The sequence below is a fragment of the Phasianus colchicus genome, chromosome 8, assembly GCF_987193195.1.
Source record: "Phasianus colchicus chromosome 8, bPhaCol1.hap1.1, whole genome shotgun sequence".
Lineage (NCBI taxonomy): Eukaryota > Metazoa > Chordata > Aves > Galliformes > Phasianidae > Phasianus > Phasianus colchicus.
Genome location: NC_143443.1, coordinates 26,069,870 through 26,141,958, shown reverse-complemented (window position 1 = coordinate 26,141,958; position 72,089 = coordinate 26,069,870). Strand labels below are relative to the sequence as shown.

At 41.2% G+C, this 72,089-nt stretch overlaps 2 long non-coding RNA genes across 2 annotated transcripts; both read left to right on the top strand.

Annotated features, from left to right (window-relative positions):
* Positions 1–28,468: 28,468 nt before the first annotated feature.
* Positions 28,469–55,329, top strand: LOC149917086 (uncharacterized). The gene is made up of 3 exons (XR_016468575.1): positions 28,469–28,493; positions 54,037–54,199; positions 54,377–55,329. It is a non-coding gene; the product is annotated as an uncharacterized LOC149917086 (long non-coding RNA).
* LOC149917087 (uncharacterized) lies at positions 38,127–45,964 on the top strand. The gene is made up of 4 exons (XR_016468576.1): positions 38,127–38,174; positions 42,046–42,149; positions 44,763–45,017; positions 45,377–45,964. It is a non-coding gene; the product is annotated as an uncharacterized LOC149917087 (long non-coding RNA).
* Positions 55,330–72,089: the final 16,760 nt, after the last annotated feature.

The following is a 72,089-nucleotide window of genomic DNA, read 5'->3' as shown; positions in this document are numbered from 1 at the left end:
CCATTTATTTAGCAAGGGCTTTAAAAAAAAAAATAATTATTGTACTCTGTTCTTGTTCCAGATGGCTTCTATAATTAGTTTATTACTTTTGCAGATGTAGTATGAAAACTGCAGGATGTGAGCCAACAATAGGGAGATGAAGCTAATGAAAGTGAGTTTTTAGTTGATTATTCACTATGTGGAGATAGATAAATATATTGTGTATGTCAACTAAGCACAATCCAGAATGCAAAGTGTGTATCTGGAGCATTTGTTACCAAACAGTGTGTGTTGAGCATGACAACACTCTTGCGTTTACTAGAAGCTGAGACATTTAGGTGGACTCTCCTCATCTCTCCCATGTGGCTGTGTTGCACGACTACTGAAGCAGTGTAGAACAGTTTGCTAGGGCATAAGGGAAGGAGGGGGATGAAGTTTGGTATATTTAAAGTCTGAATGTCCTGGCTAAGTTCTGCAGAGGGGCTAGCTAAGGTTTGGAGATAATGGCTGAATTGTGCAAAGGGGTTTCAAGCCCAAGGCTGAATTCTGCACAGGGACCTGCCCTGTTCTTGCGTCAAAGCCTCAGGCTTCAGGTCATGTAGCATGTCCCCCTGATTCTGCTGGCGATGGGCAGGGATGTGTCTTTTTCCAAGGTTGTCGTGATCAAGAACAGGACTGCAGAGTCCTATTTCCAATCCCTAACTGCTTAATGAGGTTTTTCAATCTCACCCGGATCCTTTCTCTCCAGCCCCAGAATGGAGGATGTCCCTGTTTGGTTTTCATGTCTGCTACGCTTCATTGTTTTTACAGCAGCTGCATCACAACAACAGACCTCCTGCCCTTCGTTCATTTGATGATGAGGTGATCACATATTTACTAATTTTCTGGAATGGCAGTTATTTTGTCAAGTACAATTATTAATTTCCCTTTTGAATTTAGATTGCAATTTCAAACAAAATAAAGGCAAAAAAAACTCAAGAGAACCCCTTTTGCATTAGAAAGCAGCGTTTCTTTCTGAAGAACACCAGTACCCATTTATAAGCCCTCTTGGATAGGTTTCAATGTTAATATCCTTGGCTGAAAATGCTCGGTGATTAATAGCATTGACTGGCTAGTTAAATACACGATCAACCTGGGAGTAGTCATGCCTCTCAAGTAACAACAGTAATTGACAGAACGTTCAGCAAATAAAACTAGCTTAATGCTGTACTAATGTATAATTAAAACACCTGTAGCTCTTTCCCCCCACTGGGGATACAACAGTGTCACAGTGATGCCAATTGTTTTGGTGTAAAAAAAAAACAGGTGACCGGATTAAAAGGGACTGTCTGTCTTCTTGAAGCCTCCCTCCCCCTCTACCCCATAAATAGCTGCGGTGGTAATTTTGTGGTTTATTTAGAGGTGCCAGCGAACACAAGGCAATTTGAGCGTGCGGCTGCACCCACACATTGTGCCTGCAAACAGGAGGCGATGCATATTTAAAGAGCTGCTCCCTGGAGTCCTTCCTTTCTGCCTGAAACCTATCCCGCCTACGGCTCGGGGACATGAATTATTTACTGCCAAACAAAAAGCGAGGGTGTTTAGCAGTGACACCCAGGCTGTGCAAGTGGAAGCGAGAAAATCCAGCCTTTCATGGGCAGCTTCTTCCCTCCTGCTGGGCTGTTCTCTGCTGGGCATCGTGGAGGGTCCTGTGCCACCTCAACACACTGCAGTGCTGCCTTCCTGCTGTTCATATGCAAGATACCGCCTTCGTATTCTTCAAACTTATCACCCCACCTTTAATCCCCCTGCTCTGTCCCCTATTCAGGCACAGCCTAGGAGGGATTTACTGGCAATGCACATTGAAATGGAGAGCACGTCTTGAGTTTCAAATGCTCTGTAGTGCCGGGTCCAGATCTTTCACCACCTCTGAGTCAAGGGGAGGGGGGAGAGATTGACCCGTCTCTCTGTGCATTACTCTGAGCTGCTAGACACAGCTAGAAAACAAAGCAGTGTGATAATCTCCTTTCCCCTTCCACTGGCAGCACACTCTCAGTTATAACAGAATTACGATGCGCCGTTCCCTTGGTTTTGCTGGCACTGCAGCAGGTATTAATCAATGTGTGCTACCCATCGAACTATTTGTTTTATCCAGATATGTTATTAACCTCCTTTCCATCAAACTAGCAAGGGCCAGGACTGTTTGGAAGAACGTGTGTGTTCACTCCTTTTACAGAGGGTATAATGAAAAAAAATTAAAACTACAAAAACCATTGGGTCAAGTTCACATCACTGTAAAACTTCTGCAGGTGGTGGGAAGACCAGATGAGGGCTGGAGGGATCCTCTCGGGGAAAATACATGGGCTCAGTTTTGGAGGTCTGTTAGAACAGAAGAAAATAGATATCAAAATAATCTCTTTTATTAATTAAGGTAGTTTATAAGTCAACAACACAACTGGAATGAAAGCAGTGATGACACACAACTATCAATAGTAATAATTTGTGTTATAGAAATAGGCAGAGGGGCGGGAAGGGGACATGTTATATATATAAATGCTGTGCAGAAATATAGAATCGTAGAGATTGGAAAAGACTTCTAAGATCATCTTGTCCAATCAGCGTATTTAGTAAGGCATGTGTCTTGTCCTAAAGACTTTCCAGTGTTTGGATAGAAACAGAGAGACTTTTTTTCTCATTTTTTCAAGAGAGTGTTATGATTAGGGCCAAGTGATTCACTGGAGGTTAGATAGTCAGTAGGATGTTCATGGTTGAGATCAAAGTGTTGGGAATTGTCTGCTTTTTTAGAATATGATTGGCCACCTCTTTCTTTGGAAGGAAAATAGGCTCCAACAGAAATAAGTTAGCATCTCCTTTAATGGAGACTACTGGGAGGACACGGGGGAATATAATGAATATAAATTACTGGAATTATGGAAGTTGAGAAATTTGATTGATGTTATGCAGTGATCAATTTATTAAGTTTCTAGGTTACTGTTAACTTATTAAATTGTACAATAAGTGAAAAAGATTTTATTTTTACATATATTCAAAATTTTATTCAATTAAATCACAGTTCCTCATTTAATGCAATTCTTATCTAAAAACAACTCCCTTCCTCTCTTTTTATTATCATCATTCTCTGGCTGCTGCTTGGATGCTTTGTGCAGCACTGTTACAGAGCTGACATCTGTTGTGATGCATCTATTCTTACACATAGGCCTATCTCTAGTACCAGGCTGTGCCTTTTTTTTTTCGTGCGATTGTTCATGTTGATGTTTTCCAATGCTTTTTACTTTTTAAGTTAGCAAAAGGGAAGAAAAGGCATCAGAAAACTTTGCTGTCAGCTTGTAAAGAACTACAACAATATGAGTGGGAAAGTGGGAAGAGGCGCAAAGGGCCTATTGCTACAGATGCATGGCAGGGAAGACCTTCCACTTGCCACCATCATCCAGGTGAAGAATCATTCTAGAGCGGTCTGCTTTAGGCATATGTGGAAATGTTGCAAGCTTTGGAACAAATTAAAACCATGTTCAGAGGTGAAAATAGCAGGGGTCATCACTATCATCGACCTTCAGGTCCAACAAGCTTTGGAAGTTGAATCTGAAAATTCTCTTGTTAGCTCAAAGTAACTTCACTGATGAAGTCTGGTGTATGATGTTAAAAAATAAGGAATATTACTCTACATTCAGTGTACAGCCTTGCAAAACATCTGGTTTGCTAGGATTTTCTGTATGGTACGCTGCCTCTTTTGAACAGATGCTTTCTGCACTGAAATCTTTAGGACTCTTTTTTTGCATCGAGGGTTCTTCAAGCATCAGATAAGAGTTGATTATAAGGGAGATCCACAGCATGTCATTAGCAATTTTAGTCTTGAATTATTGTAAGGGTTGAATTATTTTAATGGTAGAGAGGGAGTTTGCCTAGCAGATTAGATCAAAGCAGATCCTAAGCCTTGAAGAAAACTGCGCTCACACCTAAATTTCATGGCTTCAGTATTGACTTTATGGGCTGTAGGATAGCCCCTATGATGCAGCGCTCTTTTGCATCCAACTTGCCATACAGTTAATGATTTAACACTTCTGAGTTGGCACTCGGTACAGGGTTTTATTTCTCTCCATGTGGCTCATGAGCAGATAAGCAGAACTCTGAAAAATACCCCTCATCTTTTATAAGACACTATCTTTCTGAGGGAAAAAACTGTGACACATCAAGCAGCTTTCAAGGGTGTTCTTTAATTTGATATTGTGTCTTTTTAAGAGTGATCTAGATATCCAGTGGATTTTTTTTTGTTGTTGAATAATTAATATGAATCAAAATCCTGCAAGGTCCAAGAAGTCTGTGATTGCATCTGGATCTAAATGTGAAAAATGCCTCTAAAACGAAGCAGGAAGCACAGGGTCAAGTTATACCTAATCAAAACTGTGTGCACTGTGGCCATGTTGGCACAAACTACATCACTTCCCTGCTTCATCTGCGCTAAAATCGCAGAATCAGGCCATGATCCAACATCTGTAACTATTATAAAAGTGATTTAGTGTCATGAGGAATCCTCCAAAGGTCTTCTGCTCAGATAGCAGAGTTAAACCTTTATATGAGGGAAAAGTCAGCAAACCAAAGTGACACAACCCAAAAGAAAAACTAGGAATAGAAATATCAACATGTTTTCCTATTGATATGAATTTAATACGTAAGATGTGCTAGTAAATGAAGGGGCCTTAAGAAAAAAGCCAGGGCTGGTATTTGGGAATTTTACATTTTGGGGAAGTGGTTTTAGAACATAGAAGAGGGATTTGGCTGTGGACCGATTAAAAGCCGAGGCTTGAAAATTGGTAGTGTTATGTATAATTACTTTTCCTACAATATCAGGAAATGATTTAAATGCAAATTAAACTGTGCTGCCAGAAGGTAGATGGATAGCATTGAAAAGAGCTATTTTAGAAAACAACGTAATTTTCAGAAAATTACCTCCCTTGTCCTGAGGAAAAAAAAAAAAAAAAAGATGGCTGTGGAATTAGTGATACCTACAATGTTGTATCACCAACATCAGTTAAACATACTTATTCTCCAGGACTTCGACTGCTATAAAATTCTTCTAAAATGAATATTAATATTTGCCTAAGTAAGTCTGAAGGGAGACTTTTGATGTGAAAAAGTGTCCCTAGCTTTCTTGTAGAACAAAATATATACCACTTAACACCAACTGGCTGGGGGGGCAAGTGGAAAATTGGGAAAATTCTAAAGCTTAAATTCCTGTCCTGTTGGGTGAGCCAGGTTTACCTAACTTTGTAACAATGCTGTAGAGCCATTTAACAATTTAACTGAGTAGATCAGAGAAACCACCAAGGTCCCATACTGTGCTTCTCTGAGTCACTTTGTAGAAGCCACAGGAGGTCCTTCTAGAATCTTCAAAAGGAGCAAAAGTATAAAGCAACACCTGAAAAAGAAATTAAATTTAGTTGGATCAAACCTTTCTTTGCTTACCCCTGGGAGATTAACAATTAAAAAAAAGAATGTTTTGTTGTAAAACAACATACTTAAGGGATCAAGAACAAGCAATTCTGGTTAGTTTGCTCAGCTTGCTTTTCTACCAGCTTACAATGACCACAGTTGGGTGACGTTTGTTGTTACAAAGTAAGATTCGTTCATACAAATAGGCTTGTGAAAGAACAAGCCAAATGATAAAGCAAACATTGTATGAGCACGTGTGGAGAGGTGATGGTGTTAGCTATTGCCATGCTGGGCTTTCTGTCAACCCTGCTGTGCTGCGTCTGGGTTGTAGCTCTGAGCCAGGATTCCATATGTCCAGCATCCATCATCAAGGGCAAATTTTAAAAAGGATTTTAATTCTAGCAGTACACTTCAATGAAAAAAAGAAAAAGTCTAATGGGAAATAACAACAATTTTTTAACTACAAACTTTTTTCCCAAGTAGTTCGGAAACTGCTATCCCCACAGCCCTTTGGATGATGTCCTGAAAAGGGGCACGTGAGGACAAAACAAATAAAGTCTGACCTTAAGACTGTCCCACAGACTCAAAGACTCAAGAACTCAATTCCAGGGCAGCCACTGCAGCTAACTTATTTGTGCTCAGTGCATTAGAGTTAGTCACAGGTATAGAAAACAGGCAGGAAGCCAGTTCCTAGCTGTGGATGTCTGTCTAAGATACAGTGCCTGGTAAGGAGAGATTTGGATAGCTGTAGAGTTAATACAGAACAGGAAGATTCAAGAGGGAAAGAGAGGGAAATCAGGAAGAGTTAAAGACTTCTGGAGAAGGTGATCAAGAACTTACTAACATCTTAAACGGAGTCCATTTTGAGGTTTGAGTGACAGCCATATCCCTGAGATCTGATGAGGAGGAAAAGTGCAATGAAAGAGGGAGAAATAGTACTGCATCTGCTCATCTTGCTTAAAACTAGCATTTGCACTCCCTTAATATATTTAAGAAAGCAGCCAGGTGCATGAAATGAGGCAGAGAGGGGAAAGGGAGTCGATAGCACATGGTATGAATGCTTTCAGAATCATAGAATTGTTTGAGTTGAAGACGCATTTAAAGGCCATCTGGTCCAACTCCCCTGCTCTGAACAATGACACATACAGCTCCATCAGGTGCTCAGAGCCCCACCCAATCTGACCTCAAGTGTCTCCAAGGATGGCTATCCACCAAATCTCTGGGCAATACGTTCCAGTGCTTCACCACTGTAGCAGAAATGCTGAGTCAGGGCCTGAAACAGTGATCAAGCTCCTGGTGGGAGGGCAGGGCCAACCCAGGGGAGCACAGGTGCAAGCAACAGGTGCAAGCAATGTGCCTGAGTGACTGGACGGAGTGGAGCCAGGATCTGACCCTTCCCAGACCTCATCTAAGGGTTGGCAAGATGTTTCTTGCTGGAGATTCCTGCTTTCTTGAGGTCTTCTGAAGGTGAGTAGATTCTTTCCTTTGTTTCTGTACCTATCGTTGTTGTGTTTGAGTAAGTCCTCATTTGCTGTAGCCTAGGGCTTTGCTACTCTGTTGTTGTTGCTGTGTTTTCCATTGCCTTACAGCTACCATTATCATAATTTTTTTTCCCTTGTACCCAAACTAAATCTCTCTTCTTTTAGTTTGAAACTATTTTCCCTTGTCCTACCACAACATAACCTGCTAAAGAGTCTGAGTCTGTCCCCTTCTTACTTATAGCCCCCTTTTTAGATACTGAAAGGCTGCTATCAGGCTGAACAGCTCTAGCTCTCTTAAGCTTTCCTTGTAGGAGTGATGTTCTATCCCTTGGATCGCTTTATGGCTTTCCTCTGGAGAAACTCCAGCAGGTCCATGTCTCTGCTGTACTGAGTTGCACATCTGGGTGTAGTACTCCAGGTAAGGTTTCACCAGCACAGAGTGGAGGGGCAGGATCACCTCCCTCATCCTGCTGGCTATGCTGTTTTTGATGCAGTCCAGGATAGAGTGGGCTGTGGGCTTACATTGCTAGCTCATGCTCAGCTTGCTATCCATTAGTACGTAGGTCTTTTTCAGTAGAGCTGTGCTCTATCTTTACATCTTCCAGCTTGTACTGATAATGGGGGTTGCTGTGACCCAAGAATAAAGCCTTGCACTTGGCTTTATTGAACCTCATGAGGTTCACCTGGGCCTACTGCTGTGTAGGTCTCTCTAAATGGCATCCTATCCCTTGAGTGTGTTGGCCATACCACATAGCTTGGTGTCATCTACAAAGTAACTGTGTACTCAGGAAAGTGGTTTCTTTATTCCCTGTAGTGTCACTGGCTTGCAAATGCAAGAGAATATCTTGGACAAATTCTGTATTTTGACTCGTGAGGTATAAATGTGCCCTGCATCTGTGTAAAGGGGATGTGGGACCAATCTGCCTTCCCTCCCATTCTCATTCCCCAATTTCCACTGGCCTGCACCTGTGTCTCCCTGGCATGTGTGTACCTAGAGGGTTGTGGGAAAGCGACTGGCTTTAGATGTGTTTGGAAAACCTCCCAGTCCTCACTTTTGTGGCTTCTGATGGCCTCTTGCAGGTTCACTGCTTTGGGAATGTCTTTACTGAAGGGACAAAAACCTGCTGTACAGAAACAAAGCAATAAATGCTGATCAGGTTTGAAAGGCCAGGTGCACACCCTATGTTAACACACTTACTGGAGACCAAAGTTTAAATTGACACCTTGCATATAGAACAGCCTGATGTAGCACTGAGGTCTTTTTGTGTCATCCTGGGAGCAGAAAGTCATTTAAAAACATTATTTTTGCCTTAAACCCATTATTATGCATAAAGAGCCTTCTTGCATTGGCCACAAGTGCACGAATGCTTATTCACTGTGGAAATTAAACTACCTAAAAGTTAAGACTTAGCTTTCCAGAGCCTGTGGATGGTAGAAGGTGAGGCAGAGCTTCTTTAAGGGAACATGGATTCACTACAGAGGGCTGAGGAGGTCCTTTTGTACCTGGGGGGAAGGCTGTGGAGCAGTGGTTTAACAATAGTGTTGTTCTTTCCTGCTGTTCTCAAAGGATTATACTGAAAATGAGACCTTTCTATCTTCCAAGAGGGTACTTGGGAAATAATAGGCTATAATTTGAGGGCATGGGATTGCTCAGTGAGAAGCTGTCAGCAATTTGTCCAGGGCAGTACTGAAGCAGGAATTGAGCTCCCTGCGATATGATGACTTCTGTTGACAAATCAGGTCCTTGTTGGAGGTTTTTGACAACTTGGCCCTGGATGGCTGTTCTCACAAGACTTTTGTTGTTTTGGCTTCTGGCTCTGGCCTAAAAGAATTGGCAGAGGAAGGTCATGTTTACCTAGGAATACATAAATTATATAATTTCAATATGAGGGGGACTCTTTTGATATGAAATATGGAATGTACTGCAGAGTCTGACAAGCTGTCATGGTAGAGCTTGTCCTTTGTTTAGCCCTGCAAGAAAAACACAGCAGCACTTCGGCATGATGGTGATAAACACAAGATGAATGCTGCCTCTGGTTGAGGGCTAGATGAAGCATTTCAGAGTGTGCCCAAGGGTATTAGAGCTGAGAGAAAGCTTTCTGCCTATGCAACCAGGTCAGAAAGCAACGCTTCTACTACTATTTGCCTCCAAGTTAGGCCCACCTGCCTTCATTTAAGTATTTTGGCATTTCTGGTTCAATATAATAAGAAATCAATCCCAATAGAAAAGAACATTGTGGTTTTTTACATGGTAAGGTAGAAAAGAAAAAGCTTAATGTTTCTTCCAAAGATAGAAAGGTTTAGAAGCTTATATTTAATTAGACATCAAGGATTGGTATGGAAGAACTTCTTTTTATTTCTGTTAGTCACAGGACATCTGATACATGATGTTGGTGTATCAGTGCCTTATTGGACACTAAGGAAAATTCAGTGTTTATCAGTGCTGAAAAACCCCCCCCACAAATGTTCACTGTTTACCACATTGGTACCTCCATGACCCCTACTCATTACACTGACCTACTATCTGATTTCAGGCTGTTCATTTAAGGAAAAAAGGAGGAAAGTTGCTCATCCAGTCTGACCGTGGGACAATTTGTATTTAGGGAGAAGCTGTGATGCAGCTTGCTTGTATCTTCAGTTTGTGCAAGCAATGAGAAATAGAGGATGCAAAAGTTCAGGCGTTCCTTTACTCTGAGTCAGGCATAGTGAATGAGTGCTGTTCATCTCTGAATAATGTGTGATGCTCAGGTGTGAGGTGGTATCCATACTGTATAAGACCTTTGGCATGACACTAGGAGAAATTATGTTTAATATCGCTTAATCAGTAAAGATATCCTTTAATGACCTTCATATCTGAGAGGAGGAAAAAAAAAAAAAAGAAAAATCAGAACGATAAAATAGCTCCTCTTAAAAGCTTAATTAAAATATGAAACCTTTGATTTCAGGCAATTAAACAAGACATTTTCTGCCTTTAAATTAAGTGTTCTGATACTCTCTAAACAAAATATGCTTATTGCTGGATCTGTCTTCAAAATTATAATAGTCCAGATTAGTACAGCTTCAAATATGCAACTCAAAGCAAAGCTGACTGCAGATGAAAGACAGAGTTTGCTTTTCAACACTAATGAGAGCTGAAGATGCCCTGCTGGTGGCTGTCAGTGTTAGCTTATGCAGCTGAAGGACGTCTGTCAAAAAGCCACGGAAATGCTGGAGAAAAAAATGATGGGGTGGTGCTTCACTGGAGTTAGATGGCCAAATGTGGATACTATAAATTGAAGCAGTTGTGTACTGCTCCAGATTAAAATGTCTCTGTTGCCTTCAGGGTGATCCCCGTCCACTAAGCAACCTCCATGGGGGAAGCTTTAGGAAGCCCTGAGTGAATCCTGAAGGCTTTGTTTGGGCTATTAGCTGAGAAACTCTTTTATGCCTGCTGCTTTCTAGCTCATCTAAAAGCTTTGTGGTGTTTACTGAAGAAAGAAACTGAAAAAATAGCATAGAAGCACAAAAGAGGATCTGCACATCAGAGACAGTGCTTACAGAGATCAGTCCCTTTAAATGACCTGTGAGCTTTTAGGTATCAATTATATAGTATAAATAATTTAACGGGGAGAAAGATCAGGTGGTATTGACAAAAATAGCAAAATGGGAAAGAATGTCTGGAAAATGGGCAAGGTCACAGGATAAAGATCTGTATTTGAAATATTGAGTATAAATGAGAAGTGAATAAATATAGTGCTTGTCCAGTTGCCTCAAGGCTTTATTAAAACTGAGTGTATGCATGTAGGAAATTCTTTTGTTGAAGCAAATAGTTCTCAAGTTTCTTACAATAGAAAGGGGCTGAAACTGAGACTCTGTGCTAGCCCATATGTGAGCTGATCATCTAGACTCTTTTGGCTTACTGTCATCAGGAAACAAATGATTAGAGTGTTCCCAGCTTTTGGTAGCAGTACGGTGTACTGCAGTCCCCAGGAAGTGTTGGATGATGTAGTGATAGGATGAGAGGTAACAGCTTTAACTTGTGCCAGGGGAGGTTCAGGTTGGATATTAGGAAAAGTATCTTCTCAGAGTGGTAATGCGTTGGTAAAGGCTTCCCAGGGAGGTGGTGAAGTCCTGGGGGTGTTCAAGAAAAAGGGTAGGTGTTGCACTGAGGGATGTGGTTTAGTGGCCACAGAGGTGAATGGGTTGGGGTTGGTCTTGATATTGGTGGTCTTTTCCAGCCTTAAAGATCCTAAGATTCTACAATTTTACCTCACCAGCCAGGTGTGGGCTGCAGTGTGCCCACAGATCACCTGTGAGGTGGATCTCTTTGTCACAATCATGGCTTTTGCTTTCACTTACTACAAAATGGTGATCTCTTTCTAATTGCCATTATATATTTAGGAACAACCATTAAAATATGACTCTTTTCCCCATGTGAGCTGTTCACTGTTCAGCCTCAATGTTTGGGTGAGGGTGGAGGGAAGAGATGATGGGTTTAGTTGTCACCAGAACTCGGCTGTGGAAAATAGTTTTACCTGCCTAAAATCACTGTAATTGCTGAAGTCCTTGTGTTTATTCCCTGCTCTAAAACATGGGACAGCAGCATGCTAGGCAATTAAATAGCTGTCATGCCTTCTCCCAGACCTAGAAGCACTTTGGGGATGGAGATATATGACACGATTTGTACAATCAGTTAGTAAAAACTTTGTAAAGCACTTTGGGATTCATCTGAATGAAAGGCACCATCATAAATGTAAGATCATTCTCATTATCGTTAATATTCTTTTATGAGGGACCTTATCAAAAGCGTTTTGAAAACTCAAGTAAGTTATATTCACCAGGTCACCTTTATGTACTATTTTATTAACTTTTCAGATGAGGGATTGCTGTGACAGAATAATATTTCCATATGGAAACTGAAGAGGGGTTTCTCTATTGTCATTTATTTACCTGTATTACGACATTACGGTCTACAGCTGAGGTTGAGCTCCCACTGTGTTTAAGGTACATAAGAGGAGAAACTGTTACTATTTTGAAAAAGATAACATTTAAATGAAGTCTCTGTTTTTGTCTGTGCTTAGTGGTAGATTCCTCCCTTGTCTTTCAAGGGGCGTCTCGCACTGTAAGGGAGATGTAAGAGGGGCACCTTGTTTGACAGGTTCACTGTTGTGTAGTTCGTTTTCCCTATGGGTTGGGCTGGCACTAGCTAGCCAGGCTGATTTACTGCCCTGGAGAACTGGTGACCACATAACTCCTTCTTCAGGTTCTGTTCACCTTCCACAGAAGTTAAAGTAAATCACCACTGAAGTCGCTCTCTAATTTCCCACAGAAACCAGCACAGACAAGGGAAGAGATCTTTTGTTACGTCTGTATGAATAACTCAGGACAAGGACTTCTTTTCTGCTTCAGCATCCTCTGTTTTTCAGCCTCTTTCTTTCCCCATGAAGTTACAGGTTTTTGCTGAAGAAATGTCTGATTTGTACACCTGATTGCGAGTTATCACAGAGTAGTGTCTTCCAGCAGATGCATATATTTGAGTTAATTAGGTACAATAAAGCTGTCACATAACAACAGTGCTTTAAAGTTCCCCTCATTACATGCCTGGTTGGGGGTTTAGTTTTTATTTTCTCTTCTGTATCAGAAATACCTTGATTTTTTTTTTTTTTCTTCTATAATCTTATGCTCTACACCCATTTCCTTTCCAGTCTGCCCTCTATTCTAGTTTATGTTCTGCTCTTCAGTCAGATACCACTTTTTATTTTTAAAAGGGTGTTCATTTCCAATAAACTCCATTCAGCCATGCAGATTCTATCCTTTCTGTTATATTTTCAGTGCAAAGGTCCAACTACCATCTGCTTCTCCACCACACGTTCTTAAATAGCCTCTGGATTCGTAACATTAGCCAAACTCACCCTTGGAACAACTGCTGGGGCTGCTGGAGGAGTTACTCCAGGAACAAATTTGCAGTATGATGTTAAAGCGTTTCACTTTGCCCTTGAGCGGGCTGTTAATCATTTTTCTCATAGATTTAAAATCTGGCCTTTTAAAGTTCACCCTCACTGCATTACCCCTAGGAGAGTAACCTTCTATTATGATATCAAACCTAATTGCATGGTGATTATGATTACCCAGTGGATTTTTTTACTCTCACCTCCCTTAACTCCTATGCATAATTTAGCACTGCGCTGAGACTCAGTTCCTCCAACAAAGGACTCCCCTGAAAAGCTGTCTTTAAATAATGTCAATTAATTGGCTTTTCAGACTACTCTGCCCATGAGATCTTCAACTGGTGTGCTGTAGAGGCACTGAAGTCATGGCTCTATTGACCTGGTGTCCCTCAAAGGGTCAAACTATAATGACCTGGAGGTGCCTGCAGCTGATGGTCAGTGCCTTGTGCTGTCCTCAGTCATCCCTGCAACTGAACCCCAGTGGCTTTGGCGTGTCCAGAATGGTTACCTGGGATCTGTGCAGTGCTCCCAAAGGACAGAAAACCAGGAAGGCAGAATGTTTGGAAATGAAAAGTCTCTTTGTGATAACAGGTGGAAGGAAAGAGAAGATAAAGGTGTTGGGCTTCAGCACATGTGTAGAAAGTTTGTTTGGTGACTGCTGCTCTTGTAGCACACAGGTGGTGTGCATGAAGATGGCTGAAGCCTCTTGCACTTCCTGTGACCCTTTGTAACAGCAGTGATAGCAGTCTGGATCAGTTGCTTTGTTGTTTCCATGAACTAAGAACAAATGGAGCAATCTGGAGAGAGCATGTTGCTAATTTCAGAACACAATAGCTCTTGGTGACTGCACTGGGCCATTATCAAAATGTTTACCCTTCAAGGGCTTGTGGAATTTCATTGGAAATATTTAGGGCTGAGTACACATCAGTAGTAATATTCTGGTCTTTTTAGGTTTCTCATTTAGAGTACTTTAGGGTAAGGTATCCCTTTTATAAATAGCTGTTAACAGAAAAACCAGTTCCTATAACGAAAATAAAACAAAAACACCAATGCTCATTTTTCTCTTTTCAAAAACCATGATGATTGTAAAGAAATGGAGGAAATAAGAACTCAATCATTAAGATTAATTCCTCACAGGAGAAATTCCTCTATGAGAGGTGAAGTGTGGTAGGACTCTAACTATCTGCAATAAATGCAAATGAATGTTTTCTGTTTGCCCTAGTGGCTGTTAATACATGTATTTATCTTAATGCATTTGGAAAAATTAAGTAAAATAAAAATAAAGCTCAACAGCTTGTTCTGAATGGATTCCTAATGTTGGCAGAAAAAGACGTACAAGGCACTGAACATGCCCTTGCTAAATGCTGTATTACTGAGTACCAATGGTGCTGAAAACAACATAATGGGCTATTGCCTTTTGGTTTTCTAATTGTGGGTATGCAGTGTTGCTGGGAAATCTCCTGCTTTACGAGTGGGATGTGCTGAGCAGGGCTGGTGCTGATATCCAACCAAGCAATAGCTGTGTGGGGACTGAGATCAACCCTGCTTTTTCCTCCCTTTCACCTGTGCCCTATATGAAGTCCTGTTATGAGCTGTCACTGCTGGTGGCTCATAACTTCCTTAGGGATGTAAGAAGGTATGATAAGCTGAAGCACCTGGAAACTGCAGGCTTTTATTTTTATGTGGAGTAGATGTGCTGCTTGAGTGTCCTCTCTGTTGTCTGGCTGTCAGCTCCATATCCCCCTGGTTATATTCTTCTGCTGTTGTTTGCAGAGCTTTGCATTTAGGAGATCAGCCACTGCGTGGTCACTCAGGCTTTCTCTGTGTTTCCTTTCATTTAGCGTCATCTATTCAGCGAGATACATCTGTCATTTGCACAAGAATCTTAGGCAGCTGGTAGTTATGGAGAAAACACATTCCTATCTTTTAAGGACTTGTGTTGTTGAGAGCTGTGCAATAAACACAGGGATAAAAATCACAGAGCCATTTCAGTCCAGAATAAAAACAGTTCCCACTGATTTAATGGGCTTAAAGGCCTCTCCTCTCTGTAGTAGATTTTCCTTTTAATACAGAATGCAAAGAGAAATCCAGCCTGGCACCATCCAATTAAGTTTCCTTTCACTGTACTAAAGGCAGCTCTGCCACCAGCATATGCAAGTGCAGGATTATATAAAAAGAAACAAATAGTGGCATCTGCAATATGTCCATCATACCCTGCCCATGGCTGCTGTGGGCCCTGTATGAGATGGGGTCATTCTGGAGCAGGGAGCTATGTGGGCATACAACTAGGTGGTAATTGGTGAACTGTGACCCCGTTAGGTAGCTAATGCTCTCCTTGCAAATCTTCCTCTCCTGAAGTCACTCTATCCAAACCTGAACAGACTTATAAAATCAATTGAAGAGCTTTCTCAAGGACCTAAGAGCACTCCCAGCCTGTGTAGTGGGGGTAATTTGTAAAATCAGGGAACAGAGGGCAGAACTGTGTCTGAACCAGGAAGCCAAAGGCAATAATAACTAACGTGTATCCATAAAAAATTCATGGGAAACTTCATCTTGGGTAAAAGAGAATGAATAACTATGTTGATTAAGTATTAAAAGTTCATTTTATTTTTAGAAGTACTCAGAAAATTGAAAACATCTGGGAACATTATGCAATTCTTTTTACATAATATTCTCCATTTACATTTCATCACTGCTGTCGGTTTAACCCTGATCTGCAATGAAGGCAACCCACAAGACCCAATCTTCTTGTAGGGATGCAAGAAGTGGCCAAGTTCAGACATTTGCTTTCTGCAGAACACAATGTTCACTGGCCACACACATCTAATGAGTGAAGAGTGACTTTCAGCATTCTGCTAGTAAAATGGGACAAGTTTCAGGCATGGATAGTAGGAAAGTGTCTTCACTTCAGTGTTTTGCTCAGTCTGTTAGAATGTGGGAATTTGCCCTAGGACATCCCGTTGGACAAAGTGTGGATACTGTTATGTCACAAGCAAGAAGCTTCCAGAGAAAGCTTTGGTCTATAGCCTTAGATTGTCAAAGATGTTTTGAAGGGTAGCACCAGAAGCTGGCATCTGGAGTGTAGAAACTTAAATGCCTTTGATGCTGTTCTGTCACTTCTGTGGTGACAAGCCCAGAGCTGTAGATGTTTTATTGCAAAATGCTTCCTTAGAGGAATGTGTTAAAGGACTGCATAATCTGGGGGGCAATAGAAAGGAAATAAAACGTAGGTTGGATGCAAATCCCAAGGCACCATGTTGAGCTCTGGCAACTAGATTCAGCCCTTCTGTGTGCAGGTACTTCCCAGCCAAGGTATTAAGTCTTTGCAGAGTTGAGTTTGGACATGCTGAACAGAATGATATTCAGCACCTACCCATGGGTGTTAGGTTTCTCTGATGTGGGAAAGTTTTGCTGACTGCAAGCTGTGCAAAGAGCTTGCACTGATGTTTCTGGAGGCACGGGTTTGCAGGCAGGGCTTACTGCAGCAAGATGTGGGGCCCCAGATGTTTGCCCTGCTGGATCTCACACAGGTCTGGATCTTCTTCACAGAAGCCTGTGGACAGCAGATGAATTTCTTATCAAATCGGAGTCTCAGATCTTGCTAAAAGACACTACATGACCATTGCTCCCTTCATAGCTTAACACTTGGAGCTGGACTCCATGATCTTTGTGAGTCCCTTCCAACTCAGGATTTTCTGTGGTTATTCAGGGTTCTGTGTTTCTGTGATTTTAGTTCTCAGTCGAAAATGTTTTTATCTTAATTATCTTTACAATGTTTGTGGGTAGCTCAGGAAGTGCCGTGATCTTATTCCTTTATGATCTTATTCTGCTCACTTATTTTATGATCTGATTCTTTACATCTCTCCTTACCGAGCTGAGACCCAGAGCAGTTAACAGTGCTCAACCTGGGCACGTAGAGTCTTGCAGCTGTGGGTGGAGTGACTCCCTCAGAGAGTAGCTGGGGACTGCTGGGCTGGGTAGCCTCACCAGAGCAGAAGTCCCTCTGTGGGTCTTTGGCAGAGGCTGGAGCAAAATGACAGCAACTTTTTGCACTATTTGCACTCCAGCAAATATCCCTGCTTTGTTCCAGATCTCTGATTCCTATCAGATACAGCTCTGTTTGAGCAAATTTTGTTCACTTGGCCTTAAAGGCTCATTCATAGCCATTGCAGTGTCTGCCTGTGTATCTGGAATAGCCTGTCTGTACTAAGGGGAGTTCTATTCCATGTCCCTCAGAGAAATCACCTTTCAAGGACGAGGCTCATCACTCCCTTGCATGCAGAGAAGCTGCCAGCAGGAGGAACCTGTTTTCATTTGTGTGTTTTCATGAGATTGTGGCATGAGGTTAACTCATGTAGGATTTACCAGATGTCTCTTTGTGGAGTGGGCTGCTTTGAGAGCAGAAGCGTTCTTCAGTCTATACGTAAATGCATGCATGAGTCATACACCTGCATATGCTCCTTTTTTCCAAGGACGCTGTGCCCTGTGGAGGTGGGGGTGCTCCTTTCTTACCTGGAGAATTTCACATCATAGCAGACTATCAGAAGAACGGAGAAGAGGGAATGCTTCAACTTTGCTTTAAAGCTGCCTACCTCTTAGTCTGTCTGGTGGGTCAGATAAGACCTGTCTAATCTTGCATTAAAAAAAAAAGTTTTACCAGTGCATGACTTTTTTTTTTTCTCTCTTTTTAGCTTCCTGTGACATTTACTAAAAGAAGGTATTGCACTCTTCAAGTGCTTGCAAAAAAGGAGAAAAAAAACCCAAAAAATGCTTCTCTGGCTTATTTCCTGTCAAAGGAGAATAGATGGGATGAAGGGAGAACTGTCTGAATCAAGACAGAGGCTTCCTTTCTCATTGGGGGCAGTTCAGCTGGCCATGCTCATGACAAACAGTCAGCTCTTCTCAGCATCAGAGAAGACCAGAGAATTGGAGGAGATGTCCCCCATGAACTGTGCAGAGTACCCAGTGCTGAAAATAGCACGTGTAGGGACAGTGGCCTTTGCAGGTTGTCTTGGGAACTGAGGGCAGCAGTGAGGAGTGGGGTCCATCCCTCCCAGCTGAGTGCTGAGCAAAGACTGAAGTTCATGGTGACAGATGCTTTGGATCTGATATTTCTCACTGCCGTCGAGCTCTCTGATTGATTTGCCTAGCTTGCCATGATGAAATCATTAATCTTGACACTTGCTGCAGCCCAAACTTTGGCACACCGGAGTCCTTTTTTTCTGCACCTGCCAACAGGCAGGTCGGACAGCAGGATTTTCACGCTCCAAGAAAGCTATGGACAGGATTTCTAAGAAAGGATTGACAGAAGGCCACTAAAGAGAACAGATCAGGAGATGTCCTGCCTTAGGAGGGACTGGAGAGAATAAACTTGTTTCTTGGAGTGAAAGGAAAACAGGATGAGCTGTGTTTTTAAAAATTCATACTATATCTATGATGAGTTCAGAACACGAATCATAGAATGGCTAGATTGGAAGGGACACTGAAGTCCCTTCCAACCCCCTACCGCTGGCTGGTTGCCATCTGTCTGATCAGGGCCCCATCCACTTTGGCCTTGAGCACCTCCAGGGATGGTTCACCCACAACCTCTTTGGGCAGCAGTGCCAGAGCCTCACCACCCTCTGAGTAAAGAATTTCTTCCTAACATCTGACCCATGGCTTTCCAACTTTTTGGCTTGCCTGGGCTGCAGGGGGTAAAGAGGGAATGTTTTGGGCCAGTGGTTTGATTGTTGCTGATTAATGGGTGTGGGCCCAGGGCCGGGCCAGGCTGCAGGTGTGGGGAAGCTGCTGCCGCAGTAAGGGTCTTAACAGGACAACAATATGGTTGCTGTAAAGCTCCAGCACATGTCCTGTTTCCCGCTGTGCAATTCAGTTAGTGAACCTCCTCCCTGCATGGAGGTGTTATTCTAGGACAGAATTGCCTTATAGCAATGCAACTTCTATTTTGGAATAATAGCATGATATTAAATTGTAATGGCATAAGACTCTTCTCTCTGACCTGACATTGCCCTTCTTGAATGTAGTATTGACTGTTCAGACAATACCTAAGAATGGCAAGAATAGATCTTTTGGAAGAGTGGTTTTTAGAACAGAAAGTAGCAGTTGTTTTCTTCCAGTGTTCCCTTGTTTCTTCATCATTTGCTTCCATCTCTTCCCAAGTCAATAGTGAACAAAATGAAACACGGGTCAGTCATTTTTAGAACTTGAGCAAGTAATGCTATCAGGTTGTGACATGGAAAAGAAAGGATAAACATTGTTGGGTGAAGTTTAGTATTAGGCTTCTGTATAAAGGTTAAACATTTAATTTCTGTCCAGTGATAAACTACCTTTGTTTTTATTATGGCTATAACTCTGGAGGTATGAAAGTTCAAATGATTGATCATAAATTGTAGTAAAGTCCATTGCTAGCAAGGTTAGAGTTAATATTTTATTGATCAGTGTAATGGTTAGTGGCAAAATAATTTTTTTCCCATCAACTCTCCTACTGGGTAGTTTTCTGGAGGCCAAAGACATAACAGAGCTTTGTGCTGAATTAGCTTAGAGAGTTACACACTGTGTACATCTGTAAGATTCAGCCCTGGGTAAGGCCTGAGCCCTCTGGAACATCTGTAATGATGCTATTGTTCCGAGATGTTTCAAAGCTATTTTTCATTCAACACTGAGACTTGTAAATCTTTTGTTGAGAATCAGGAAAGGTTTGCAAACACTGAGGAAAGAGAACTGCATCTCTCTGTGCCATTGCCCACTGACACCTGTTTGCACTTTCCAATTTTACAGAATTTTTTTCAGTCCATGAGGGGGTGTCCCTGGAGAAGAAGTTGCTGGTAGTTATGTTGCACCTGAGAAGAAATCTGAATATGTGATGAAAAGCAGCTTTGGAGGTATGATCTGCTGTGCTTATAAAGAAGATATTAATAGTACTGGGAATTTATTTGTTTTGTGCACTTCTAAGAATTGAATGACTGAAAAAAATCCTTACTCCATCACTACAAGAATCCCTTGGACATTAAAAATGTCTTTGACTTATCCTGCTTTGTTTGCATGGCAGAATGTAATTTACAGCTTCCAGTCTTTTGGGTGAGGGAACTTTAGCTCATTGGAGCACACAGAAAGGGAGGCTCAGGAGGGAAAGAAGCAGCTACTTGTTGCCCTACAATGGAGCTGCCCTCTGACAAGGCACTTAGCTTGTTTGTTTGATCTCAGGACTAGATGGACACTATGCTCTGGTCCTATTCCATTGATTTGGGCTGTGTACCAAAGGTGGATTTTGTGCCCAGCTTTGATCAAGCCTTGAAAGTGAGATCAAAGCTTTTAAGTGTAGTGTAGGCTAAAATAATGTATTCCTTGTACTGCAATGTCAATATCAGATCTTGATTTGCAAAAGCTTACCTTCCTTGCTGACTGGATGCATTAACACTATACATGAACACATAACACTTAAATAATTTGCACTTTCAAGAGCTTGCTATGCCATCCATAACGTTAGCTGGATGTGAGATATATTAACGGAATGAAGGCATGGAAAGTATCATGGAAAGTCAGCAATGATCCTAGCTCAGCAAAAACTGAGTCAGAAATGTATTCTTATCCTTGGAGAATTTCTGAGATCAGAAAAACTTTTTTCTGTTCTAAGATGGAATGAAAAAACAAAAACTTGATGTGTTTTTTTTTTCCTCATCAAACCAATGATCTGAAAATAAATACATTAAAAAAAGACTATTTCAAATACTTCATTTTAAGCTTTTCACATTTCCCTGCCTTTAGTCTCCTTAAACTACAATTTTCAACACCATAACACTTTATCCCCTCTGCCTTTCCCCTAATTCTTCAGATTACATTTTGTTGGGGGCTTCCTTCCTGGAGATGTTAATTAGCAGCCTCAAAATTAATCAGCAGACAGACAGCAGCAATGATGAAATGAGTTTAATCTTAGATGATTTCTTGGCTTCTCACTGCCAAAAAGTACGGGGTCTAAATGAAAGAGACGTCTACCTGTGAGGGAGAACAGACTGTGGTCTGTTTCTGTTCGTTGGGTTCATTCTTCCTCCTCTGGATCTGGGTGGGTAATGTCATCATTTGTATGATGCTTAAAAAAGGTCCCAATTCTCAAAGCATATAAATGTGTATATCTGTATGCATATATATCTGCATATATTTATGTACATGCATATAGATATGAATATAAATGTGAACATAAATACAAATATAAGTTTTGTGCTTATGCTTCTGTATATATTTACACAAGTGAAAGTTCAGTGTGTGTTTAGTAAGGATAATGCTATTTGTTCACAAGAAAGGAATCAGTATGTCTGTGTAGGGGAAATGGATGATCCTTACATATCCTGTGCAAGATAAAAACGTTTCCATTGGATGTCAATGTAAGTCTTCTTTAAAGATCAGCCCAATCAGACTGGTTTGGCTGTAGTCAGCACTATGAAACACTGCCTTCAGACTTGCGGGAATATGTATATATTTTTCTCTATGCTACTGGCTTTAAAGCAAGCTTACTGTGTAGAGGTGGGTAGTCCACATGGTGTTTCTGAATAAAGATTGGCACTTTTTATTGCATTTTCCATTCATTTTTTCCCTTTTAAGTATACTTTTTTGGTTATTCTATTTCCCACGTCACCAGTTCCTAGAAAATAAAAATCACACAGGAGCAAAGCAAGATGTTTTGACCTGATGTTTTTTAATCTTTTAAACCCCAATGTGTATTTCGAATATGGATAAAAGGGATATGTAGGCATGTGTGTGCCTGTCTGGCAATTCCCTCACTGGGAGATGGTCCAGTTTTAAGACACTGTCATCTGCTAATGCAGATGTCTATTCAAATAACAAAGTGTCTACTTGGAGTAACTCCACTGGCAGATAGCAAGTGTTGATTCAGATCTTCTTTCAAATAATAGTGAAGAGGAGCACGAGATGTGCCTGATATTGCAATCAACCCAGTTTTCCATCCCCAGACTTATTTTTGAGACTGAAACAATTTCCCAGAGTAATTTCAGGTAAAGAAGTAACATCTCAAGCATTTTAGTAAACTGACTAAATCAATTATGGCTTCAAGACAATTGGAAAATTGTATTTGTCAACTTTTTTTCTCAATACCTCCCCCCTCCCCCCCTTCCCTTCCGTAATTACATTTATGAAAGAAATGTCATGTAACACATCCCAAGTGGGGAAAAAAAAAAAAAGGCAACAAATTTGGGCTGTGAAATTATCTCAGATATCACTGAATGGGAGATGGGAAGCAAGCAGCCTTTTCTTGGCATCCTCTGCAGTTTTGACAAATTCACCAGCACGCAGTGCTGCACGTACATAGATGGGTATATTTATGACGGGGTGGTACGTGAAATCAGTGGTGTGCACAAATCCTTCTGTTCCTTATTTATGCTTTCAAAATGCAGACGAAGGTGCTGCAGACTTTTAAGGCCCTGTGCTGCCCAGCACCATGTCTTGGGCATGGAGCTCCCGCATCATTTTCTTCCATAAAATATATTTAGATGTTTGCCTTGTGGCAAAGATGGAAGCAAGCTGAAACAGCAGAGAAATAAATTCTGGAACTAATAAAAAGCCTAATACCTTGTTCCTTTCTTCAGTCCCAGTAGTTTCATTGTTTGTTTTGCTTGACTTGAGGCTGTGAGTAGGAAACCCAAAAGGAGATTTTTTGATGAAGTGTCCAAAATTAATACCACTGCCCTGATACAGCAGCAGCGACATAAAAAAGAAGTAATGCTTAGCTACAGAGTTTTGTTTTCAGACAGATAATCAAAAGGGAACTCGAAGAGATAGATATTCAATTACAGGAGACCCTATGGGTTGAGTGGCAGAGAGGTACAACATGCCTCTGCTGAGGCTGATTGCATGCAAAATTGGAAAGCTGTGGAAGGGAAAAGTGATGGATCCTGGAGGTAGCTTGCTAAACCTCTTCACATCTGATACCAGAGCTTGGTAGGGCATGGGGAAGAGGAAGGGTATGGGGGACCCCTCGGAGCCGGGTGTCCACCCTGCTGTGCTACTCACTCACTTGCTCACTCCACCATGTCATTACTTCATGTCATGGAAACTTTTAGAGCTGCACAAAGTGACAGAGAAGTCTCCAGCTGTGGCACGCAGGGCTATCAGATGAAAGCGCCCAGATATATAATTAGACCCAGCAGTGGTGAGGTGCCGTGCGGCAGCTGACGCAGGTGTCTCACCTGGAAATTGCTTATCATTGATGCATGCCGTGTTATCACATCTTTACAGAGAGGCTATGTTTATCTGATGGGAATAATGGGACAACAGCAGTAGAAAACTTTATTTTTTTTGTCTACTGATATTTATTTGCCTGAAGGAAGGATGTTGCTGCTTCCACTTGCATCTCCCACTTGGTTTGGGAACAATAAGCAGAGTGATACAGCCACAGCATTTTAGGAACACTCCAATGAGAGGGGCCTCCCTCAACCCCTGGTAGGCTCCTGAGTGCTTCCTGGAAGCACCAGGGAAACACAATTGTACTTTTGTGCTCCCCTGCAGTCACAACACTGGTGATTTAACTTATTTTATGGCAAAATTTTCACAAATGTGTATTTCTCTGTTGTCTTTGATGCTGAGTTCCAGGAGAGATAGTAGTGCATTGGAGTGAGTCCCGGGGAGGCTGTCAAATCTCCATCCCTTGAGAGATTCAGAATGGTGTTTGGCACAGCCCTGAATAAGCTCATAAACAATTTTAGGATAGGCTCCACATATAACCTTTTGGTTTTTATTCTGCAGAAGTTACAGTCCTCCTTTGTTGCCCATAAACCATTACCTCAACCTGTTACTCTTTGTTGACTCTGCTCCAGACAACACAAGCTCAGACCTTGCATTGACCAAGATAGTACCCATGACAAGAATACCACCTTTCTCTCTTCCAAGAGTTTTTCTGGTTCTAAGCAGGGAGTTAACATCAACCCATAATCTACAGACTCATTATCTTGGTTTTTTTTACATTAAAGTAATTTCCTTAGAAAGGACTTATTGATTACTTATACTCAAATGTGCAAATAATGTGCTTATAGAACATTAAAATGTTCTCTAATAGGGTGGTAATAATTTTCTTTTTTTCAGTATGGATGATTAGAAACTTCAGTAGTTAGGAGCTATTAATATACTCACCATAAAGTATGAAAGTCTATGCTTACGGAACTCTAAATGACAGTACTGCCTATAAATTTTATTGGAGGTGGAAAGAGCAGTAATTACATGGCTGGCATGAGATGTAGCATTTTCCACAGAGGTACTAATGAAAGATTTTTACCTCCTGTTGTTAAGCACTATTTTTGGGCATAGCCAGTAGCCTGAGCATACTGTAAATAATACTGCTTTCCGTGATGGATTTCTGCACAAACAGGAAGAAAGAGATGTTTGATAAAAAGAAAAATTGGCTAACAGTCAAGCATAGATGGCTTAGAGAGTGGTGATGCAACAAATAGCATGGAGCACCTGGGTCTGTGTTGTCTGGCTGGTTTGTGTGACTGAAAAAGTCATGAGCTGCTGGGAGAGAAGTAAGTCTGAGATTATTGCCTAGGCACTGATATGGATGTGTTGCACTGAGTTTACTGACACCCTCTCTGGCAACAGCAGTGGAGAGACCAGGGAGTAGGTAGTCTTGCATAGAGACTTCTCCCAGATAACTGTCTGGATCACTAGATAAATAGAAAAATCTTTATGGTGGTGGCTTTCTGCTTGTCCACACTGGCAGTGAAATGAGATGCAAATAGAGCCAGGGTCTCTTCCTGCCTCCCATGCAGCAATTATTGCGGGCACCAATGACACATATCTTTCTCCTCTTTAGTCTTTCAGAATCCCATCCAAACCAAGCCGGCCTCAGATTCAGAAGAACATTTCAAATAAGTATTTCTGTCCATCTCCAGTTTGATTACTGCAGTGTGCTTCTTTCTGACAGAATGTGTATTTTAACTTTCAGGACTTGGATGAAGTTCATCACAGAAGGGAAAACTTTTGTGCTTCTTAGTAGGACCTAATTTTCAGACTCAGAACTTTTAAGTATTTGCAATGCAGATTATAATGTGAAGCAGCTAGCTGGCAACACCTTCTGATTTCTCAGAAATAAATGGAAAATATTCAACACAATGTCATATGTTTCTGCTAGAGCTAAAAATATCAGTGAACATAAACCTCTTCTACCATCCGAGTTGTTTATCTGGTAGTCTTTGATCGTGTACATGGAGGAAAACAAACAGAAAACAATCATTATCAAGAATACAAATAGCTGACTAATGTGATATCCAAAACAATTTGTTTCCGTGAATCAATCAGAAACTCTTAAAGTACAAATTACTCCATTGGAAAAAAAGGATTTAGGATAGATTTAAATTGTGAAGATTATGACAGGTTGGATAGTATCATCTCTGCATATGATATTTTCTAGTCTGCGTAATTTTCGAAATGCTGAGTACTCATTCAGCACAAAATTCAGGAGAGCAGTTCTTGGGCAGAGAAATGCCTTTAGAGGGATAGCAGAACATTACCTCATAATGCTCAGAACTTCTTGAAACCTTGCTCTCCAGAAGTGTTCTGTGATATCATCATAATATCAAACGCCAGTGGTGAAGTATTTGGAAGGATTAAAGTCTTCTGATAAGTAGAGAGACACAAAGGAAGCCTCAATAATTTCAACTTGAAAAGTCTTTTGCAGAAAGCATAGATGTGGGCATTGTTCATTAACCCAGTATATATCTTTTCTTCTGTCTTCTGCCTCACTACTTCAGTGGTTAAGTTAGATGGTATAGTGTTCAGCAACAGACATTTTGCTCAGAATCATTCAAGCATATAACAAAGAAAATGTACAAAAACTCAGTTCAGTGAGAGAGATTTGTTTTAAGGTCTTGGTTTCCTTATTCTGTAAGAAAACTCCTTCTAGAGTGATAAGAACTGGCAGATTAGAAAACACATGAGCAGACACAGAAATCATGAGGATCAGACACTAAGACTATTAGAACTTGATCGGAATTCAGAAATGTTAAAACCTGTTTAGTATCATAGAATTATGGAATAGTTTGGGTTGGAAGGAACCCTTAAGATCATCTAGTTGCACCTCCCTGCTATAGGAAGGGACAACTCCCTCAAGAACGGGCTGCTCAGAGCCTCATCCAGCCTGGCTCTGAATGCCTCCAGAGAGGGGGCATCCACAAGCCAAGGGGACCATGCTGATGCCCAAAGGACCACGGGGTAGAGACCTTTCTGTGATTTACAGATTATATCTGCCCGAAAACATGGCTTGTGTATTACTATAGCCCTCACCAGCCAAAAAACTCTCTGTAAAGTTTCACGCTGCTGTTAATCAATGTGATCTATGGTGGCACTAACTCACTTCTCTTCTGATAAGCCCCTTCCTTTCTCATGATTCTGACATGACGAATACCACTCACACTGATTTCGAAGTGAAAGGATCTTTTCTCCTGCCTTGGACTGCTTTGTCTCAGCTGATAGTTTTTTGTAGTAACTTGCAATTGTATTTATCTCTATGAGGCATGTTGTGAGGTAGTAGGTTTAGGTGTAGGTTCTAAATACCCTCTAAGCTAGATGAAGTTATATCCTGCTGCATGCATGCCTGGTGCCTTTAAGAGTGGGTGGGTAAATGAGTAGGTGACCTCAATGACATGAAGTGATACAATATTCATGACCTCAGAGTCCTTATGTCATTAAATACTACAGCATGAAGCATGCTGCAGCCAACCCATACTGGTCTTAATGTAAGTAAAAAGAAAGCACCTGCTCTTTTCAACAGATTGATACCTTGGAATACATTGCACAGTGTCACGTTCAAAAGATCTGATGCTTCATCAGTCTTCGCAAATGCGCTGAATCCAGTCCGGCCAGAATTGAATAATGTGGAAATGTCCTCTTAGCACTGCACTGGGGACATCACAAGCCATAATTAGTTAACGATCGTAATGCTTCGAGTCTCTTTGGATGAATAATTCCCTCACTGAAAACAGAAAATTTGTGTTAACCAAAATTATTCTTATTTGGCTGATTGTTTTTGTAAAAAACAAAATTGTTTTATTATGCACAGAAGGCATCAGATTTCCAGTTTGGGGGGAATAACTCTGTCTGGGCTTAATTTATAACAATAAAGAGAATAAAGCAAATAAAATGAAATTATTTTCGCTTGTTTGTTTTTTGATGAACAAAATATTGTCCGTCACCTGACACAGTTTGCCAAGAAAATACATTTTGGATCAGAGTATTCTGATTTGATATTTCAGTTGGCTGTCATGCCAGAAATAAACAACTGCTCACAAAGCTGTTCTCTGAGTCAGAGGAGGTTTCCAAAAGACAAGGGCTCTCTCCCTCTTGTCAGCTGCTGTGTCAGCGCAGCACCTCAGCTTCCTAGGTCACGAATATTGACTGAAGCACTCATAGTGAACATCTGCAACCTTGTGGGTCCTGAACAAATGCAAAAATCAGCAGTGGGATTCGCATCACTTTAGTTTTCTACACTCAAATACAGGTAAAGATTTCCTTTACAGTCAATGGAGAGAGGGTGAAACAGTAAAGATTTATCTCAAGACAGATACTTAGAAAAGATTGGATCCTACAGAGAGATCTGTCTCCAAAGTTACAGACTGTGTAAGGCACTGGGACACTTCTAGAAGGGTACAAGGATATGAGATGAAGCTCATACCTATGTATTGTTTCTTATGCCAGGCAAATTCCAGTCAAGATATTTCTCCTCATCATTTCTACACCAAAATTGAACACTACTGACAACCCCATGTTTTCACTGAAAGTCTTGTTTTCTTTTTGCTTGTGCAGGTATAAAAAAGTGTTTCTTCACAGAAGATATCACCTGCTGTAAAGCTGGAGGAAGACAGGGAAAGTCTGTTGTTTTCACTATAGACATAGTATGAAGAACGTCTGAGTGCAGGCCTAGAATTTGTTATACAAAAGGCAATTAATCCAGATAACTTTGCATTTGAATTAATTTTGTATACAGAAAGATTTGAGCTTAGAGTAGCTAGTTTTGATCCATGTCTTACCATGAACTGCTAAAATACCATGCAACTATGCGACTATATGGCACCATATGGACCAGGTCTTTTTTTTCCCTAAGGAGAAATAGAGATGTTTGTGGCTAAAACAAGACAACACTGTAGCACTCCTTAATAGTTACAGTCCATTAACATGAGAATAACCACTCTTATCCTTCTATTTTGTTTGCTTCTATCTTTTAGGGAACTACTCCAGACTACATGTCAGCATAGTGCAGTAGTGGCCTCATCTCTGCTGGGTTTTGTTACAGTAGATGAACCTCAATGAACATAACAATAATAACGCAGGGTAAAAATGGAAGATGAGATGACTTAGGGCTATCTTACTGAAGACTCGACCCTTTCATTTTTTAAGAATCTGCTTTGCAGTCCTGTGCTTTGAACGGGTGTAGCAGAAATGCTGAGTCACGGCCTGAAGCAGTGATTGAGCTCCTGGTGGGAGGGCAGGGCCAACCCAGGGGAGCACAGGTGCAAGCAACAGGTGCAAGCAACAGGTGCAAGCAGCAGGTGCAAGCAATGTGCCTGAGTAACTGGAAGGGGTGGAGCCAGGATCCGACCCTTCCCAGACCTCATTTAAGTGTTGGCAGTGGAGGTAAGAGGTTTCTCACTGGAGATCCCTGTGTACCTGAGGCCTTCTGAAGGTAAGCGGTTTCTTTTCTTTGGTTCTGTACTCATGGCTTTTGCATTTGGGCAAATCCTTATTTGCTGCAGCCTTGGACTTTGCTGCTCTGCTGTTGCTGCAGTGCTTTCCGTTGCATTACAATGGGTAAACTCAGATTTGCTTTGCTGGGCCTTTGTGCAAGGGTTAGGAGCTGAGGTGTACACCAGGCTAATTATGCTGTTGGTTGTGGTCCAATGAAGACTTAAACTTGCAACTTATTAGAGAGTTTATTGAATTGCCAACCCAAGCACTTCTTAAGATAAACAGCCTTCTCTTAATTTTGCTGAAGCTTCAGGTTCTTGTAATATGATTGTTAAAGGTAATAAAATTTCATCAACTTAAATATCATAAGCTTTGGGCATTCAGTAAAGCAGAACTAATCTAGTTCTAAAGCAGAAAGCTTTTCTCTAATTCTGGAGTTTGCTGAGGAAGCCAACCCTCAGCCAGTCTGGAAACAGAGAAAGCAAAGGTGGATTTAGCTGTGTTGCAATGCCCAGGTGATGCTGATGACATGGGCAATTGAGCTGCATTTGTGGACAGTATCTCCTTCTGAATCAGGCATGGTGCTAATTAGGCTTATAAGAAAGAAGTGCTTGGAAATTTCTGTTTTTCATGTTTCTGAGAACAGGTTTTTAACTTGGACTGGGCTTGATCTTTGGTGGTAAAGACAAATCTGGGATTGGTTGTGAGCCTGTGATGTCTTCTGGGTATGTAATCAGACTTCTATCTGAGCAATAGAAGGTAAATTCTGATCTTTACTTATGTACAGGTTTGTTGGTTTTTTGTGATTTGGAAGTAAATGTTTGGTCCTATTTTTCAAGAAGGCTGAAAAAATGGAGCTTTCTTGAAAAGCTGTGATATTTAGATGCTTGTTTTTGTTACAAGTTGGGATGAAATGAAAAGATCAAAAGGTTGGGGGGAGAAAAGCCTCAAAAATACACTGATCTAAAAATGCAAGTTATGTTGTTTCAACGCTTTCTGGGAAGTTATTTTGACTTTTAGCAGAGAAATTTGAGTATATTGATGTTTTGGGATTTGATTATTGATGATGTCTGTGCTTGTGTGAGCATCACAGTGTTTTAGAGTGTCCAGTTAAGCAGTTGGATCTGTTACTACTTTGGGCTTGTACTAGAAGGTAAATAGCTTAGCACAAATGAGGAAAAAGTAGTGGGGTGTGTTCTGATCCCTCAGATTGGACCTAGAACTGTAGATTCATGTGGTTTATTCAAACCCTCCACTTTTCTTTAAAGAAAATTCTTTCAAAATTATTTTTCTTCCAGAAACTAAGTTCTCTATGGTAGAAGCATGTAACAAGCTTTGTGATTAATGTTAAGGATTCTTATCTCTTGGTCTCCCAATTACTCTATTTGTGATACAGTTTCACAGATCTATTTATTTTGTATTAATACAAGAAGTTGAAATGATGCAGGCACTGTGCTCCCAAGATCTTATTTTCTTGTTGAGTTGTAAGCAGTGAAAATGTATTTTACACTTTAAAGTAATTGTGGGTGTAATTTTTTTGCCTACCTTGGACATACGACCTCTCTTCCTTTTGGTCTAACAGGTTTATAGTGACTGGTACTATAAGTAATGCTGACCAATCTCTCCCCCTCTGGTGTTAACTGAGCTAACAATATCTTCAAATGTCAGGCAGAAACATGCAGAAAGGGAAAATCTGATCTTGTCAGCAAAATCTGAGCTTTCTTTCTCAAGAAGAAAATATTGCTTCTCTGCACCCTTCACTGAGCAGGGTTGGCTTGACCCTGGTATTACCTGTAGCCTCTCCCCAGAGTAGGGGAGTTTGGGTGTGGAGCTGTGGTCAGTGCTGGCTTGCTGCTTCTGGTTTACCTCTGTGTTGTGATGCTTTGTGTTGGCCGTTGTGTTTTAGGGGTGTTTCGTATTCAGCGTTAAAGCTCTTGAGTGCAAATGAGTTGTTCTTATTGATTTGAAAAGGCTGAACTTTAAATAGCTGTTGTTTAATGTTCTGGAACATTAATACTAGATTAGAAAGATGTCCCTGAGTCATTGCCCTGAATGTTGGAAAATGTGTGTGTCAAACAGTTCCATGAAATTAATTTGTGTTATGGAAAAAAGCAGGAAACATCATAAACTTCCTGTTCACTTTTTCTTTTTTAGCAATATTCTTCAAAAAATCTAAACTACATATTTATCTTTTTTTCTGATTTATCGTGTGTATATATGCAGTATATTTACAATACATTGTATGTACACTGCCTTTGAGTGGTTATGTATATCTAAGTGCATACACTTTTAGCTCCTTGTTTTTGGTTAGGACAAGTTATTTTTTAATTCAGTATTTACTGAGAGCAGTAGTGTGGCTTTTAGGATATATAGTGAAATGTTCTTTAATAGCTTCAAATCTCCATTTCCCACTGCTGTCCAATTCAAATGCTCTCTTCAGACTGATTTGGCACATAACTTTTTTCAGTTCAGAGCAATTTATTATACTAGTGCTTTTAAAGCAGCATGTAGATGGAGTCCTGTTTTAGGTTGTGCACTTTCTCTGCGTATGGCAAATATGATAAGATTAGAGTCCCTGCATTGTGTCATTAGCTGACTTTCAGATTCTTTCAGAAGTTTGTCTTTAACTGTCCCAGTGAGCTTCCATATTAACATCTCTCAGATGCTGCTTTCAAATATTTCTTTCTCTGCAGTGTGTCACTCTGCTCACCAGGTAGCAGCTGTTCCAGCAGTCACTCTCTCACATAAACACTTTCTAAATGTCACGGGTGACTCTAATGTTCAAATGAAAGTAAACTGTGCTACAGAAGGACTTAGCAATTAAAAAAAATCACAACAACAAACGCCTTCCATCCAAGCAGAACTGCAAACAACTCATTAGAATCATTCCAGCCTGTTGGAACCTGACTTCCACTTGCACACTCATGCGGAGCTGTGAGGCACTTCTTCCCATCAGCCTGAATCAGTCTTTTGCTGATTTCTTAGAACACAGCATAGATAAGAGCTCTTCAGTGGTAATTTGCTTGAGTTCTTCATAAGGAGAAATAAGCAAATGCTAGTATACACAATAAGCTAAATGTATCTATATATGTGAGCAAGGTCAGTGTGCTGCTTTTCTCTCCCATTTTCTTGGAGATTAAAGCAGCTGAAGGGTTTGTACTTTTTTTTCTATTTAAGCTACATGCTTCTATGTTCTGCCAGATGCTGTTCTCACAGTTCTTCTCTGACTACCTTGTGAACCTGGTGTCACTGCACAACATTTAGCTCTGTGAGCTGTGTGGCTGTGTTGGATTGTAGTGGGTGACTGAGGTTAAGGTTTGGGCACTGCACCTCAAATGTTACCCCATACAATGGTTAACATGCATTTTCTATTTAGAAGGTACAGGTGGATTATTTCAGTGTACTTGGTTGCTATTTGCAATCTGAGCAAGGGCTTTCTAGAGAGACTACCAGAAGCTGCTCCAGCTGGGAGTTCAGCATGAGTTTAAGGCTGGGCTGGGGAAAGGGAAGCTTTGAGGGCAAAGGTGAATTAAGTGATAGCACAGTCATTGCTGCTGCCCTTGAGTTATGTTGGAGTTTAAGTATTAAGGAGCTTGTATAAAGTAATAGGACACATTGAGAGTAATATCATGGCTTAATTTCTGATTACAATATTTTGAGTATCAGTGGTGTTATATCATGACAACAAGAAGGGAAGGTGGGTCTGTTTTTACTAGGCTGTAGTAGGGGCCTGTCAGTAGTTTGTTCTGTGAATAGCATGAGAGATAGTTTGCTGAACTTCATAACATGTCATAGGCAGGAATGAAAATACTTTGGACAAGAGCATCCTGAATGCAAGTTAGCACATTGTGACAGATAGGATGTGCTGAGCAGAAACTCATGAAGCAATCTACCTGTCCATTTGAACAGGGACAACTAGTAAGAATGTTTTATATTTTACATGTTCATGGTTAAGATAAGATGAGCCAACTGTGAGCTGTGTAGTAGCTAATGTGTATCTGGCAACTTCAGGACTTGAAGGTAAAATTCATTGGAGGCTGAGTAGGATCTAAGCAGTGATTACATCTCTCTCAATCCCTTGTGCAGAGGAATGAATTTCACCTTATCTGACCCTTCATACTACTTTTTATACTTTCCAGTTGCTAGATTTTTTCCTTTTCAACAGTACATCTTGATGTACATCTGATGTACATCTTTGGCTTACCTGTATCTTGAAGTAAATGGCAGGGGTGTCTTTTGTCTGCAGACTAAGAGGCAACTGAATCATTTACTTCCATAAAGTGAAATCCATTTTTTCTCAGTCTTCTGCAACTGAGTGTTTGCAGAATGCTTTGAAGATAAAAGCACTACAGTATATAAATATTATGTATTTTTATCTTCATCATCTGTGCTCTTAAAATTAATATGACTAAACCCTGTGAATACCCAAATGCCCAGTAAAATGCTTATCCTTCCTCTAATCTTAATGCTTTATTTTCATCTATGAATCCTCTTAATCTTTGAAATTAATTACCATGATTAAAAGTGGGAAATGTTTTCCCAGAACAATTTAATTGTTCTGTTGCAAATCTTCATACTCATTTTGCATCATTAGTTTAATTTCTTTGCATACTAAAGCACGTACATGCACACTATCCTGGATATGACAACACTCTCTCCTTGGAATGAAAGGGAGCCTTATTTTGCTACTTGCTGACCACACTCAAAATTGATCTCTTATACCAGTAACCTCAGAACAAGGAGCCTTGTCTTATCTGCCTCAGGATCCTCTGTGTTGGCCAAGGCCAAGCCTACTAGCCTCTCAACCAGTGCTCAGGAGACTTTAATTCATCCAGAAGAACTGACTTAGGAAAATGAGACACTCAACAAAAAGGATATATTTGAACTGTAAGAGTGCCAGGAGTAGAGAATCATTATAATGGAGTAGCAAGACTAACACAGATGACAAACTGAGCTTAACTCCATGTCCCATTTCTTTCTTTGTCCTTGTCAACTATCTGATTTCTACTCCAGTGTCAGAAAATCAAATACAGGAGAACTTCTGTGTTGGGGAAGCAAAATGCAACAAAGACTGATAGCATAGTAGCTGATTGATGAATAGGACCAACAAATGCACTTCCTAGCAATTGAAGCAAGAATAAGTTCTTGCTATCGTTGGGGTTTGATCCAGTCTTTGCCAGATATTGCAGATATTTGTATCCAGGTTTTTGTCTCATTTGCTTGTTGCCTACTGCAGGTGTGCATGTGTGAGCCATATTTCCTATTAACAGTTTACAAATATAAAAGAAAATTATCAAAGTCCTTACACTGAGATCTCCTGACCAGAGTCAGTGGGAGAGAAGGGAAAATGGAACTCTTAAAGTATTGGTGTCAGAGCATTTTGAAGCTCTACATGCAGTACTCATGGCATGAGGCTTTAAGGAAGTCAACTGAGTGGTTCCCCAGGAAGATCCTGCTTTGATATAGCACAAGGTTCTTTTTGTTGCAAAAATGGCAAGAAGAAAGGGGACTGTGTGTGAGCTGAAAAGGAAGAGACTGAAATAGCCACATCACAGGCAATCAAAATGGATCTCTTGCTGTAGATCACAACAGTACAGAATTTCTAATGTAGAAAGAATTCAAGAATAGAAAGGAAGGCATCCAGTGTTCAAGAAAAGCACAAAGGAGGTATATCTTGTATTGCCTTTTTAATTTTTTTCTCCAGCTCTCATCAGAACAAAGAGAAAGGTCAGGCATGAGATGTAGAGATTACTTTGGCAATAGAGGCATTGCTGTAAATACATGTGACTGAAAAAACAGGGAAATCATTCATGTGGAAACATTGCAGAAATAATTGTTAGTCCAGTTGAGTGTGGAAAGAGGTGCATGTAAATGGGGGGGAAGAGTGAGAGGCAGCTTATTCAAAAAGTGGAAAGAACCAGCAGGACAAAGCAGCAGGAGCTGAAATAAGGAAAAACCTGTGAGGTTGTTACCCTAGCTGAAAGGGTGCTGGGAGTATGGAGCTGTGAAATGGAATAGGGTGGGGACATCTGAGCTTCTGTTGGTTGTACAGGAAACTCCTTACAAAAATGGGAGGAGTTGAGTGTTTGTGCTCTAGATGATCCAGGTGTGAAGCTCAAAATTGCTAAGAATTGGTTGGTTTGTTCTTGAAGGCTCATTCTTATTAATGCACCCTGGAAATACCACTGGCATTCTTGGCCATAAGGACACACTTCTGGCTCATGGCCAACTTGTTGATATATCAAGGGATAGTGTGGGAAGGAAGTCAAAAGAACCATGGCTGTTTTCTATTTAGGGATGGGGATGGAAGGAAAGAAAGGAGTATTCTGATATTTCCACATTCTTCAAAGCACAAAGTTCCAAGGTATTGCTCAAATAAACAGAACAAGTGTCTATAAAAATTTTACAAACTGCATCTTGACCTCCCTTCCTTCTTTGCTCTCGTGCTCCAGAGAGAGGATTAGTTGTAAGCTCCAGTGCTATGGTCAGCTCCTGTGCTTACTTTATTGCTTTGTCTGTTCCCTACTGTGGCTCTGGAAAGTACAGAAAATCTTTTATGTAATGAAAGTTAGCACAGAAGGAGGATCTGCTCTGATGATTTTCCCCAGAAGACGACACCAGCTCTAATTCCTTCAGTGTAACCTTCTACTTCCGGAGGATTTGCCAAGGAAGGAATTTATATTTTTTTTCCCTAGACAAATGTATTAATATTTAATAAAACATGAAGCCATATGACACTTCTACAGAAAATAACAAATTTACATAAACCTTTGCTATATTTGAACAGAACAAGATGAATTGAAGAGGTTTAACACACAACTTTTCTTTAGTGAAAAAAAATAATAAAAATAAACATACCCAGAAGACATCAGCTTCAGAAAGGAGAGGTTTGCATTACTCTGTATGAAGTCATCTTGGGACTTAAAAAGAAAAAAAAGCATCCTTTTCCTCGCTAATTTTTCTCCTGAGTCTTGCCCTCCCCACTAGTGCTTGCCCCACCACCAGGCATGGGGAGGTGGGTTACTGAATGTGCACTCAGTCAGAGGAGGTTTTTCCGTACAGACTGTATCCTCAAACTCTGTGAGACTGAAGCAAGTCTTTTTACACAGTATTTTTTCAGATTGTTTTCTTTTTTGAGATCATTCTAAGGTGAGTCTGTAGGCTAAAAAATTAAAATGTTTTAGAGAAAAATAATTTGTAGGGAAAAAAATAAACCAGAGTATCTCCCTGGTGACAATCTCACTTGACTTCCCTCATTTTCCTTCATTATCCTCTATCTGGATGCTGGGGGATCCTGATGTTACCCCAAGGAGAGATTGGGACTGTAGAAGCCATGAATATCATGGTGCAACAGCTCTCTTAGTGCAGCAGTGATACACTGAAGAAAGCTTTGACTTTGTGGTACCCTCACACCAGTCCCTTTCACTGTCTTTCTCTTCCCTTCAATTGTATGTACACCCACAGAGGTGAAAGCATCAATAAAAGACTGTTCAGTTAAAGAGCATTTCCCTCTTGGCTCACCATTTTGCTCAAAAGGCTTCACAGAGACATTTGCTAACTCTATTTTAGAAGGATATATCAAATCTCCTACCAGGACACTGTGCAGTCTTTTTCAGTATCACTTCACTCTCCATTGCCAAGCTTTTAAACAAAAATAAACCAAGATAATGTCTATAAATCATCTTCCCTCCTTTCCAGCTCAGCACCAGTGGAAGACTGTGGTAAGTTATCATGTTTTTAACTATGAACCTGTCTGGCTCTTTGTCATTTATCTTGTGTCTCCCACTCTGGTCTGGCTCAAGGCTGAACATTAGCAAATGATGAATGTGGGGCTGTCTATCCTGGTTTGTACTGGCATTATTAACCCATATTCTTCTGAATATTTCATATTGTAATACATTATTCAAGAGTTGCTGGAAGGTGGTAATTGACTCTCAGGTTAGCTATTCTGTGTGTGGGGCTAGGACAGAAATGCTTGCTATCTGGGGCAGTCTTGCATTCTCAAGGATTCTTCCTTACCTGTGTGACTCTGACTGCTGTAGAGCAGACTAGCAATGTAAGTTGGCTGTTTCATGTGTATGACACATCTTTCCTAATGATGTTTTTTCAGGGTGTTCTGGTATCGTATTTTGATTGCTTCTAAGATCCCCCAATAAGCAATTGTGTAATGTAATGACTGTGAGTGTAACTTATAGTAAAATTTGTTCTGATTAATAATGTTTATTAAATATTCATTTTTATTTGTCCCCTATATGGCTATTTTCTTTTGTCCTTTATTCGTTCTCCCCAGAGACATTTCTGCAGAGACCAGCTTCAGAGCAGGTAAGACAGTGCTGGGCAAGGGATCCAAAGCAAAAAGGGCTGATGGAAACCTCTTCTGGGGGTCAGCAGATGTGCTTTGCTTGTGCAGTGGTACTGGCAGCTGAGCTAGCGTGGGGGGAGCTGGCACTGCCTACCCTCTAGTGGGCTACCAGGCCTTAAGTAGCCTCTGGGTGGGCAGCATCTGCTGCCTGCAGAGCATGGGGTGAGCAACTGGTGCCTGCATGTGTGTGAGCCTTTCTGGCTGCAGCTTGTATGGCAGAGTGTTGAGCCTCTGCCAATACACAAGATAAGTTTGATCACTCTGAATGGTTAAAGGTCTAGGGTGCCCATCCTAACTAAGTCTACCTATTTCTTGAGTTGGAAGGGGTCAGTTTCTTGTAGAGATCCAGCCACGGTTACTACTCCATCAAAGGCTCTTAGAGAAACTGTGGGTAAATGGACAGGGGCACCACACAAATGTGTGTCCAGGCTGCTGGATGCAGAAGGTGCTGGAGCCTGTTTCCTTGAGAGGAAATGGGCTGAGGCCTCAGGTAAATTGGAAGATCCCCTCCCCTCTTGTCACTGGGCAGCGGGACAGACTTCAGAGACTGGGGGGAATGAAGACAGGTACCTTGCTAGAGGAAGCAGGCTGATCTGCTCTCAACTTCCCCCAGTTACCCTTGCAGAAACAGGTATGGGGTCCTGAAGGAGGAACTGGCTATCAAAGAGGAGGAGAGGCAATGTAATGTACTCTAGAGGTCTTACCTCAATCAGATATTCCTGGAAGGCCTATGATAACCTCTTCCACAAGGAAGAAGAGAAGGGTTCTGGTTGTTGGTGACTCACTCCTGAAGGGAATGGAGGGCCCAATATGCAGAGTTGACCCTCTAAGGAAGTCTGAAGTCTTCCTGAAGCCTGGGCAGGGATATCACCAGGATATTTTTCAACCTGGTGCACCAAGGGGAAGTTATGCTTGACCAACATGGTAGCCTTTTATGAAGATGTATAGGTGTATGGATGATTGTAGAGCAGTGGATGTGGTCTATATTTGAGTAAAGAATTTGACACTGTCTCCTACAACACCCTTGCAGCTAAACTGAGAAAATGTTGTCTGGATGATCAGGTAGTGAAGTGGACTGTGAACTGGCTGAGGAAAAGAAGCCAGAGTTGTGGTCAATGGGACAGCATCTAGTACAAGGTCTGTATCTAATGGAGTCCTTCGGGGGTCAGTACTGGGACCAGTACTATTCAATATATTCGTCCTCAACTTGGATGAGGGAATAGAGAGCACTGTCAGCAAGACTGCTGATGTCACAAAACTGGGAAGAGTGGCTGACACACCAGAAAGCTGTGCTGACATCCAGCAAGGCCTAGACAGGTTGGAGAGTTGGGCAAGGAGAAACTTAGTGAAATAGAGCAAGGGCAAGTATAGAGTCTTGCATCTGGGCAAGAACAACTCCAGGTACCAGTATAGATTGGGGACTGGCCTGTTGGAGAGCAGTATAGGTGAAAGAGACCTGGGGGGTCCTGACAGGGTGACGATGAGCCAGCACTGTGCCATTGTGGCCAAGAAAACCAATGGTATCCTGGGGTGCATTGAGGGGGTGTGTTGAGTAGGTTAAGAGAGGTTCTCCTCTCCCTCTACTCTGCCCTGGTGAGACCACATCTGGAGTACTGTGTCCAGTTCTGGGCCCCTCAGTTCAAGAAAGGGAACTGCTTGAGAGGGTTCAGTGCAGGAAAAGAGCAAATAGAGGTGAGCTCACTAATGTTTTTAAATGTGTAAAGGGTGAGTGTCAGAAGGATGGGGCCTGGCTCTTCTCAGTGACATCCAATGACAGGGACAAGGAGGCAATGAGTGCAAGCTGCAACACAGGAGGTTCCACAAATATTAGAGAACTTCACAGTAAAGGTAACACAACATTGGAACAGGTTGCCCAGAGAGGTTGTGGGGTCTCCTCTGAAGACATTCAGAACCTGTCTGGACACTTTTCTGTGTGACTTGATCTAGGTGTTTCTGCTCTAGCAGGAGGATTGGACTAGATGAACTTTTGAGGTCCCTTCCAGTCCCTGACATTGTGTGATCGCCTCAGAATGTACCTGGTATGTGTAAACAGCAGTGAAGGAAACAGTTCCTGTATTCATCCTCTAGATGCAGCCAAGGTCCAGAGTTCATTTAGACCCTGACAGTGTGATAACTTTATCACTGGATGTCTTCAAATTCAGTCTAGAAGTGAGTAGAGAGAGACTGTTCTATCCTTCTGTGTTTTAGTGTCTGTTTAGGAGTACACATCACAGAGCAATAGCATTATGCCCAGTGTTTCTCCAGGAGACTCCTTTCTGAGAAGTAGCTTAGAATGAGTGCAGAAGCAATGTATACCTTGACTAGGGTGTCCCTGGGAAACTGAGGCAGGTCAGCTGACTGTGAAGCAGACTGTTTTTGGATTGATGTACGTGTAGTCACATGTGTGGTGGGTAAGAAGGAGCATATTGCCACAAGATCCTATTGTCTGTAACCCATCTGAGGACTTCTAGCTTTCTCATCCTCCCTTCCTTAATGCATGGTTGCTAGAAGAGATAGCGAATGCCTGTGGAGGGTCCACAGGCAAAGATCTGGCATAGGTCTCAGGATGTTTAAGTTTTTTACTCTGCTCTTTCTTAAGTGTTTTCCTTTTTTTTTTTTTTTGACCCACTTTAGATAAGAAAATTTCCAGAATTTGTCCCATTCCCTCCACTGGACTCCTGTATGATAGTGGGACATGGTCCTTATAACAGTCTTCAACCTGCAGGACTGTTCAGTACTGAGCTCCTTAAAATAGCACTATTGCTCCAGTATAAATGGAGAGAAGGTTCATAAATCTGTGCTGCTAGCAGCGGTCTATGAAGACAAAGATGAACTGGGAAATATGAGTATTGGGCAATGGAAAGATGTTCTCGTGTCCCCACTTGCTCCTGCTGCAGATCTGCAGCAGGAGCAAGTGGGGGGTTAAAACCCCAAAAGAGATTGTTGCGTGCAGCTATTTGCATATGTAAAAAATCTTCAAGATATGGCCTCCAGGAGAGCTCAAGGTCGTGACTGGTGGAGCTGGGTTTTTCTGCAGAACATCTGCATCTATAGGTAGATTGTTAATGAGGTGCTAATTGGATAAGTAAAGGAAATGAACAGAGGAGCTGTGTATTTGAATCAGTAGAGTTGTGAAATGTGGAAACATACAGGATATTTTTGACTGTGGCACTTATTCCTTCATTCTCACCTGTGTAGGAGATGAATCTTTCCTGGGACACCCCTGGAGACCTCTTTGTCCCACGTAACTGCTCTGCTTGTGGATAGATAGGGAGTTCAGCTTCCATTTAGTTGGTTGTGAAGTTGCCACTGACTGCTCTACCTCTATGGAGGGAGGGAGCAGGTGATGGCATAAGTGTCCATCAGGAGTTTCTGAGAGCTCCTCATTGATTCTGCACTTGAAGTTAACTGTTGTTTACAGATACACTCTGCAGGGGTTTTGCTGTCCTTACTTTGTGCTTTAGTGAAAGATGAGGTTTCACCTGAAGTAAAGGTAAGGAAGGAGCAATCCAGGGGCTAAGGGTGACAAAGTGGAAGTGGAGTGGAAGATCTTAGAGCTTTTATGCTTAATCACATGCATAAAAGGTATCAGAGTTGAATGAGAATAGCCTGTGCCATCCTGCACAAATCACTTAAACTTCCTATTTCTCAGCAGTCATGGCAGCAACATCAGCATTCAGGCAATTTAATCATGTTTTTGAGGATTACTGCAGATGAGATCCGTGGCTTTCAGAGGAAGGTGGTGCAGGTGTTTTGTATCTACATGCTACTCTGTCCACTGCTGTCAAAGGGTCACACTGGCAGCTGCTGCCTGGGACAAATCTCATTATTTGGAACAATGGGAAGGGACCCAAAAGGTCATGAAGTCCAAGCATCTGACCACTATAGAGATAACCAAAACTTGAGTATATTATTAAGGATATTATCCAAATGCTTCCTGCATACTAACAGAATTGTACACTGACAACTTCACAAAGAAACCTGTTTCAGTGTTTGAACAATGTCATGGTAAAGAAACTTTTCCTGATATATGATTTGAATCTCCCCTGTGTTGAACTGTGACCATTGCAGGAAAGAGTATAGATAATGATTTTCTCATCTTACCAATAGGTAGTTTCTCTAAGTTGCACAGAAACCCAGGTTTTTTTTTTGGGTTCCCCTAAGCATCACTTTGTTTCATGCTGAGCATCTTTCCAATTTCAGCATCTTGTGGAACTTCTTGCATCACTGCCTTGTGTATAAATGAGGAAACTATAAGCATTTGGGGAAAAAAAAATCACAGAATGGACAGAATTTTCCCCTCATCCTGCAGTTATCTACCCTTTCAGGGAGTAGATTTCCCTCTCCTCTCTAGGCTCCCTTTAGGTATTGAAATGCAGCAATGAAGTCACCATGCAGCCGCCTTCTCTCCAGGCTGAACAAGCCCAGCTCCCTCAGCCTGTCTTCACAGGGGAGGTGCTCCAGTCCCCTGATCATCTTTGTGGCCCTCCTCTGGACCCTCTCCAACAGCTCCCTGTCTTTCTTGTACTGGGGGCTCCACACTTGGACGCAGTATTCCAGATGGGGCCTCACAAGAGCAGAGTAGAGGGGAACTATCACCTCCCTGTCCCTGCTGGCCACCCCTCTTTTGATGGAGCCCAGGATACCATTTGCCTTCTGAGCTGCAAGGGCACCCTGCTGGCTCATGTTAAGTTTTTCATCCATCAAGACCCCCAGGTCCTTCTCCACAGGGCTGCTCTCAAGGACCACTCCTTCCAGTCTGTATGGGAATATTTCACTTAAATGTCATCAACTCATAAATTAAAACATGACCTCTATTCTAGTAGCCTCCATTTCTCTCTTAAAAAATATATATATTTGAAGTTTTTGATGCTTTTGTTGTAAGACTGACAATTTAGATTTCAGTCATTGCACAGATTCAGACTTTTTGCACACCAGAAATCCATTTCTGTGGTTTATTTTCCCTTTGAGACAAAGATAAAGTTACATCCTGGATGTTGCAGGGTAGGCTGTAAGGTTATGGTAATCAATGATCCACTCTCTGTGTGGATGGGCGTTGCCATCCATGTGTAAAATGCTAGTGTTGCATATGTTCCTAGTGCCTATAATTTCCACCTGCCTTTCAGACTGAATGGCACTGAGTTACTGTTACTGTTCAAAACATGCTTTGATCCTCTGGGATCAGCAGGGTTTTCAAGGTCCAGTACCATGCACAGTGAATGATGTGATAAATGCTGAAGCTGTTCCCTAAGTGAAATGAAGACTACAAAAATTGTACCAGTGCTGATGAAGGTGAGCAGCAAGCCTTAGATTTATACAGGGAAAATGACAGTGTTATCAGTCAGTTATCATGGCAACCAAGGAGCCTAGAATTTGGGTGTCAACTTTCCAATCATATTGTCTCTACCTGACATAACAGGGTATGTTTTCCTGCTAGAGAATTTAATTGTCTCCACTGGAGGTCATTGAAATGTTGAAGAATCTGACTGCACTCCAGAGATGAGGGAATTCAGATTTCTCCCAGATACCTGTACCTATGGAGTTGTACAGGAGGAAGAAAAAAGTATGGGGGGGGTGGGAAGGCAGTGCTATGAAAGCCAGGCAGAAATATCAGTTGTATGGCATACTCTGTTGCATTTTGGTTGATGCGAATGTCATGCTCTGTGGTATCCAGAGACTGGAGTTAAAATACTATAAATCCAGGTCTTCTCTAGAGACAGTACAGGCCACTTTTTGTACAAAAAGCTGAACCAAGGATGCCAGCAGGGGTAGAGGTCTATGATGAAGTGTCATCTTTGAATGATCAGCTTGTCTTATTTTAGATGCATACACATGCTTGTGTCTGCATTAGAGTCTGCAATGAGAAAACTACAAAAGGCTTTAGAAGCATGGATTTAGTCAGAGATAATTTCTCTTTGTGGTAGAGAAATGAGATTATGATGTAAAATAAATCAGTGGCAGAATTAGAAGGCAGAAAATCTTGAGATCTGGGGTGCTTAATCCTTGACCTGTTGCTCAAATAATGGTAAGAGCAATCAGGCTATGCTGGAATCCTCTTACTGAGCATGTGATGAACATGTAATCTATTTCTAAATTATGAACTGGAGGGGATTTATTTAGAACTGGTTTTCTTATCTGCCTGAGATAAAGATGAAGAACTAGCTGGAAGATGCAGATGCATGACTACAGTTGTTGCAAATTTGGGTACAATCACTTCCAAGTACGTTCAGGAGGGAACCAATTGCTTCCAGCAAGGGCTATATCTATCTGGTATACAATGCAATAATACAATGTTATGCTATTGCTTTAATACAAAGCTTTTAAGATTAACTGTATGGTCTATGCATGTTTTTTTACTCTATTTACTGAGTTTAAATCAGAGATTTTAAAGCCTCAGTATTTCAGCCACTTTCTTTCTTGTCTTGAAAACCAAAAAGTGATATCATTCTAAAAAGTCACAGTGGGGAATAAAACTGTATTTGTCCTGGGTATATTACCACCCCAGTGGGAATCAACTGAATTTCTCACCTTGTTGCTAAATCTCATTGAAAGTCACCAAATCTCACTGAGAGTCACCAAATATTAATCATCCAGCATCATCCTGGGCTTGTCTTTCTCTAGTAAGGCAGGGAGAGAGTCAGTCGCCTCACCCCTTTCCACATTTGGGTAAGCGTGGTGTTGTGTTGGTGTGAAGGATCAGGGTAATGGCCACATCCAGCAGAACCAAAGATGGCTGGAGATGGTAACTGGCAATTGTGAAACAGGTAGTTGCTGCCACTGTAAGGTGGAAACCTTCACTTTCTCACAGAAGCTTTCCAAAAGATTAGAATGGATGTGGAAGGAAGCAGGGCATAGTGCCTCAAGTAGGCTGGAAGATGGCATTGTGGTTAGCTGTGTTTGTTACTCAGAAAGGCAGCATCTTCTGTTTCCAAATTCCTGCAGGCCTTGTGGTCTAAGACAGGAAGATAGAAAGCTGGAGAACCTTTTTGTGTTGGTGACAGGAAAGGCTGTGCCAGAAATGATGCTACTGAGAAGGGAGAGGGAGGATGTCAGACATAACCACTGTTCAGGGCTATTCTAATTCATGCACGGTACCTCAGGTTCACATCTGTTGCAGTGCTGCTTCATCCTCTCAGCTGCACCTCAGAGAGGGATATACAGGGGTGAGGAGGACAGGAGCTTTTGTTGTCTTTGACCTGAGGAAAATCCATACAAGCACTTAGCAGTCCCCTTAGGAAAAAATTTGTTCCTTGTGGTCCCCCAGAACACCTGAATCAGGCCTTTGGGCATTAGATCCTTCCATGGAGATGTCCCTTCACTTGCTTAGTTTGACTTTTCTTATCCCCATGTAAGATTATTTTGTTATACATAACGTGTTTATTGCTAGAAGTTCTGTAAAGGATGTTAAAAACCATCCAACTTTGCACAAAATTACGTAAAATCAAAAGCATGAGAAAGCATGCTCTCTCCTATAAATGTGTTTCAGGTCATGTAAATCATGTTAAGATTTGGAACTGGTTGGGGAATCTTTCACAACAGAATGCTATGTGTAGCTTGCAGTTTCACACATCCACTTCATCTCCACAAGTGAAGTATGCCTTCTCCCTGCCATCTCCTCCTGCAAAGCCCTCCCCATGTTGTAGCCTATTTGATGCTACAGCACCTGCTGGAGATGTTTGTCAGGTTCATGTCTCAGTGAAATAAACTGAGAGCAGCAAAGCTGGTGTGAGGAAATATTGGACTGAGATAATTTAACAGACACTGTGGGACTAATTCTGCATCTCCCACTTTGTGACTGGTAAAAAACTGGCAGCTGCCAGACAAGAGAAATAATTTTCTAATGTGATTGCTCTGAACTGTCCTGCTGCTCAAAGGACTCCTTTATTTTTTTTATTTTTCAAACAGATGCGTTTTACTACATTGGAAGATGTGAAGTGGAGGGAAGTCTATGCCTTGAATTGGTCTTGAGTGACTGCTTTCTGTTTGTGACTGATCTTAACTGCAGTTAGTGAGAGATCATGCTTATGCAGTTCAGGAAATCTGATGGAATTGGTTGGTGAGGGGGATGGAGGATGGATATTATTGTTAGAAAATTGGCTGTACTCCCTCCTTCACAGGGCAATGGAGAGAGGCTGCAGAAAGCCTTTGTGTTTCTTGAAGGTAAGTCTAGTAGAAGATATTATAAAAGAAGTTTATGCCTTTATTGTATTCTTTGTACTGTTCAGAAACCTATAGCAGTTATTAGCTTGTACTGCTATTGCTGCTGCTGGCACTTGGTGGGTTCTAGTATATCTGTTCATAAATGACAGCCTTTCTGGGCTGGGTACTGTACAAACACCAGGAGCTTAAACTTTCAGCAGATTACTTTATCCCTGGGAATATATTTAATTACAATGAAATGCATAGGTCACTCTAGAAGTAATGCCTCCTATTTATATTTGTGGAAACCATGGCAGATGCAAAGAGTACACCACCATTATTTGAAAGAGCACATTCTCAGCTACAAAATTATTTTTCAGTATAGTCACCACCATTAGCTGACTTGAGCAGATGAGCTGATTGAGAGGCTCTTCAGTATGGGATGTGACAGCTGACAAACCACGTTCTGGATGGCCAAGCACTTTCACACTGCTGTTGCAGCTGTTGACATGCATCACCAACTGCCTCACTGTGTTCATATCCACTCTTTGATCAATGTAAATGTTGAGCAAGCATCAATGATGCAATTTTTTTCTACAAGTAGGAACTCAATGACACTTCTTTGCTTCATCCCCACTTCTGTATCAGACACCATTGTCAGACTGCCCCTCTGCTGCCATGCTACAAAGCAACAAGATAAAATGGAATATTAGAGGGAAGGTTCAACATCCACTGCCATCCCACCAGCGTCTACCTCTGATGTGATCAGACAAAAGTTGTGTCAGTTGTGATACAATAAAATATAAGGCATTACCTTCATAGCAGCCTGAAATAGAAGCCCAACTCATCTCAGCATGGGAACTAATTTGTGTAAGCCAACCTTGGAAGCAGGCTGTTGCAAAAAGATGCTCCCTGAGCTGTGGGGGAATCCATCCCCCATGGAGGTGCACCAAACTCCTCCATCACAGTGGCAGAAATTGAATCACTTTAGCTTGAAGTTGAAGAGGCTGATTTGCCTATTGCTGGCTCGGTCTAGCTTTGGTTTCCTTTTTTAATTTAGTGCTTTGTTTGCATTAAGCAGAAGGCTATAATTTGTCTTCCTTTGAATTAGAAATTCAGCTGTGTTGTTCTCCTACTTCTTGTTGTTCTACTTCTCATCCATCTCCTTTTAATTTTCCTTCTACTATTACAGTTTCCCTCCCATGAGGGGCTATGGGGGTCTGACATCCTGCTTTCAGGTCTTTCTGTCCCAGAAACCACTATGATGTTCTGATAACCCCTATCCTGGAGTTGGGCAGCTCTGGAGCCTCTCTTTGTCTGCAGTACGTTTGCTGTGCTGCAATCCCTGTAGGAAAGGTGTGGGGATTTTGCTTCTGTCATTAAAATCAATCGGTGTCCTAGCTTGGAAAGAGTTCCTAGATTCAGAGAGTTCATACTAGCTGAGCAGCACCTCCCTTCTGGGAGAGCCTCATTAATTTATGGGTTGCTAATTTCTGTGAAAGTATCTTTCATGAACAAAATCTCCCCCAAGGTCTCTGCCTTTTTGTCAGTAAGCATCAGAAGCTTGTAGTGAAGCCTTGTATTACGAAGATTTCATTACTTACACTAAGTATACTCCAGAGCATTTATTAATGTACTGTAAAGGAAAAGGAATAATTAAAAATAAACTATGCTTGTCAAAGAAATAAAGTGCATCTTATGGTGCATGATCCTCGCTTCTTCTGAAAATTGCCCTTGTTCATCTGGCCATTAATTCAGGGAGCACAAGAACTGCAGTATGGTCTGTAAGATGTTAGAGCAACTTAATGATGCTTTTCTTTAACAGGAAAAGCACCTTATTTTTCTAGAAGTGCACAACCAATGACAGAAGCCCTCAAATCTCTGACGTCAGGATTTTGACAGCATAAGTGATTTCAAGAAAGGATTATGAAAACTCAGAACCACTGCATGCAGACTATCCATTCAAAACCTATCCATTCAAAACCCAAGTGTACCTCAGATTGTCTACTGATATGTTTCCAGGCTGAATGGATGTTGTCTCTGGTAGGCTAATCTTTTGTTTCCAAAACTGCAATTCATGGCCTGAATTGCAATTTGCTTCTTGATGAAATGTCTTTTCTGTCCTTCTGGCAAGCTGTAAAAAATAAGGACAAAGTGAAAAATGAAGAGCTTGAGACAGTTGTGAGAGACATGCAGATATTCCCATTCCCCTAGCATGACAGAGCTGAGCCTGTACAGAAACATGAAATATATTAACATTCAATCACGTTACTATTGTCTCAACCTGTAGAGCAGCACTGTACTTATCTCTTCCTCAGCATCTCTCCCTGACTGCATCACTTTCAAAGGAGCTAGGTGGCTGCTCAGGAAGAATTGCCTCCAATCCCACTAATGCATTCAAGCCTATTCAGTTGTATTGTTCTCCCAATAGAAAATTAGAGAAGTTAAAGTAAAGGTGCTTATGGAAATGCTGCCAGTAAATGCAGATGGAATACAAGAGGAAAGTGTAATTCATATATAGCTGTTCTTTTTTTGCTTTTGTTCAAAATAGACTTGCTTATTTTTGTACTCCAGGGAATGGAACATTTGCAAGTAACTGTTTGCAACTAGAAGAATAATTAGGAAGAACAATACCATGCATCTCATAACTACCAGTACCTTTTGAGCTTGCTTTGCCTTTTTTTTTTTCCTTTTTCTTTTGTCCTGACCTAATGGAACGTGTTTCTCAGATGTAAATGGTATGGAATGGGGGTTTGTTTCTGCAACATTTGCTTCTGGGAAGATGTTTGCATGCTAAAATACTGCTCCATTGATTATGTTTAAACCATTAAGGAAGAGAATAACTTATTCTATTAATAAAGATAGGCCTGAATGAAAAAATCTGTGATTCAAATGCCTTGCCAGCTCAGTATCTTTTTCTGCCTTTCCCTTGGATCCTTATTGTGCAGTGAATGTGGTATTTCACCCCTAATATCCCTAATCTTTCAGCATGTCACTGCATGAACTTGAGGAGATCTTTATTCTTTGTGTCTTTATCTGCAGATCAGCTTTCCTTCATGAACTCTTAAAAACTTGCTTTTAAAGAATTTAAGAATGTTATCTGCGTCTTCTAGAACCAGTAGCCATCAGAAAATCTGAACTAAGGAACCTAGGAAAAATGATGTATGAAAAAAAATGAGGAGGCATCTCTAGGTGATTCCAAGGACAGAGGCATGAAATAAGTACACTTGCATTAACTGGAGAGAACCTTAGTGCAGTAAGCTGCTTTGTTGAAGGGCAGTTCAGCAATCTTTCCTGGGAGAAAGCTTCCACTAGCAGTGGCCCTTTGTGGTGCCCAGCAGAACTTGCCTGAACTTCTTCCAGCCTCTGCAGAAACAGTCTGGTGATGCTTGGGATCTGACCTTTCATGTCTTTAGCTCTGAACTGACAAAACAGAACAGTGGTTGAACAGGTCTTGCAGATAGGACATTTACTGCAGGATTTCTCATCTTTGTCTTGTGTGCCCAACATAAGGAAGGATGGTCTCACTTTTTGATCCTGAGGTGGTCCTTACAATCTCTGGATTAAAGATGCAGACTATTTGTTGAAGGTTCCTATTCGAACGGCTAGTTTCCTTCCTGCTGCCTCTGTTTCTCTCCTTTGGCACTTCACAGAACAGCCAAAAGGGCAATCTTTTCCAGCAGAAACTTGCTCTGTGTTAGTGCAGTACCTCACATGGTGAGATCCTGAGGGGAACACAGCTAATAAAAATAACAATTCTTTCAGAAATGTGGGGTAGCATTCTATCAAGATGCTTCATGTTAAATTTTGGAATCTGTTCACCTACGGTGGGTATGAATGAGGTATTTTTACTCATGATTCTCATAGTATGAAGATGGGCAATAGTTTTTGTAAAATATATGTACCTTGACAAGGGAGCATAGTGCAGATCCTTTTCAGTCTTCTGTATTTAAAAGTGCAGCCTTCTGAAAAGGTTAAGAGAGATTTTATTTTCCTTGCACGTGTGTTCTACAATCTGGCGCTCCAGATGGGAGCAGGGAAAGCAGAAGTTCAGAAACCCATTCTTGTATATTTAAGACAAAGGAACAGAACTTTAAAGTGTTTTCTTTTCAGGGTAATCAAATACATTCTTCTATTTTTCTAATTGCATCTGCTAGTTGAGCTGGAAGAAGTTATCTGTACTGGATGACAATAAAGGCAACTTTATTGAACAAACAACTTTCCTACAGTGTGAATCCAAATCAGATGTTTGTGTTTCTGTAAGGGGAAAGGGCTCTATAAAAAGGAGGAAAGCTTAGCTGAGGTTGGTGTGGGCACATAGCAGGGTTTACAGATGTGACTCCTGTAATCAGGAGTGATGTGAACTGTCTCCTTCCCTGGTAATGCTGTGGCCTGTGTCCCTTGCCTGGTTAGCAAAGAGTAGGGAACAGAGCATTTCAGATATGCTTATGTGGCACAGTTTCAGGGCTTGGCCCATTTCTCATGGCATAAAGACAGACATTTTCCAGTGGGCAGTGACAGACGGTGCAAGATGCACATGTCCTTGGTTGCATTTATGGGCAGCACAGTGGTAAGATTTGCAGTAACTGAGAAGAGGGATGACAAGGAGGATGCAAAAAGAGAGCTCCACTTTAACCTGTTTGAACTCGTGTTGACAGTCAGAGAGGTGAGAAGTGGCTGAGAAAGTGGCTGTGTGAGGATGGCTGCTGGTTGTACTCTTTCAAGTTTCTCTTGAGAAATGAGAGGAGATCTGTGCAAAGATAGCAGTGAGGCAGAAGTAAGAGAAAGCAGAATTGGAACTGATTGAAGAAACAGAATTTTCTTGAACTTGAATTTAGTCTAGGCCAGAATTAAACCCAGGTTAATTTTAAGAAAGAACTGAAAAGTTCTGATTACCATGTGTCGTCAGGCCACCTGAATGAGGCAAATTATTCCATTTACTCAGCCTCTCATAGATTGACCATTTTTGTGCATTAGTTATTCAAAACAAATGCCTTCCAGTACTGAGGGTATTTGGAAGCTATAGGAAGCATGTTCCTAAACAAGTGTTTTTTCGATTATTCACTTATGAGACTGATAATCCCAGATTCTCATCTGTATTCTCTTCACAGAGAGAAGCTTCTCTTTCTGTGAGCTTGCTGTGTTTTAGTTCAGGCCGCATGACTCTGATTTCATCTCTCAGTTACTGACAGGACAGAGCAAAGGTTGAGTAATGTGATCTGCAGTGTGCTCTAGGTAGTTCATCTCCCACTTGCCAAGTAAATTGGTGTTGATAGAACAGTGTTTATGCAAGTCAAACTGTTCTCTTTCCCTACCTCACTCAGTGTGGAAGTGAACTCATGGAGGAAGACATCTCATGAATGCTTTCTCCCAGTAGAAGGCTACCTTGTGTGAAATACTTCAACAGGCAGAGTATTTCTAATCCATCAGGTTGCATGAGAGGAATTTGTACTTCCTTAGTTGTGGTTCTTGTTCTTCACATGCCTGGTGTCTCTTCCTTGCTGAGAAACCCCCAGGTGGGGAGTATAATGGTTTTAATTGGGGTTGGCGGAGCTGGAGAATGCTGTGAAAGCAGGAAGGATGCTCTGCTATTTCCTGCAGACATAGTGCTGTATGCCCTAGCTACTGTCTGAGGTTTGCAAGAGGAGACTGCCACAGTCTCCTACTTGAGGCTTATGTCAGTACAGATCTGAGGCTGTATAGTTGGGTTTGGACATGCTGCACTCCACCCACAGCAGCAAAAATTCTGTGTGCAGAGGTACTCACCTCAACTACTGTGATAGTGTGGTCCCTGGAGATGTTAAATAAACACATAGATGTGGCACTGAGAAACACGGTTTAGTGGGCATGGTGGTGGTGGGTTGACAGTTGGACTAGATGATCTTGTTGGTCTTTTCCAACCTTAATGATTCTGTGACTGTTTCAAAATACAAGAACAAGAGTGCAGAGATTCTCAGACGTAGGCAGTTGTTCTGGTACAAAATCTCTTTGTATCTCTGCTTGCACAAGAGGAGGAGGGACTTGCTTGTGAAACATAACCTACTTTCATGTTGTGATGGTTTGTATAAAATGTTGCTTCATATGAGCTTCTCTAGAAGAGGTTTATGATTTGAGAAGTTATTTTGCAGTTGGTGATTTAATAGTTCCACCTAACTGCAAAGGAATTCTTAATTATTTTTTTCCCCCTGCCTTACAGTCAGCAGATTACTTTCACTGCTGAGATCACAGCCAAAATTGTGTGTTGTCTTATTGCTTTTTTGGGGATAGGGGCTGTCAAAGATGCACATTTCCAAACTAATATAGATAACATTTCTTCTTTTCAGAGTAGCATTGATAAATCAGGCAGGTTGAAACCATTTGTCAGAAAAGACATTTACTTGAATCAGAATTGCTATGTGTGCAGGGTATGGTTGGGAGGTTAGTACTTGCTAAATAATTGATTAGCACTTGATTTGTTTAAAATACAATGCAGAAACAACAAAATGAGGCTTTCAGCTAATGTGACTCAAGCATTTGAGGAACAGTTAATTATGTCATCCTTTGAGCAATGCATGCAGCCTTTTAAATATAGGGATAGACAAGAGTTTCAATGAGGTGGTTAATAACCTTCATGTTGACTGATACATATTATTAAAAGAGCAAAAAGCATACTTTTTTTGGCCTAATCTTTTCAGTGTAGAAATCAGTGTCATTTCTGTTTTCCAAGTCTATTGATGTTTGTATACCATGTAATATTTATTGTGGATTTGCAAAATTAAGACAAAAAATAGTGGGTGCAGTTCAAGTTTCTTGTTTTCAAAAATTCGTAGGTAGACCATTGAGGAGTTTGCTAAGATCAGGGGTTGCTCTATGCTGCAAAAAGCCACTGATCCCTATCATAATATTGAGTAGCAGAAGTGGTTTCTAGGAGACCTGGAGGAGTGCACTTTGCATGACCAGATCTTTTCCCCCTGTGACACTAAGGTTGTTTTGTGGCTCCTTGGGTTGGCCTGTCTGTCTATAGGTATAGCTTCCACAGAGCAAACCTACAGATCTAGGACACCCAATGTTATTTTGAACTTCAACATATTGCTCCCAAGGCAGTGTGACTTCACCCTCCTCTCAACAACAACAGTTGCTATTTAGGGAAACAGGATCCACCTTCTCAACAGCATTAGAGGAGAAACCATCTGCTCCTATCTTTCCAAATAGGCAACAACACCTTCTGGGACTGGCTAAGATGATCAACTTCAAACCCAGTCATGAGTAAGGTGATCCTTACATTTACCTTTTTGATAAAATTTGGCGTTGCAAGGCTCGGGGGGGGGGAGGGGGGAGGGAATTGTGGAAGTTCCATTTGTTACCCCAAGTATTGCTTTGATAGTTGAGGTGTTGAGGTGCTGGTAAAGCCTATGGTCCTTGTTAGCATCCCATTCGTAAGAATCCTTCCTCTTTCCAAGACCTTCTTGCTCATCCCAATTTGTCACATCCAGTACTTTGGCAGGGCTGGTAACATGACAGCTGCAACATTTTAAATTCAGCCCATATGTTTTTAGCAGTGGAGGCTGACAGTGTTATATGGAAGATTTGTGGTCTTCTGAAAAGTGCTCGTATGAGAGAAAGAAATGACTGGTGGGATCCCATCTTGTCGACTGAAACAGAATGGCTCTTGCTAGTATACTGAAAGATGTTTTATTTGAGAATTATAACGTCTGATCCAGTGTTATATTCAGGCTGAATTTTCTTTTGTATAAGATAACTTTTCAACCCAAGCCTACTTCGTAAGATTGCAGACTGAACTTGGGAAGTTACTCTTCATGGACAGTTCACATACAATGCTAAATGTGGCAGAAAATCTGTCGCTATGGACAATGGAGAAAAAGCTTCACGTGGGAACCTGGCTGGCATCTAAAAAATCCTCATATTTCAGTGCTTGTCATCTGTATGATATTCCACCTTTTGTGCTCAGTTCTCAACTTCTTCTGTAAGCAGAGGCAACCCAGGATTTAGCTGTAGAAATTCATTAATCCACTTTATAGGAAGACAAAGTGAGTTTGAAAGAGGTTAAGTGATTTGTCCACAGTTTGAGAATAAATCATGGGTAGAACCTGGGACAAGACCCTGGGGTGCTGACACCTATTCCCAAAAGACAAATATGCATTAAAAAGGGAGCAGTAAATCAGGCAGCACTTCTGAGTTCTCTTGATTAAGGAAACGATTTGTACAGACTGTTTTCCAGGAATTTATTGCTGATTGCTGCTGCCCTTAATGTGTATGGAAAAGACTCCTGCTCTTACTCTGCAGCAATTAAATGACATGAAACATCAAACTGTACAAAGAAGGGATGCTCGATTTCATCAGAAATCCATGACTTTTTGGTATAATTAAGCAGAGGCATGAGGAATGTTTGCTTGTGTTGATTTTTTTTTTTTACCTTTCAGAAGTGTGTTTTCATAAGCCTGTTGAGCTGCTCAGCATGTTGCGATTTTTGTTAATTTCCTCTTTACCAGGTTTATCAGACTTAATTATAGCTGAAAGCGATCTTTGTCTCAAAGATGAAAACCCTCTGTGAAAATGCACTGATGCAGTTTGTTTCCAAACTCAGATGTATTTCCTAATTAATTCCTTGTTCTAATAGGTTGCATAATTAAAAAAAAAAAAATACAGGGAAATATTCAAAGAAATAATTTGCTTTGAACAAAGATACAGAAGAAAGGAGAAAAACCCCAAGCTATTAGTTTAATTAACCTGCTTTAAAAAGGCACTGTCAACATCAGACTGTGTATTAGCACTTCTGGGCTGTGTCATATTTTATATCTGACCTGTCTGTTAATCTGTTTGGCCTAAAGACCTGACACCTCTAGGCACATCTCTTATTGCAGCAAGGTAAGCAGGGTCAGGCTTAATTAATGTTGCACTTGGATGAGCAACTTTCTTGGGAAATCCAGTGTTATGGTTCATTTTGTTACTTCTGTGGTGTCCATTTCATGGCTAGCTAAAATGATGTGGGCCAATGCCAATTGACAGGCTCCAGTGCCACTGTCCCACTCTTTCCTTTTAGCAGTCCAACAAATTGCTTCGACTTGGTCTGATGGCAAACTGGCAGTGGTGAAACAAACTAATGAGTACACACTTGGGGCTGGCTGTGCTGATAAGGGTTGACTTGGCCTCGATGGGACTGCTCCCTGCTGACTGCTCCCTGCTGTCTCTGGACCACTTTTCAGGTAGAAATGATATTTGTCATTTGGACCTGAGCTTGTTGCCCAGAATTACAGTGAGATGGAGCAGGGCTGTGTATCACTGCAGTGGTGATCTTGGCTCAGTTAAGCCTCAGCTCAGTCCCAAGACTTCCCTCCGTTTGGGGAGGCTTTCCAGGATGACCTTGTTCCATTTTTTTCCAGTGCTTCAGTCAGTGAGGAGCTACTTGTGCACGTTGAGATTGGCTGCTGTCAACAGTGTGTGCTCTATTTCAGGAGATGGATTGATGCAGTGGTTATAGCAAGTTTGGACCTTTCAACTCTTGTCTCTGCCAAGGATTCATTGAACTAAAGATCTCAGCCTGTGTCTGAGTTAGTCCCTTTTCCAGCATGTGCTCTGAAAAACACCAGCTTGCTTCACAAGGTTTCTTCAAGGCACCACTATTTCTTGTTACAAAATACCACAAGGCTCTCTGATAAAAACATCTTGTCTAGCAAAAGGAGCTGTGTGACTTTCATCACTAAAACACAGCAGTATGAGCCTCCTTCCTCTATTTTGTGGTGAGGATAAACTTCTAACTACTTAAGGGGTGTGGAGGGGGTCAGTGCCCCAGGCTTAAGGGGATCCCTGCAGCTCCCTCAAGAGCCAGCAAGGGTAAGCCCTCAGTACCCTGTGATCTGAATACAGATGCTCGAAGTGTCACCAGCTTTCCTTGGATGTGGTGTAGGGGATCTCCAGTGGGCTTAAAAAAAAGCATTTGCAGCTCCCTGCTTTTGATTCTTTGACCTCTAAAGGTCAGAGTTAAGATTTGATTTAATGCTGTGCATTTGTACTGCCTCTACTACATTTATATTGCTGAGACAGTGTTCCTGAGACAACTACAACATACATTAGCCAAGCTCTACGAGTGACAGATAAGTCTGTTCTGCTTTGAGGATAATGTAGCACCCTCCTGGTTTTGCACAAATGAGAAAAGGGAAAAGAATAGAACTGCATATTTTGTCTTGACCTGTTGCATGAAGCAGGATGCTCTCTGCCACATTTAAAACAAAAAAGAAAATATCCCCCTTCCTTCCCAGCATAGAAGAGACTTCCTTACCCTAAAATCAGGACATGATTCCTGACTCATGACAAAATAATGGGAGAGGTGAGAGGAGGTGATATAAAGGTAGGCAACTTTTGTTGTTGTATGAATTTATGATCAGTAGAAGGGAAATGAATGCATGGTTGTATTTAGGTTCTGAATTCCCAGTTGCTATACTGGCATTAAATTTGCAGGATGTTTTTGTGTATATAAAACACAATGTTTGTCCTATGGGATGTATAATTACAATTTAAAAAAAAAAAGGAAAGTAAGTTATTAACATACTATCAACTCTTAAGGGAGTGAGCCAATATCTGAGAGCAACTACAGAGTCTCAGCTGTCGGAAATGTTTTAAGGCACAGCTTATCAAGCATCTAGGGAGGAGAGGCCAAAGCAGAAATTTCCAAACCTGAAATACTAAGAAGCTTATTAAGAAAAATATCAACAGAAGTGAGCATAAATATCTGGGAAAGGTGAGGAGAGATCTTGTATTCACCATCCGCTTTGAAATAAGAGCAGCAGTCCAAGCTCCCCAGAGCAGTGGGAGCCAGATTTAAAATGAACGAGAGGAGATGGTTCTTCACAACATTGGTAGTAGGCTTGTATAATTCATTTCCTGGGGATATTCTGGATGCATGCTTACAAAGGCTCAAAGGAAGACAAATACTTGGAAGAGAATTCTTCAAGACTTATTAAATAGGCAAACCATGGAAAGTTTATGGGAAACATGGTATGTAATTGCCCATTTTTACTTCTCCCTAAGGGCTCGTATGGTGTCAGACAATATGGCCCCTCCTGTGTTGTTTTCTTTTTTGTGTGCTAATGTTGGCTGCCCTTTAGCAGCATGAGTATCTGGATTTGGGGGGTTATTGTCATTGTACAAAAAAGAGCAAGAACCTTGTACAAATTTCAGCCATTCTCCTCCTTTCAAGTGTTAATAATATAGCACATACTATCTCCATTTGTGAAACTTGTGAAATAATAGAATTAGATTTAAAATATATATATATATATATATATTTTTCTCCTCCTTTTAGTAAAATGAAGTTCTCTAAAAGGTCATCACTTAGATGTGAATAGCACAGAGCACAGCAGATAGGGGGGAAAAAAAACTGCACTGGTAGCAGAACTGAAATAAAGCCTGGGAAGGGCTGCAGGGGAGGCTGCAGGACAGGAGAGCTCTGTGTCTTGATTGTCTGTCACAGGACCTAAATGGAGTAAGGGACACAAACTGTGACTCAGTATCTGAAATTCCCAGATTAAGCATCTTGACAGTGTTTGGATCTCAGTCTTCAGTCCTTCACAGTCCTAAGCAGATGTGCATGGAGCCACAGAAAACTGCTCAAATCACCTGTCAGCATCACAAATTCATTACGAAGAATTAGACAGCACGCATCAAAGCCCCAGTAAAGGTTACATTTCTTCCTGAGAAGAGTTTACTCCAGTCTCTAAGGAAGCTTTGCCTGTCTCCAAGACTTGTTTTCCTGTGATGTTTTCCCTCACCCTAGCTACTGCTGCTTAACCAAGTTTAAGCCTATTTTCTGTGTTTGGATGACCCAAGCTGAAAGACAGTAGGCATACTTTTAATGAAATATAATCTGGCAGCTAACCTTTTAGATGTGCCTCATCTATATCATTGTCCCTGATAAAGGATCAGACCCTGTGTGCTGTAGTCCTTCAATAAGCCCTATGGAGGCAGGACAAGCCAGCAGAATGGCTCCATCTCCCACCCTTGGAAATCCAAGGAAAAGGAGCAGTGGATTTTGCCCAGCAGATCCCTTAGTGGCTCCTGGATGGTTCTGCAAACAGCAGCTCATATCCATCCAACTTCATTGCTGGTATGTGTAGTCCCTTTCTCCCAAAATCCAAATGTAGCTGTTGGGGCATCAGTGTGGCCATCTTGAGCCCGTTGAAATTTGCTAGGTGAATGGTGGAGGACTTCTATGGGTCCAGGATATTGGTTTCGTGTACTGACTGGTATCACAGGATCTGTCTGTCCCTTCCCTTTCCTCTGACCTGCTTCTTTCAGCTTAAACTGTAAAATCTCAGCAGAAATCATACGTTGACTCTTTGTAGAGCTTTTAGCTCAACAGGGACCTCCTCTTGATGTGTTCTTACAGAGTAAGAAATAATAATGGTGAATTTGCCTTGGTATTTAATAAGATGAAGCTTTCCAATCCTTATTGCAACCTCCAACTGTGTAGAGTGCAAGGCCAGGAGGGATGATTAGATTATCTAGCTTAACCGTCCATAAAACACAGGATGCAGAATTTCATTCTCCATCACAGCACAAATAATAAATACAATAGTACAAGGCAAACTCTAATATCCAATTTTTAATATCAACTACAATATGCACGTAGAGGGAGACATTAAACAAACCCCTGTGTCTACCAATCTACGCCCCCCTGGCAGTACTTATACATTTCTTATTGCTTGCTAGCTTATTTACTGTTAAGAAAGAAAGTTAATGCTGAGCTTTGAAGCATTTCTAATGTGAACCAGTTTAGCCCTGCAGCTACATAATGAGCCCCACCCTTCTTTCCCCTCTGCTCTCCCTTCTTTCCACTTTTCCTGCTTTAATTTAAAAATGAACTGAAAATATGCCCCTCCTGTGAAGCAAAATTCAGATTAATTTCCTATAAGTGTAGCCTAGTGCCCTGGTTAGCTTGAAGCCAGCACTGTGAATTGTAGATGTGATTGCTATGAAAGGGCAGGAGAGAGTGTCCTGCTTTAAAATAAATAAATAATAAGGAAAAATAGTGCTATTAGCACTATTTTCTAGGAGGAAAAAAACCAAACTTTTATGGGAAAACTTTTAAAGTCATCAACTTTCCTTTGCTTAAGGTCAAAAATTGTACAGGACCACTAAAATGACATATTAGGAACTTCCTGTACTTATTTTTAGCTCGTGTCATGTTTATGCCCAAGGTCTTTTTATTTGATCACTGTGCTGTTAATGGCCTTAAAACAATGAGTGAGCCACTATCTGAAAAGGAAAACTAGTGAAAAACTGGAAAACAGCAGAGGAAAAAGCAGTATAAGCAAGTCCCGTGCTGTGGGGAGCAGTGCTGGCTTACCAGTGAGCTGTGGAGAAGGAATGGGATGTAGGGAGCTGCTTGGAGAAGGACATCTAGCAAAATTAAGATACCTGGGATTTACACAAGGGTAGATGGCATGTGGCTTTGGATGGAAAAATCAATGTTCCCCCTTCTCTCTGTATGTCAATTTGCTGTTTACTACCTGCAGATAATAGATTAAAACAGTTTTATCCTAAGGCTAGGCTCTGAAGACAAGTGTCACACTTTACAGATCAGGGCTGGATGTGATCAAGGTCTGAAAGTAGCCCACTGTGGGGACTGTGAAGTATATGGCTCTTCAGCTATAGGAATAATGAGTTAGAGAGAAGGAATTCACACGTGAAAAATAAAGTTAGTCATTACGCTTAGCATAGTGAGTTAGAAAATTTGTCCCTGGTCTGCTATTCACAGCAACCTACTAACCCTTGCATTCGTGTTGCATTTTAGCAAGGTCTCCTGTGGCTTGGAGAAGTTCAGTGCACGTTTCTGTCTCAGCATTTTAATTTGCAAAATAAGAGGCAATGCTTACCTAGTTCAGAAGGGCACAGAACGAATAACCGGCACCTTAAAGCCTTTCTGGGGAGCTGTGTATTATTTATTCTAAGTAAATGTGTTTTCAATAATTTCAATAAGTTTATTTTCCTGTAGGAAAAGGGAATAAGATTTGGTCTTGCAAAAATCTGTGCTTTTAAGCAAATTATGTGAAAGAGACATGGGCTTATCTTTCCAGTGTTTTATACTGACAGCCTAGTTTTTGTTTTATGCAAGTGAAAAAACAAAATTGAAAATCTTTCTTGGGGAGCGAGGGCAGAAATACTTGAAAACCTTGCATGCGGTGTGGAATTTGAAGGGAAATGTTATGAAAGATGGGCTGACCTCTACTGATATGGCTGATGTGTGGTAACCTCTTGTTTTGGTTATGTGTCTGAATGTTCAAGTCTGTGCTCACATGGCTCAGGGCTGTGTGTGTTGCCTGGATCAGTACCTTCCCAGCTGGTTTGGGGTGCCTTGGTTTGTGCTTTGTTGTGGAGACGGCTGAAAAGAAAAATGTTGCCCTTGCTGTTAGCCAGTACAAGTGAATGGGAGTAGAAAAACTTTCTGGAAGATGAGGGCTGAATTTGCTGCGTGTGAACTTGGGTTTTGGAGTAGCTCAATGATGAGTAGAGGAAAAGAAAGGGAAAAGACATTGGTTCTTATCTTTTGTAAGGTTTTTGGTTGTAAGAAAAACACCAGCAGAGGGAGGGAAGAAAAGGACTTGTTAATACAGAAGATTGAAACCATCTTTAAAGTCCCTTCCTAAGCCATTCTATGATCCCATGACTTATGTCTGTATTTACAGGGATGTTTGGACTTTGCCATTCAACATCTATTTCTCCTCTCCCTGCCTGTGTTCTCCTTGGTTTTAAGACCAAATTGATCTCAACAACAGAGATGTTACGGAGAGCCCTGATGCTCTGTGCATTGGGTTGGGCAGCAATGAGCCCTGTGGGCTGTGCTCCCTGTTGCTTGGTACTTGAGATCCTTGTTCCTAGCCCACTTAAATGAAAACACGGACTCGTTGAGGCTGAGACACACTAAGTCCTGCTGTTCCATGAGTTGATGGAAAATAGGCCCAAGCTGAATTATCCATTCATCCTGGGAATAAAACTGATGCAAGAGGATACTTATTTTTTCACAAGAAGGAAAAGGGCTCAAATGGTAGTAGTCTAACTTTGCAGAAGGAAGGAGGGGGATGAAACAACTTCTAGCTACATGAGGTAGCGTGAGTAGGAGGTTACCCCCAACACTAGACAGGAATGGTTTCTGAGATGCTGGCCAGAGGTTTAGAGGAAATTACGAAGCTCTAAAAGAAAAGGAGGGTAGGTAAAAGGAGTAGGGGACTTTGTGGGGGAGTCTCTGTTTTATTAAGGAAGTTTGGTGGGCAGTGCCCCCTTGTCACATCTGTTTCTGCTCTCCTGTTGCCTGTACTGGGCCAAGGACTATAACCAAGTACCAGGCTCTCATGTTCTCCCTGAAGTTTTTTCCTGGCAGCACAGCTCAGGAAACTCTACCTTATCTCTAGTTTTGATTCCCAACACTGATCTTTGCCTCTCTTCACCCCTCAGCATTTGTGAATGACATTCCTTGAAAGAGCAGGAGGGAAGCCCAGGGATGGCGGTGTGCCAGCATCCCCTGTCACAGGCTGCAAACCTTTGTACCTCCTGCTTTAAATAGGTGCTGGCAAATTGTGGCAGTGTCATTTGGGCTTCAGCATAACAAGCTGCTTTCACCCTTTTTTGCTGTCAGCTCTATTTTCTTATCAACTATCAGATATCTGCCAGAAGGAGCAGATGAATCGCAGCCCTCGAGTGAGGCGGTGCTCCCTCACCTCCCTCTGAGCCCTCTCCCACTCTGTTCTCCCATGTGGCTGCTCTTTATTTATAAATCGAATTCAACTGAAATTGAGTTTGAGGAATTGGCCTTTTTTTCTGTGTGCTGGTCATGAATAAAGCATGATGTGGGCCTTCCAGTTTTAGAAGCATCTCTTTTTTTTCTTGTCATGTGCAAAGTGAATCAAAACTAGATTTAAAAGGAAAGAATTACCAATAGAACAGTGTTGGAGAAGATGGAGCATTCATAGGTCTGTTGAGAAGAGGTAATGCACCATGGGCTGCAGGCACACAGTTAAAATCTAACAGCTTGCTGGAGCAACGCATTATTGTTTTATAAGAGGTTCTGACTATTCAGAGTAAGGTAATGATTAGGCCAGGGAGAGTCTGACCAATAGTGTGTACATGATGTGTCTGAAAACTCAGGAGTAGGAGAATTCCAGGGGTATGTTTTCTATCTAGTATTTCTGGAGGTGCTGTCTAATAAGGTCTTCTACCCCCTCAAGGAGAGATTTTTGTATTTTTAAATAAATTTTAAAAAATTCTTTAAATTTTTTAAAAAAATATCTAATACTCCAAACTACTCTTAAGCATCAGAATTCTTAAGTGCCAAGAAATTAAATGTTAGTAATTGAGATGAATTTGAATTGGATTGTCTTATATTCACAGTCAGTTTTAAATCTGTGGAATATAAATTATTTTCTTCAGAATATGGCTTTTTTTTTTCCTGCTCACATTACAGTGAAATTCTTGTAAATAAAAGATGGCTAAGAATGAGGACACAAGTTTTGGTACAACAGGGACACTGCTGAGATTAGAGATAACTGGGATATGGCCTAAAGTAAAGGGGTTATTTTGATTTAATTCTTTGCAAGATGTAAAGTGTGGAGGCAAGGTTAGGGCTCCCGTGGAGAATGAGTGCATGGGAAATGGAAATCATTGCGTCAGAGGTGGAAGTGAGAATTCAGAAGGGCTCAACACAACTGAGCCTTGGGACATCTGGCAGTCTTTCTCCCAGAGAAAAGACAGATTTTGGCACAGAAAATGAACCTGAGGGCTTCAAAAGGAAGAGAGCATTTCAGTGCCAAATAGGGAGCTACTGATGGATGTAGTGACAAAATGAGGGTGGGCAGGAGGGGAAAGGTGCGGGGGTAGCAGGTGGTGCCCTGTGTGAGAACAGCAGGGCAAATCTTGAGGATGGAATAACTTAAAGAAGGGGAGGTGAGTGGGAAAATACAGAAAGCTCACTTGAGAGTTGCAGAGTAGTGGGATAGCTTTGTGAAACCTGATTATATTTTTTTTAAGCCGGAGAAATGCAGTAGAACTATCTGCCTAGACTGCAGCAAAGTGCTGGTGTGCCAGAGAAAGGGGGTTTAACAAGTGAGTTGCAGGTGGCTAAAGAAACTGATAAAACAAATTGTGCTGGAAGGGGAGCTAATCAGGTCAGAATGAAGTCTTTCAAGGATCACTCTAGGGAGGACTGATCATATCTGGTATTTTTCATAATGGCTTTGTGTAGAGTGATCTGTGCTGGTGGAACACAGGCTTTGCCATTGTGGTGGAAGCTGAACTGGTGGTATTTTGGAACACCTGGACTGGATTAATGTAATGGAATGAAACAATTTCTCAGACTGCATGGTCATGTTTGAGGGATAATAACGTCTTTCCATGGACGTGCAGGGGAGGTCATCAGCTGGAAATGAGAGGGAAAGAGAAAGCCCTGGGTGTCTTGATTGCAGGATCACTCTAAGACAGTGAGATGAGCCCATAGAAATGCAAATGCCATCCTATCAGGCAAAACATTTCCACAGCATTTTCAAAGATTTTTTTTTTGGTGAAGATTCAAAGAGAGCCCTGCTTGGACCCTTACGTGGAGCATCCTTGATCCTAAGGATCAGATGAGGGCTGCACAGTGACCAAAAGAACACAACATCTGTTATACAAGAGGAAAAAAAGATTCTACTGTTTCGCCTTGGAGAGCAAAAGTTGTAAGATGTGATTCACTGCAGTCATGACTTCAAGAATCCCATTTACATGGGCATAGGAGTAATTTCCTATAACATAAAATCACTGCAGTGAAGAGAACCATCATAGAAGCAGCTGTTGTTGCCCAAATGAAGTGAAGAATGAGCTGTAGGTATGTTAGATTAAGATGCAGTCTGTGCCCTGTACTTAGCCATGTGAAAAAGTGATAAGTGACAAGTGAGGTATCTGCTGCCTTTCCTTTAGGTAACTCACCAAGCTGACAGAAAGAACCCATTGGGTGTTTTCATGTGAAATATAACAGAAGAAAGTGGCTGTGTATGTGGTTTGAGATCTATGGGAGAGACATTTTTTTTTGCTTGGAGTTTTGGATTCATCTCTTCTCCCCGAAGTCTTTTTCTTGGAAAATTTTCAAAGCAAGACAGTAAAAAGCTTACCAGAATCAATACATCCTTGTCCTCAAAGGACTACATTCAATCTGTGGTTAAATATTATAAAACAAAGTATGTCTGCCCCCATTTTAATGCACAAATCACAGCCTAGCTGCAGCTGACATCACTGTTATCTCTGGGAAGCCCATCCAATTTTAAGTCAGATCTAGCAAATGATAACTCAGAACCAAATCTAATTCATTGCTTGTTCTGGGCCTGTTTGTGAGGGAGTGAGATTTCCAGCTTTTCATAAGGCAGTGCCGATACATCAGCAAATGCTGTCAGCTGAGGAGGTGGATAGGAGAGTGAGGACAGATGCTGTTATCCCAGAGGGCTGCCTTTTTTCCCTATGTGTCCCACACTTCTGCCTCATAGTGGTTCCTAAAGCAGTACAAAGCAAAAGACAGCTCCTGCAACAAAGGTTTATCACTTGGGGCTGAAGAACACCATAAACAATGTCTTCGTATATATGTGCATGTGAGAACAGAAATAATGACTATGTTGTGTTTAACATAATTTATTTGGAAGATGATGATGTTATTGGGAAGAAAATTCAGCTTAAACTAGATGAAACTTTTGTAGCTATCTGGCTTCAGATTCAGCTGTATTTGTCCTTATTTTAAATCTCCCAAACCCACTCAGTTATGGATTTATGGAGTGTCCAAAGTTGTTGTTAACAGCTTGAGGTGTATGAGAGAAAATCCATGAAAAAACAGCTAAAGTTACTTCCACTCAGAGAGCATCTCCCGCCTCCACCCCATTCTTGCTTGCAGGCTTTTACACCTCCCGCACAAATTGATTTCAGGTCTGTCTCTTACCTGGTATTTCAAGTTAAAAGAAAATGCTGGGCCCTGTGATTTGTTTTTCACATATTTCAATCGCTTCAAATCATGTCTGGGAAACAAGAACCCAAAGAGGGATCCATCAAACCTGGAGTCTCTATCTGTGCTGTTATAAATCTGTCCTCTTATTTTGCTTTTCCATCATTCCTTATGGAGGAGCACACTAGAGTGCAAGGACTTTTTTTCCTAGCAACATGTTCATTACTTTAAGGTACTTCCCTAGTCCTAGTGACTTTACTGTTTGTCATTACTTTCTCAACTAAGTCTCCCTGCCTTACTCCTCCTAAATTTGTTTATATTTGCAGAGGCCCGGCTAGCATTATTTTGGATGCAATATTTCCAGTTCCAGTTTCCATTTAATACTTCAACTGGCTTACTGTCTTCTCCAGTTTCCCATTTTCTTCTACCACAATCCTTCCTAGCACCTCTAGGTTTTGCAATGCTGAAATGTAGGTAAACATACATACCCATGTATAAAACCAGCCCACTTACTGAACTGAAATAGAATATTTCATTTCAGTTTTTCAAATCATTTCACATCTTTTGTTCCAGCTCCCTCAGAATTTTCACTGAAGATGCATTCTTAGTATTTTTGGGTCTTGAGCTTTTATCAGAGATACCTTTTGTATTTGGGACTGTTTAGTCCTGAAAGCTGTTTCAGACATTGTGGGGCACACACATGTTAAGGTTAACTTGTTGCTAAACAAAGGTATTTTCCAGAATAACTTAAGAAGTAAACTACATGTTAAACTACATTCTGAATACGTCATCTGGATGTTTAGGTAAGGAGCTACAGAACAGCAGGTATATAGGTATACCTGAAGGAGAGGTAAGAAATCTAAGCCATGTTCAAGTAATGACTAGGCTGATATGGCACATAAATAACTAGAGGGCAGTGTGAGGTTCAGCTATTGCAATTCAGAGTGGCTGTTCCACTGTAAGCAGTTTCTTTGGTCCTGGTGCACAGCCCTTAGTGCGACCATGCTTATGCTTTCCTCCTGGCGTGTTCCCCTGAGAGCAGAGATCTGCTGCGCCCAGGTTACAGCACGCTCATTCAACATTCTCCATATGCTTCCCATTGCTGGAGTTCTTTTTTTATCGGACTTTTTACACTGTCTCCTATGGTATTCTTGGGTCTGTTTGCTGTTCTGTCTTTGGATTGATATGATTAGATGATAGAATCATGTCTACGTTTTAGAGGTAATTTATTGGTGTAAGAAAATGCTTGGGCAGTCAGAAATAATAATTAAAAAAAAGGTGAAAATCAAAGAAAAAGCATCATTATCAGCAAATTTGGTTTTGCTTCCTCTAATTTAAACAGTAGAGGATTCCCACCACCACCCCAGCCAGTACATCCCCATGGTATGTATTCATAGTGGTTTTCCCTACTGTCACTCTAGAATGTCCCAAGCATGTGGCTGCCTTTAATTGAAATTCTGCAGTAATTTCCTTTGCAAGATTGATGGACAGGGTGAAAACTGATCAGTCCTCTCTTTTAAGTCCCAGAACAGAAGAATAATGGTTCATTTGATTAAATTAATGGCTTGCAGGTTTCAAAGAATTAAAAAGTAGCCAGGCTGTGAAATTCACTTCCCTAGGAGAGTCCATGAGTCAAATGCTGTTAGTAGATTTTAGAAGGACTAGAAATAGGGTTAGCCATGTTAAAAGCTCAGAGATAATGTTTACTTGGAGAAAATAATTAAATCAATTTTCCTTTTCAAAGGTGAAATTCTCCTCTGCTGAGAGCTTTGAAGGATTCTTTCTCCCCTTCCTTCTCATGGTCAGAATCACTTAGCATTGGATGTTGATGAAGAAAGGATGTTGTGCTTGGTGGGGAAAACCTTCCATCATTAGCTAAGCAGACTTTTTGTCCATGGATTCAGTAAGCTAACCTTTACTCACAGTACACCCCAGCAACCTCAGATTTTGTCACAGTAGCATTGCTCTGGGTTCTTTAAACAGCATCTGATAAGGTCTGGGCTACCTTCCTTGATCCCTCTCCAATAATAAATATGGTAGGGTCCTGGTAGTACAGGCAATAACAGCATCTCTTTTTCTCTTGTTTCATGCTTGTCCTCAGTATACTGAAGTGATCTCTGAATTCCACGAAGGAAGATAAGCACCCTACCTCTCTTTCTGCCCTGAATGCTTACTGTGGATAGTATTCTTCTGTTGTCTATTTAGGGATGTTATTTAGAGACGCTGGAGAATCACAGAATCCTTAGAGTTGTAAGGGACTCTGAAGGCCCTCTAGTCCAACTCCCATACAATGAGCAGGGATGCTACTGTTAAATCAGGTTGCCAGGACTCTCTTCTCTTCATTTTAACATGTGCACCAGCTATGCTCTTGAGAAACAGGGCAAGAGCCATTCCCAGGAGAAATCTATTTCAATATTCAGCACATGGTCACCTTCATTCTGGCTCCCAACTCCAGTGGGTATTCTGTGTGGATCTCCCTTGCACCAGAGGCAAGGTATCTACAACTCACTTGCGACCATATAACGTCCTGACTGTACTGCAGCAAGCGCACGATCTCATGTCCCACAGAAATGACTTGTGGCTTGGATAGAAAAGTACGAAATGTTGTCTTGAGCTATTTCAGTACTAAATCTGTGTTGTCCTTCTCTGTTTAGCTTTTGGGATTTGACTTTTGCATAACAGATAGGGACCTTTGATATATGGCCTTCAGATTAGCTCAAAAAGCAAAATAAATAATCTTCAGGCCGGAGAGAAAATAAGCATCTGGTTCTTTGCAGCAAATGCATGCAGGAAGCTCAATAAGAAATATCCCATGGAGATGTTTGAAATGACAAGGAAATCAGCTCTATGAATCGATATGTCTTGTAAAAAATAAAAGCTCAGTCACATCTTGTTGGGCATAATGGAAATTGATTGGCAGTTATCTATTAGCAATAATTTCTGTTTGATGACTTGCCATATGCTATCAAGATCTAAATCAGAAGGGAATGGATTAAATGAATAGATACTGTCATGAAAGAGTACAGGATACCAGCAACAGAGCAGAGGATGCTATGAATAATATGCTCAGTGTCTGTAAGAGAGAGTTCTTTAAACTACTCTAATTTTAAATATCCAGGAACTATGTAGCCTGACAGATTTACAGATTTCAGACTCCTAGGGACCCTTTCACTCAAATCCTTCGCTTGCTGCCTTTCGATGACAGGCAATCAGTGAAACGCCTATAAGCTTTTCAAGTGATCTTTCCTTTAAGATTCAATAGGACTTTTACATCTGCTGAGGAGAGCCTATTAAAGGAGACTTTGTGATACAGCCCAGAGCCCTGTCTAAGTGCTGCAAAGTATGCCAAGCTGAGGTCTATTTGTGGGAATGTCACTAGGGGAGGAGGGTCGTCTGTAAAGCATTTCTCCCTGCTGATTATAATTACAGTGATTTGAAGAAAGGCCCCGAAACTCAGTCTAAGACATTATGAACTCTAGTCAAGTACAGCACTGACATTCTGTTAAAGCCCCATTAGTCCAATGCACTAACGCAGGTATGGAGTGTGAATTCAGCACTATGAAAGCTGCCTCTTTTCATCTTCAGGAGCTACCTCTGGTAGTGTTAAAACTGTGCTTCCTCTTTCAGGGAAAAATATTGCCATGATTACACAGAAGATGCTATACAATAGTTAATGAGGGAGCACAGCTTAAGGGGATCTTGTGTCAGTGAGTTCTGACAGCCCTTTTATGCTAGGTGTTTGGGAGAATTCAGACAGCTGAATTACCCAGCTATTGGAATTACAGAGGTTGCGAGAAATCTCTTCCATGGCTTACAGCAATGCTGCATCTGACTCCGGAGACTTACCACGTTGTGAACCTTGTGAACACAAAGAATAGAAGTCCAGCACTCTGCTGAGCAGGATTATGCAGATGTGTCCTCCATTATATGGTGCCGCACCTCACCCAGGCTCATCTTTTTATCTCTTTTGTTTCCTGTGTTTTTTTTCTTAGAATTACTAATTTCCTATGAATAACTGAAATATGGCCCTAAATCACCTCAGATTCAAACTTGAAAACCCAGTATTGTAGGGCGTTAGAGAAAGAACCGCCTTCCTCAGCCTCCTGAGGCTCCAATTGCTTTCTAGTAGGCTGGAGAGAGCTTGTATTTCACCCCTGGGGAAAAGAAATGCATCTCCATTTTAATTTGAAAATCCAAATAAAAATAAAGCCCATTGTTGTTTATTAAAAAGAAAGAAGAAAAAAAGAGTGGCTCCAGTGCTGGATTGCTTAATTTAGTAAAATATGTTGTTAATGAAAACTGTGCTGTCTGGACTGGCTGTTGATTTGCAAGTTATTTGTTCCTGGGTGGGAGGAGGAGAGGAAGAACTTGACAGTTTCCACTGAGCAGGGAGCTATGCAGACAAAATTCAGATGAGCAGGCAAATACTTTTCCTGCTTGTATTATTTGGGGCCTGAAGCTGCATTATGCTTAGGTATCCAAGGCAGTGCTATGTGCTTGTGAGTGGAAGGCAGTGATTAGCATGCTGTAGAAGAAAAATAGCCTCACCTAATCGGAATTGCACCTTTTTGGAGGCAGCAATTTGCTAATTATTTCAAGAGTAGAATTATATTGTTGTAAGGGGAGAGGTTGTGTTCGTTTTTATTTTTTTTTTTAAAGTCATTTAATACCAACTAAATAATGAGTAATAAATTGATGCCTAATGCTGCCTTCTATCCTGAAGGAGCTCTGCAAAACATATGTATATTCACTGTCAAAGGAAAGGTGTTATTTTAGCTCAAGGAAAACATCTTGTTTTTGGAACAAATGGCTATGAATAAATGAGGGGCCAGAAATCAGCAACCATCAGAGTTGCCCATCCTGGAAGGGCTTTCTAAACAAAGCCCAGCATCCTTCTTTGTGCCCTTTTCCCAAAAAAAGCCTTCACTCTTTTCTGTGTGAAGTTGAGCAGTGAACCGGAATCCTGCAGCCAGCTGTAACCATGTTTTTGGAAAAGTTATGCTTTTGCATGAAGCGCTGCGAATGCTCGGCGCTTCCAGCAGGAGGTTGTTCTCAGAGATAGCTGTGCTGGTAGGAGCTGACGCTTTCAAGATCTAAATAGCTGTGGGTGAGCAGCTTTCCGCTCCTATTCACTTGCAGGCTGGGGTTGCCAACAGAAGGATTAGAGAATCCCGTATGGGATTACTCTCCTGAGACTTCCAATCCAATTTTTTGCACTCTAGAAATTCAGATAAGACTCCAAGCTTCTGGAATATTTTACCCAATAAGCCCTCTAACATCAGTATCTGGAGGGGGCTGTAAGAAAGAAGGGGATGGGCTCTATCTCAGGATCTGTTGTGATAAGACGGGGAAATGATTTCCAACTAGAAGAGGGGAGGTTTAGACTGGATAGAAGGAAGAAGTTGTTTTTACAATAAGGTGAAGCACTGGTACAGACTGCCTAGAGATGTCCCGTCCCTGGAGATGCCCAAGGTCAGGCTGGGTGGAGCTCTGAGCACCTGGTGGAGCTGTCAGTGTCCCTGTTCAGAGTTGAACCAGATGGCATTTAAATGTCCCTTCCAACTCAAATAATTCTATGATACTATGATTTGTCAAGCTTGCAACTTCATTGGATACTGTGCATTGCAACAAGTATGGTAAAATAGATCTTTATGTTGTCTGATGCTTTCCTGACTTATTTCTAATGAATTAGGAACGTAGGTGTGAGAAAATATGACAATGAAATCAAGTAAAAAAGCCTTATTTAAGGGGTGTTAGTAGGCAATTTGGGCTAAACACGTCAGCTGATTTGCAGAACCGAAGAGATGAGATATCCTCATTGTGGGGTTGAAGGCTTCCATCTCAGTGCTGCTACTGGAGCAGAGCTGAGCTGGTAGCACCCAGGGGACCTGCTAATGGGGGAACTGCAGCACTGAGGCAGCTTGGACTTACACAGCAGCCACTGATTTATTGCCCTGTGTTCAGAAAAGACTTTGGAAAAAACTAACAAAGTCTAGGCTGCATTAATTGGAGGAAAAATGGTCTGTTAATGGCTTTGTCATGAGGCCAGATTAATTGCTCCTCCAGGCTCACATCTGTACCTGCAAAGCGCTGGTGATTGTGCAGGATTTGTCAGGATAAAGATGGTTTTTCTTTGCACGTCCCCTGTTGAAGTCCTGATCCCACCTGGGCCCACTGAGGATGGAGAATACTCTCTGCCTGAACTTTCCTTTTGTACATGAAGGATGCTTCAGAAGTCTATCTGCTCTCTTTATCTGCTGTTTAGGAGTAAAGGGTTTTAAATTACTCTTGCTCTTCCTGGGTTTTTCATGTGTACTTTAACAAAGCAGAAGGGACCCTCTGGAGCACATTGCTGTGTGCACAATGTCAGCCCTGAAGAGACTGAGAAGAGCCCATGGAGCAAGGGACCTGCCCCAGGGGCAGCAGCGCTCCAAAGTATCTGAGGATAACCAAGTGGTACAGGCAGAAATGTCTTGATGGAGTGTAGGCTTTCCTAATGCTTCATTTCACACACTCTAAATCCTTTCCTACTGATGAAATAGAGTGAAATGTCTATTGGCAGAAAGCATCAGGGCTGAGCACCTTGCTTTGCATAGTGGCTTTTTTAATGTGGTCTTTAAGGAAGAAAGCAGCAAGCAGACCTCGCCAAAGTAACCCAAGTGATGAATTCTGTGCTAATACCCAGACATTAAAGCTCAGCTGCACAGCTGCTTCTGTGCAAAATACAAATGCTGAAGCTGAGCTTCTCTGAATACTGAAGGAAACAGAGCCAGCAGGACCTAACAGTGTGAAGGAAGGATGGAGCCAGATATCAGCCCCCAATTGCCTCCCATCAGACATGACCATCCTGTCCCTGACCCTCCTGTGCCATCAGCAGTGCTGTGTTGTGCCACATGAGAAACAGAAATGAATTCATAGATTTGTGGAATGGCTTGGGTTGGAAGGGACCTTAAAGATCATTTAGTTAGAACCCCTCTGCTGTAGGCAGGGACACCTCCCTCTAGACCACATTGCTCAAAGCCCCATCCAGCCTGGCCGTGAATGCTTCCAGGGTGGGGGCATTCACAACTTCAGTGGGCAAGTTCTGTATTTTAAAATACATGCAGGATAAGTATTTGAAAGAATGATGTTATAATTGACATCTTAATGCTGTATTAAACTAGGGTAATTCATCTCTTCCCCTGAAGACTTAAAGGGTTAGCATTCAATCTCTTCCTCTAATCCTCCAGATATTTTCAATGTAAGGTAATGGATTTGAGGGAATTTGTTCTGGGGATCAAAACAGTTAGGCACAAATTATGTCAGTATTGTTTAGCTAGTACTGTAATCAGAGAAAATATTTTTTTCCACAACAGAAGAGAAGTAGGCACTGAGCCACTAAAAAGTTTAATTACAAGATAACTTTAAAACGTGGTAATTTAGTCCCAATTAGTGTTATAATAATTTATTTATAAAATTCCAATATATGTAGTTATGTTCTACAATCCATTTATTCTAAGTCTAGAAAGATGTGTGCCCCATTAGACAGTGAAATAGGAGGTCATTAACCTGCAATGCTAGTTCATATTATGTTATTAGATTGAATTTATTTTCTTCACTGGTGGGTGTTGACATTTTAGAGTGCTTTCAGAGTAATTTATCTACAGCCATTCTGTTCTTTTCAGCCATTCAGAAACATTGCGGACTTGAAGTACTGCAGGCTTGATGAAGACAGACAGGCTTCATGGTTCAATTTCAGATGTGACTTGTCTTTGTGTTTCTGATAATTTCCATGTTCTTTTAATGACAGTGAGTTTATGGTACCACTCATTGAAAATATTTCAAAAATTATGACTTAGGTCTCATCAAAATTGGAGGCTACAGCTTAAACTCATGAGGTTTAAATATGATCAGTTCTGGCTATTTTTTTTTCCTGATGCTTTATGTATTTGGAACTTTAAGGATTACATTCAAGGAAAGTATTTTTCCATAGTGCTTTTTAAAAAATATATGTTTACATGAATGGATAATGCTGTCCCATGACCCTAGGAATTGTGCCTGGCCCAAGCACAAGCTTTGGCAGGTGGGACCTGGGAAATTCTCCCAGCTTATCCATGCAGCTGTGACCAACCACCAGCGAACTCTGGCTGTGTACCAAGCTGAGCTCA